Here is a 72,089-nt window from a genome sequence, read left to right on the forward strand (position 1 = left end):
TCTTTAGGGGACTGCCTATCTTTGATTGGGTCTGCTCATCTCACTAGATCCAGCAGAGTGGTTATCCTCCGGGTTCTTTCTGTGAAGCAATGTCAACTGATGGGACCCAGAAGATGTGCCTTCTCTTTCATTGCTTCTGCCCTCTGGAATAGCATTTGCCCCAAAATTTGGATAGCCCCAATTTTGTTAGCCTTTAGGAAGGCTTAACAATCTGGCTCTTCTCCCAGACAGTGGGGCCAGGATGTCAGGTCTGCCCAACCTGTGTGGTTTGAGTGAGAAATTTTGTTTTTAATGAGCTATGGTGCATTGCAGATTGCCTATTGTTTTGATGGTTTTGTAGTTTTTTGTAGTTTTTAATATTTGTTGTTGGGTTTTCTATGTTGGTTTTTAATGTATTGTTAACCACCCAGAATTATGAGAATGAGATGGGTGGCCGTATAAATAAATTATATAATAACAATACTATACAATCAATTATAAAATCACAATACCTAATACAGAGTCTGTAGACTCAAAGGCCCATAATGTATAATAATATCAACATCTATGCATTAATAAATAGGTTAAAAAAAAGAATGTTGAAGGCTTCACAGGGGTCCAAGAAAAATAAGAATTTTTAATGCTTATTTAAACTTTCCAGGATCTGACTCCAAGTGTAATTTGGGAATTCAGAGGACCAGAGCCAAGTCAGAAAAGTCTCTCAATCACAATGCGGCCCTTCTTATATGTGGGCAAACCAGTTGACCCTGGCCTGATAGTTGGATCAAATGTACAGGCTCATGAGCCACCACTGGGTCTTTCAAATAGTTGGGTGTGCCCATATGCAGGGCACAGTGTGTCAACACCATCAAGTTACACTGGTGTTTTTCATGAATGCTAGGTAGGAGCAAAATAAGGAAGGCCCAGAACAGGATAAACAGCAGCATTCTGGCCCCACATGAGAGGGCAGAGTGACATCTCAGGTAACCTGTCTACTGGCTGCTACAATAATCTAAGTGCAACCCAACCAGGTGTGAAATAATTGCTTAGCTGTTTTAAAAATAGTGAACCAATGGATCCTAGTAACCTTCATTCAATGAAAATTACAGTTTTTGTTTTTAAGGAAGGGCTTTTAAAGCAGGCTTGTGTAGATCTGGATTCCTGGGTTCCTCATGATCAGGGAGATCTAAGGCAGAAACAGAAAGGGAAGGGAGAAGAGATCTGAGATGAAATGCATGGAAAGGCGTTAAGGTTTAGGGCATTTTTAAAAGAACTAACTTGAACTACTTCTTGTGGGGAATTTGTGTGTTTCATATTGTGCTACTGTAGTGTAACAGGCACATACTAGAGTAGCTACTATAAAACGATTTGCTTGTAAAGCCCTCAGACCAGCCCTTCCCCTGCCCAATCTTTCAGGCAAAGAGAGGTGATTCTTTGCAAGAAACCTCTGGACTTTTCAGCAATCAGTAGGAGAGGTCGCAGGAGAGGTGGCACGAGCAAACTCCTCTGAGTCCCTGGAGCGTGTGCTGCCCACTTTTATAGACTGTTATTAGTTACAGAGACGGTGCGGAGGGATTTGAATCAGGTTGTGGGAGCTCTGTGGAGCTCCACACGTGATCCTGGGATAGTGGTGCCTCAGCAGATACCATCAGAGGGAAATGGTTCAAGCATATCTTAAGTGATGCCATTCCCAAGAAGCTCTGAGCACTGCAGCTGCTATTTCTTGTACTGTAGGCCAGGGTTTCTCAACCTCGGCGGCTTTCAGATGGGTGGACTTCAACTCCCAGAATTCCCCAGCCAGCAAGGCTGGCTGGGGAATTCTGGGAGTTCAAGTCCATCCATCTGAAACTCGCCGAGGTTGAGAAACACTGCTGTAGGTACTCATACTGCCAGATCTAGCAAATCTGGGCTGCAAAAATATCAAAGTCCACAAGCAGGCAGCAAAAAGAAACAGGACACTCTAACCCTGGGCTGCCCCCAAACACTTGTTTGGATGCTTACAGCCCAGGACTGGTAGCCTTAAAAAATCAGTAAAAAACTTTTAAAAATCTGATACATCCCCTTTACACCACTCTGATTTAGAGTAAAAAAAGAGACTGTCCTAAAAAAGTGAACTTCTGGTTGAAAGCAATAGCTGCTAGTTCAGTTTCCCAGTTTGGAATCATATTAGAGCTACTAGACATGGGCTACAGAGGTTCCTGTATCTCTATTTCTAATTCTGATATAGAGTTAGAGTTTAAGGGAAATGGAATCATTTTTAAACACGTGTATTTCTGTGACCCTCTGAGTCACTTGCCCAGGAATATCCAGATTTACTTCAAAGAGATTTGGATGGAATTTTTTTTCACTTTAGATAATCCTAAATCTGCCTGATTAAGCTCAGGATAAGGAGTTCAGATTTAATACATACCTTATCAGCTACTGGCTCACTAGCTGTTGGTGCTGGGAGGGGTTAGTGCCTGAACTTATATTGAATCCTATCCAGTAACAAAAGACTTTCAATTTAGAATCCTTTTAGTTACCTCAAGATTTATTCTTCCTTTAAACTTATTTTACTTTGGGCGTCTTGAATCTTAAAGAAAATGAAGCTGAGCTTTTGTGAGTTGATGGCTGAAAAATGGCATTATGTTTTTTTCAGCCATAAAAAAAAACGATGGTGGAAAATTAAAAGTTTGAAGAATATTTAGGAAAAAGTAAAAATGCCTTGCCTGGCATAGCACCCTTCCCGGTCCAGGGGTGGGTAGGGATGATGGGATTAGTAGCCCAGAATATGGAGAGGGCATTGGATAGGAAAAGCTAATGCTCATGTTCCTCACGGGCAGAAGACCAAAAGTTATTGTCACACTTAATATTTAAATAATATTTCATTTCTACAGCACATATTGAATGCCAAAAACACAAATGTATCTTCAGTTTAAAAGTGAGCTTGGCCAATTTCTAGAATGCCTGAACAGGACAGTTACTAAACAAATACTAGGCAGAATTAGCAATGCATAAAATAATGTGCAAAGATTACAACATGTGTAAATCTCTTCCTAATGTTGGCATTGTGACTCCAATCCTATGCATATTTATTCAGAAGTCAAACACACCAAGTTCAGTGGGGCTTATTCCTAATTTTCCATAGGATTACCTCTAAAGCTTCTCATTGATGTAGTGTAAAGACAGTAACTGCTGAGTGTATTTCTACTTCTATCACACCAGAGGGAGTGTTGGCAAAGCAATGTTGAAAAGTAACAGCCACTATATGCAATGAGGTCTATGGAAGTTAAACTAAATGCTATCAAAGACCTTTCATCGCCTGTACTTAAGCGTGGCATACACATGCCTTGGCAACATCCTTCTTTCTGCTATAACTTCACAACATTACCTTCCTCTCACCTCCAGCCTATTATTGACACAGGCTTAAGTCATCCTTGGCTGTGCTGGTGTTGAAGCTGAATTTTCCCCTTTATTCTAAAACTGCCCAAGGCAACTTCAAAATGCCCAGAATTTGCTAGGTTTGGTCATCTTGAAGGGAAGTCAGGCAACCACACTTATTCAAAACGAGGGCAGTAGGGGCAGGAGAGGGACCAGCAGTGGACACAGCAAATTCCATACTGGTATAGTTTTCTTCCATCTCAAGAATGCCTGGTTAGCACTTCAAACTCAGGAGTAGGAAAAGGCCCTAAAGAGGTATGCTGATATATCTGGGGGCAACTGTTTTTTTTTTTTTTTCCTTTGCAATTTGGTGAATGAGTGACCAAGCCATTGAGATCAATATGTGCCAACTGGACAGCTTTTCCTAAGTAGCTTTGTTCTTTGGGCTTTTCTCTAGGTCTCCTACGAAATCTAATCAGTTCACTGCTTTTTCTGCTGCTAGGATCTCGGCTTAGTGCTGAGAGATTTTGTACAAAATTGCTGAGTAATCTGTGAATTAAACCCCACTGGCACAAACATTAATATTTTACTTCTGTATATATCTTCTGTAAGTAAGTAGGACTCTTGTACAAAGACCTATAACTTTAGAAATGGAATGCTTCATTGGGCTGTAAGCTTTAAGTCCATTTATAAGTCTTTTTGGAACTGGGCAGCAGCAGCAGCAATAGCAATAAAACAAAAAGTCAGACAATGCAGCTTCATTTGTGTGCTCTGCTAAAGGACTGAACGTGCTTCAACAGTTTTTTTAAAAAAGGCTGAAATCAGTGTATACTTAGGCTGCCCATGGTTGAAATCCAATTCAAATGTTTTTTCAAGTAAGCTGACCTTTGTAGTTTATTTCTAAAAAAATACATGATATGGCTTGGTTGTACATTTATTTAATATGTAGAATTGTTTCTTCAATCAGTACCCAGGAACTTTAAGAGCTAAATTAAAAAATATTAAAGATAGGACGCAATTGGTTTTGTCTTCTTCAGCTTGGAGCTCCCCATATATATTTGAAAACAATTCCTGTCCAATATAACCATTGGCAATTATAGTCAATATATCTAAAGAACTTCAGAACAGAAAAAAAGCTCCATTAAGGAATAGCAGAAAGAAAAAAAGTAAGAAAAGGAAAAAAAGAAGATATTTAGAGCTAGAGGTTTCAGTGACCTATGATTCATAAAACAAACTGGTGCTATTTATGAATTCTAGAATTGGCATCATTTGTATCTTTTCTTATACGTGTCATGTAATTCATCCTTCCTTTGCTGAATTATGTATGATGAACAGGTTTGGGTTTGGGTTTTTATATCATTACAGAAACCACTAAGTTATTTTGCAATAATAAACAGAGCAGATATTTTTCAACAGAATTTTGACTCAGAGAAGTTTTGAGTTCACCGGAGGGCTTACACATCAATGGTGATGTCACTGACTTTCTCATTTCCTTATAGAGATCATGCATGAATCTCAGGGTCAAATGTGATAGGATATTAATTCAGCCTTCCCCATACAGATATACTGAAATTCAACTTGTATGATGTTCACATAAATGCATAGAAATGGAACGTAGGTACATTTGCTAGAAATATAGAAGCTGAAAACCAACACATCTGGAAGCCAGAGAAGGGAGGGTTGCATTAACTTCAGGGCTGCACAGCAAATGAGCTAGAATTCCTCAGCACCATGACAGTGGGGACAGGGAGGGAAAAAATAATTTGTTCTCTTTCTACTGCAATTCTGATAAACTTTTTTTCCAAAGTTGCAGTTTACATTTCAAGGTAAGCCTCTGCGGGTGTCAACTGGAGGTTTCCATGAAATGTAAACAGCAGCATCAGAGAATCAACAGAATGGGAGAGTTAAAGAAGGTGCCAGTGTCCTTTTTCAGGTCATAGATAGGCAAATTTGGGAATACTTTTTTTTAAGAAAAAAAGCAAAATAAATAAATAAATACAGTAAATAAAATTTAGAAAACAATTAAAAGGACCAAAATCACATGAGAGCTTATGTGACAATACAGATTGGAAGACTGGAATATGTTGTGAGATTTCTGCCATTTTAATTTTTTTAAAGGGGTTACAGATGCCATAGCATAAGCCCTGAATTTCACTTAATTCTCTTCACTCCGCTACACCCTTGAGGCAGTTCAGGTTCCTTTTACTTTCCACTGACATAACAAAGAATGTGTCTGTTAATAGCACTACACCATATTTGTCTCAAATACAAGGTGAGCATCCTTGCATCAGAAGCAGGAATCCTCTCTGCTTGAGATGCTAAACTGTGTTGGAGAAAAAGTCAAGCCCAGCTGGGAGAGACAGATGAAGATGCAAGGAAAGAGGCAAGTTTTCCTAATCCAGTTGGCATCTGACGAATGTTAGTTCCTAGCTTTCTAGCTTGGCAGCTGTTGTGGCTGTTGTAGCAGGCCCAGTACAGTTGTGGCGGCAAAGATCCTTCCTTTCTTCATGCATCACAGACACTACCAGAATAGCAAGTCAGGAGATGACCAGGTAAATGCACAGGTGGGAGAATAAGGCTATAAAATATATAGCTAAGATGCACAACTGGAAGCTCCCAAAGACCTTCGATGCAGATGCTTGAGCACCTTCCAGACTGCCAGCGAATTATATATTTATAATGTGATGGAAGGGGGGAAATGTCAGACATGAAGCATTATTATAGTAACTGTAAGTAATCAATCTGTTATTTTCTAAATCTAATACTGTACCTGATCGAGGAGTTTGTCTCAGTGCTCTCAGGCCATTTCCCCACTAAGAATTTAAAGTATCTTCGTAGGATCACCCACTATAACCACATAGCAATATAACCCTGTTCCTATTCCTGTTACACTGGCACAAGGATGGTTGGGTGACTCTAGAAGATGCTGGGGCTAGTGGGATGGCACTTCAGTGCAGTGACATATGTGGGCACTTGTATGGCCAGTTACATGTGAATTTCACTTTTTTCCTTCATGGAAATTCTTGACTGGAGCAGTGAAAAAAAAATAATTGAGTTCCCTTCTCTCTACTTTCTCCTACCTGCTGAGAAAGGACTTGATATTTTCTCAAGTTTCAAATTGCTACCACCAGGTTGTGCTACAACCACAGTGAGAGCTCTGGCTTTTTCCTTCCATGGTCATATGCCTAGTGCAGACAGTTTCTAATGATATTTTCTCCACATACACCAGCAATCTTGCCCCCCCCCCCCGCCAAACAAACCTTCCTCATTTTCCTCCAGTACTAGTTTTCTTGGCTGAAGTTGGGACTTGTGAAAGTTATTTATTTTCACCATTAAAATAAAAACTAAATAACAATTTGGCAAAGAGAGAGAGGGAGAGAGAGAGAGAGAATGAAACTATTTTCCCCAGGAGTGACAAATTGCTCATGGCTTTGCAAAGCCAAAGGTGGCCTTGGAGAACCTGATAAGTGAAAAAAAGGGACGGTGGTGATGGTCATATTTGGCCTAAAATATATTAGAATAAGAGTTTTATTTGTGTCCACAAAGTAGAATAAGAGATTTATTTGTGTCTTTCTCAGAATAAAACTGTCCTTTGGGTCATTTATGTCTTTTCTGATGCCAAAAGTGAAGGAGGAGGGCTCAGTAGAGTAACTGATTTCTTTCCCCCTTATACAACTGTAAAATCAGAAAAAGAAACCTAAAGGAGGCCCATCAGCATTCAGTCAGTGTGGTCTAGTTGTTAAGATGCTAGATCTGGGCTGGGACACCCAAGTTCAAGTCTGCATTTGACCCCAGAGCGAGTTTGGGCTAGCCTCTCTCAATCAACCCAACCTATCTCAGAGGGCTGTTGTTATGGGGATAAAATTAGGGGAGAACAGCATTCATGCCATTTTGAGTTCTCATAAAAAAAGAGGGATCTAAATGTAATCAACTTCCAGTCCTCTTCCTTCTCCACTACAGTATTTGTTTTCCTGCAGCAAGTATCATTAATGGGGAAAAGAGTGTGTGACGCTAGCTGTGCGAGGATAAAGCCAACACAGTTTGAAAGGAATACACGGAGATCCCTATTATCTTAATTTGCTGCCCATTTGTTCTCCAGAGGAAGGGAAAGAGAGCGACACCCACAGAGAGAAAATACACCCTGGTCTTATTCTCATTATTATAAACCTATGAAAGTGCTGGGGGCAGATTTTTAATTCAGAGGTACTGAGGAAGGGAGGAGTGAAGAGAGGGAGGAGGCGGAGGAGGGACTACGAACCCTGAAAAAGCTGCGAGTGCCGTAGCTTAGAGAAAGAGAGCGCGCGCTACGCGGAGCAGGCTGCACTTCTCCTACTCTGCCTGACGTTCAGGGGAGAGAGAGCGAGCGAGGGAGCGAGACAGGAGACATTCATTGACATAAAAGTGAAGGCGCTCTCTCGGGCGAGATCGGGCAGGGAAACGAGGTCTAGAGTTCTTCCTTCTCTCCCTTCCGACTTCCTTACGCGTCAGGATCTGCGATTCATTCTTCTGCTCGCCCATTATTTATTCCCCTTCCCCTGATCTACTGAGAAATTTCTCCGCTAAAGAACTTGGATTTTCCCCTCTTTGGTGGGGGGGCGGGGAAAGGGAAGGATTTCCCCCCGTTTTTAAAGCCAAGAAGAAGGGGCCCGAATCGAACCGGGCTGAATGAAGAGTTCTTCCTAAAGCTGCTGTTAACAAACCAAACCATCCAACTTCAGCTGGAAGACAGCGGGTCATAGCAGCTCTAAGATCCGAGACCTTGGAAAGGAAAAAAAATGCACTGAAAGTTTTGGCAAACTTTTCTTCTTCGTCTCGGTTTTTGTTTGTTTTTTGTTTTTTTCGGTGCTTGTGTGGTGGTGAGCGAGCGCGCTCGCGTGTGGTGCCTTGCCACAGAGGGCTGGAGTGTGCGTGGAGAGGGGAGGAAAATCTGTTACAATTCGCTGTGCTGCTGGAATTGTTCTGGAGAAGCGCCGAATAGGAACCGAACTGAGCCGAGGACCTCGAGCGCGCGGCAAACAGAGGGGAAACTGCGTCTCTGGGTCTTGGAAGCCGAGCTTATGGACGGGTGAAACCAGAGTCTGAATTCTTCCCCCTCCCCCTTCAACCCCTCAGCTTGATCAGAGCGGCCGCCGAGGAAAGAAGAGGGCTAGAGAACCCGACCGAGCCAATCCACCCTCGCTCCTGGAATCATGAACTTTCTGCTCACTTGGATCCATTGGGGGTTGGCGGCGCTGCTTTATTTCCACAACGCCAAGGTAAAGGGGGTGGGCGGGCGGATCCGGGGCGGCGGGGAAGCCTTCCTCCTCCTCCTCCTCCCCCCCCCCCCGCATGGCCTGTTCGCCGCATGTTACGCTGAACGTGCGTGACGGGCGCGAGGTGATAGCTGGGTCCAAAGGGAGCCCACACGCGTCGGGAGGAGATCCAGAGGCGCCCGACCATCGTCCGGGGTGCCCGCGCGTAGCTGCGTGTATTTGGTTGACCTTGTGAGGGCACGCGGCTACCTCTGCTCGGCGTCCTTCGGGACCGCCGACAAAAGGCTGGCCACCGGGCCCTTTGCGCCGAAGGCGAGCAAGCAAAGCCTGCGTTATGGCGTTTAAGCTGACTGCACCGCCCGCGTGGGGCCTGCGCGTGCGATCGCAGAGCTGGAAAAAGAGGGAAGTAGACCAGAAGCTGTCGCCCACCCCCGACAGGTCTGGTTTCCTTCTTGCACGTTGCCTAGACTGTTCCGACTAGGTTTCCTTCCCCCTCTGTCTGGGGAGCTTAGTAGTTGGAAACCTGGTTTTTGAAGGACGCCCTACGGAAGAGGCACGTCTCTGCATCGTCATCGGTCAGAGCATGTAGGCAGCGCGCTGGCTGACTTCTTGCATCAGCAGCGCACACGCTGCTCTCTCCCTCCCCCTGCTCCTCCTGACATTGCAAAAGCGGTGTTTTTGGCCTGTTTGCTTTAGTTAGGCAGGTTTACTGACCGGAGTTCAAAATTCCTGGCTTGCAAAAGCAAACAGAGATCAAAGACCGCAGAATGAATTCTGTGGCTCTTCCAGATTGATTTTCAGACAGGACGACCCTGCTGAGTTTCCATAAATAAGAGTTTCTTCTGTAAACTGTTTCCTGCTCCTAAACTTCCCTCATCTTTATTAGTTTCCTTATTATGAAAGTATAGGCCATTACCCGCAGACCCCACTAGCAGGAGCTTTTGACTTGCTCCTTAAAGGAATTAAATAAGCTGGATGGTTGTTTGCTTGGGTTTAGCTGCTAGGTAGATTATACACTTCACAAAAGAGAGGGGAAGCAGGTTAATTTTCCATGGTTGTTTCCCTTGGGGAACTTAGGGGAGAGAAGTGCAGCTTTAGAACACCCCCCACTTCAAATGCAGGCACGGGTGTCTGCCAGCTTTTCAGAAATCTTGGACCAAAAGTCTTCTCATCTCCAGCCAGTAAGTCACCTGGTGGCATCAGGCTAAACAAGACTGCAGAAGAGAAATAGTTGTCGCCTTTTCTTCAGCCATAAATGTAAGATAACATACAAGAGCCATTCCAGATGAGTCTGGCCAGATGTCACAAGCTTTCTAAGCTAATTTGTTCAAGTCCTGTTTTGGTGTGAGTGACAGCAGCATGTTCATCTATGCAGGATAGGAGGTGTTCTTTGGGGAAAACTTGGAAATAGGCTAATCTGAGATGGCTCTGCTTGCTTTTAAAAGTCATCCTCAGGTTATACAGTTTTACCAAACTTACCCAGCCTGGTTTTATAGATTCTGTCATCCTAAACAATCTGGCCAGTGATAGGAGATTTAATCTAGTGTGTCTGGATGCCACTAGACTGAGAAATCTGGTTTATGCATGAAGTACTGCAGGACAAATAAAAATAGAGTACAAGAAAAGAACAGAGAGGGAGAGTAGATGGAATAATCAGAAATGTAGATTACTTCTTTTCCCAAATAAATAGAGAGATGATGCTCAACTCTTAGGATCCTACAGTCACTTAGGTAAATTGCTAGGTGCCGTAGTCTTAAATACTATCTAGCCAAAGCAGGCTAGATGAAGTGTGAATCTGTGGGGAGCAGGAAACAAATACATTCACATCACACCTTTTGACCCCAATGGTTTTGAATAAACATGCTTATCCCATACCGGATACATGGAGGGAAAAACTGTTGGTGAGAAGAGAATTAAATTATTCTGTGCAGTATGGCACTTTAAGGGAATGTGGAGGAGAAGTGCCATCTTTTGCTGAAGGTGAGATAGCATTAATAATATAAGTTATTAGGGACTGCTAATCCATATTAATATATCATTCAGCCTTGATTTGTTGAATAAGCCATAGTTAACTTGGTTTATATGTTATGAAAAGTTTTAAATCAGGGTTGACACATCATAATGGCTGGATTCCCAAAGCAACCAGTCGAAGCCAAACAAACCACCTCACGGCGTAATGTAAATTGTGAACCCACAACTCAGGTGAAGGAAATGCAGGCACTGGTTTCCTCTTACAGTTCATCTGCTGGCTATAATAATAGTGCAGTGCCCCCCAGTGATTAATCACTTTTGAAAGTGTTACTCTTGGAGTGAAGCATGTGTTTATGGTGAGAAGACCCATGGGTGAAAAGACCATTGACTGAAGATCCAAGACAAAATCTACCTGCCTTTAATTTTGCTACCTTGGCAATATATAGTTCCCTTTCAGTATTACCTGATGTAATCGATGTGATGTTAGTTTGTTGCAGTGAGCAGGTCCTAGGGCTCCCTCCCAAGATATCTTTCTGGTAGGATCAAGCAAAGATCAAACAGTCAGGGTGGGAACAAGAGCGTGTGACCAGACTGCTAATGATCTCACAGCCATCAGCCTTTTGCTCAGGCCACACTGGGGCTACTTACTGCTTACCACTCAGCTTCTTCTTCTGAGGGAACACAGTGGATCACCTTCCTCCTTTTAACTTTGCAACTGAAGGTAGAAAACACTCCCAAAATAATTTTTCCCAGTGCAAAGTAGGTGTTGCAAACCTCTTCAGTATATCCTAGTTGTTTTCTGAACTTGTTCCCTCTGTTCGGTAGCATTTTCTTTCTCCTTTGAGTGCACAGCAGGGAAAAACTGCAGCATTTAAGTAGAAAACATTAAAGGAGACTTTTTTCCCCCTCACACCTAAAATGGCATGGGTTTTTACCTCTAGTCCCAGGGGCCCTCCCAAAGTGGCTGGATTGTTTTCTCCAGTCCAAAACAGTTACAAAGCTCTTTTAATGAGGCTGCTGAGATTAGGGGGAGGGGGAGGAGAAAGCTAGAGAAAGAGTCGTTTTGATGTGAAGGAATAGGAAGTGTGTGTGTAGAAGCAATTTATTAAGTTAACCTTTTCCTTACTTCATATTGGGATGAGTAGAATGTAAGAACAGAGTTGCCTGCCCCCTGCCAACCTACTGTTGCTCAGGTCTTAAAGGAAATATTTCTTCTACTGTCTATGTTGCTGAAAAAGCTAACATGAGACAATTAGGTGTCTTAATGGGGAAACAATGAGTAAATCCCCAGGCCAGGAAAAGAGATGAGTAGAACCAGTGTGACCTTCAAAAGGGCACTTGTCCCTTGGGGGAAAAAGTTTGTTTTGTCCTTTCTTTGATGGGAAAAGGGGGAACATTTAAATCCTCCATTTAAGTACTGATGCTTTGGTTAAGGGAGCCTGTTAGCATTGGCCAGAGAAAATGTAATTCATCAGCACAGGAACAGAGAAGAACCTTCGGATTTCTCAAATGGATTCAAGGTGACTCTGCTGTATAAATAGCTCCTAGATTCAAAGGCAAATGGCATGAGCAACGGCGTGAATAGATTGTACATGATGGCTAATGGGGTTCTTTTTTGTTGTGTGATTGGTGGACATGTGGCTTCCAGTTTCTGCTAATCAGGAGATAGCAGTCTAGCCTTGATACGTACTTTGAAAGAGAAAGGAAGGGGGCGGGGGGGGGGAATGGACACAGACCGCAGCAAATCCCTGTTTGCTGTCTGGAATCCCTTCTAGTGATTTTTCAGGTCCCCTTCCTAAATGATGTTTTCCCCCTTGCATTGAGAGACAGAGAAAGAGAAAGCTGTTTTGGAGGAGAAGAAGCAAGAAGTACCTCAGGGGCAACTTTAGATCAGAAGTAAGGAACAGTTTGTAACTGATGCTGCAGGACCCAAGCAGGGCTTTGAAGAATTAAAGAAAGCCAGAGGTTGCTCCTTCCCAGGGTCCTGACTGAGTTATGGCTGGGCTGTGTGCTTGGTTGCTCAGTCAGGGCAGTTGCGGGCAGCGTGCTTGCCACAGTCCCATCCTGCCGATGGAGGAATCCCAGGACAGCCTGCCACAGCCTGCTGGCTCATAAAGACTACGTGCTCTACGCGATGCTAGTGAAGTGGGCGGACACCTGCTTGACAGGGAGCTGTGGCAACTTGCCACCTCACTAGAGAGCTGCCTGTCTGAGTCGTCTTCAGACACAACGGAGGCTGTTCTCAGAACTGATTATGGCAGCTTGCTAGCCCATGAAGGCCTTGGTGGTTTCAGAGGTCAGGTGTAGCCTCGACCTTCCCCACCTTGTTTGTGGTGTTGCTTTGACCTTCACCCGGAGAAAGAAAATCTGTCCTTAGCTTTAAAAAGGAACATCGTTGCTTGTGTGCAGCCAGACTCCCTTCTCTGCAGGTCCAGATGATTCTGTCCGTTGGGCCATCCCATAGATCCGTCTTCCCCAACTCCTGGAGTTCCTAGTCAGTGGCTGTGTGGGCTGGGAGTTCTTGGAAGTGTAGTTCCAAGTCAGGTGGGGGTACCAGTTAAGGAGGGACTTAGGTACACAGTCAAACAATTAGACATGCAACATTGCATTCTTAGCCTGTATTACCTTTTGCTAACAGCCTGGTGAACCAGCTGGACTGCTCTTGAAATCCACTGGCTGATTCTGACCCCATAATTTACAAATCAGATCCTAACAGGATGGCCTGATGCTTCTTCCTCTCTGCTGAAACTGGGGTAATGACCTTGGCTGAGTAGCTCAGAGATCTGAAACTAATTGACATTCAAATTCCTTGTCATGTCATTTTTAGAAGGTCACCAATGTTGTTTTCTCTTTTGCCAGCCACCTCAGGTTTGTACTGTAGATTCTAATCTTAATAATAATAAATGCCTTAAAGCAGATCATTTCTATTTCTGCTGCCTAGAAAAACGAGAGTGCTGTCCGAGAAAACATCCCTAGTTCCCCTTTTTGTCCCACATACAGAAAGCAAACTTATAGCTAAACTGATTCTTACTGAGTTGAGATCTTGCTTTCTCACATTTGTACCCCATGATCTTCCTAGTCTACAGCATGATAATAGCTTAAATCTACTTTTCTTACATACTGTAGGAAATGTCATCACTTGGGTTTTGCTTCACTGTGGAAATCTGAATTTCCCCAATGCTTCAGTATATTTCTTAGTTGCCTTTTAGGATTGAGGTCTTTCTACAGTATCTTCTACTATAAAACAGCTCCATTAGTGGTGAATCGTGAAAGCAACTTAAATGTGAAGTAAGCCAGCTAAAATACAGTTTCAAAAGTCAGAGTTTATTAAACCTTTTAGGTAAAAGCCAGAGACAAGTAAGCCAGAGTTTGCCAGCTTGGCACCTTATGGGGGTATTGAATCAAAGTGGAGATGGTGGTATGGTATACAGCACTTTTGAAAGCAGAAGGACATGGAATCCGGCTATATACAGTATCTCTTGGAGGAAGGCATTCTATAGAGCAGTGTTTCTCAACCTTGGCAACTTTAAGATGTGTTGCTGGCTGGGGAATTCTGGGAGTTGAAGTCTACACATCTTAAATTTGCCATGGTTGAGAAATACTGCTTGTAGAGGCATTCTGTAGACCACCACTGAAACAGATGCAAAAAGTGCCCGTTAAGTTCTATATTTTGGCTCTTTTCCAAATGTTTCTGTTCCCAGTTCAGGTGCATTCTCTTTCTGGATTTTCTGAAGAGAAATGGGTGTTGGAACATAATTGGCACATGCCATTTTTGTTCTGCTTTTGTAGTCTGCAAAGTACATCAGATTCTGGCTTTTATTACTCAAACCTGCAAAGTGACTAAGATCCCAAAAGCACTGCAGGGCTTGTAGGGTGAGGGCACTGGGTTTGTGTTCTGATTAGTTTTATGTTGGTTTTGCAGGTATTGCAGGCTGCTCCTGCCCAGGCGGATGGAGACAGGCAACAAGGTGAAGGTAAGTGTGCTCTCGCGCTTGCGCTCTCTCTCTCTCTCTCTCTCTCAATGAGAGTATTATGGGGGTCCCTTCCAGGAGGTGAACATGTTGATGGCTGGAGGAGGAGGAGGAGGAGGAGGAGGAGGAGGAGGAGGAGGAGATGAACTGACATGGGAATCCATTAGCTGAACTGCCAGGGGAGGGAATCCTCATTTAACTTTTGGAAAATGAACATATGTGAGGGAGTGGGATGAAGGTGGTATAGGACTGTAATTCCATGGACAGAAACAGTGGAAGTTAGTTCACTAACTAGAGGTGCTCCAAGGATTTCCACCACAAATACATTGAAAACATTTAAATGAAGACAGTGGGGGATTCTCGGTTGCCAGGTTTAACATCTTGGGTTTCAATCCCAGGATTTTTTTTATTAAGCAGCTGCAGTTATGCACAACAGTATTTTGCTTTAAAGGAGAAATGAGATAACACCATGTTTTTATTAAACTTCAAAGAACAGCCTTATCAACCCAGATGTATTAGACTACAGCTGCAGATCACACAGGCTGTGAATGACAGGAGTTATAATTCAACATATATGGAGATTATCCAGTTGAAGAAGGTTGTCAGGGAGAATATATGAATATATTGGACTGGAATGTTGGTATTCTAATCTTTTTTACCTTAAATTAAAATCAGACTTCTCAGCAACTCTAGGAATAATTGTTGGAGGAATTTACCATGATTTTCAAAGTGAAGTCACTAATTTCCTGGTTCCCGCTCATCTTTTTGCTGGCAGACCTTTGACCCATGTTGTTTTGCTCAGACACAAAATAAAGTTATCGAACTATCAGTGCTTCAGTTTGCAAGGATCATGGCATTGACCAACTGAAAAGAAGAGATAAGTTCCCTGAAATGGTTATGAGAAGGTTGTTCCATCTTTTTAAAGGCTACAGCACTTCATACCTATCTGGGAATACACCCTGCTGAATGTAGTGGTGATTCCTTCTGCATAAATGTGCACAGCATTTGCTGTTGGAGTGTTCAGAAGAAATGCCTGCACCTTAATGGAGGCTAGAAGCATTTTATCAAACAGGTCTTTATAACTAACTGTACTTGCTGTATTGTTGGACATTTTACTTGATATAGCAAAAATGGAATGGAATAGAAATTCCATTGCGCTTCTAAAAATTTAGCCGAGCCATCGCTAGCCTGCTTCCGAGGCTGAGTCTGTGGAAATGTTTGCCTGCGCTGGACGGGGATTATGGAATCTGCAGTCCGGAAGCTATCAGGTTGAAGTAGGTTGTTACAGAACATCCTGTTGTATCTGGAGCCAGGATATTGTGATTCCCCTTATTTTGGCAGTGGTGGGTCTAAATGCATTTGTCTGCTGATTTGGCCTTCAGCCAAATGCTTATTTGAATTTGGGTACTGCAAGGGATTTCTCATAAAGAAATTCCTCGACAGAAGGATACCGTATGATAATATTCAGTATCCCTCAACTCTTATACAGTACTTTGCAGAATATGTAACGGGAAGGGAGGAAAGTACAGTATGAGAGATATAGAAATCAGGCATACTACAGGAAAGAAATTGAGAGGGATTTAGGGAATAGTGGCAGAGTTTTTAAACCACTGACAGGAGGATAGCACTGCTGTTTCACAGTGCAGGACACATGGGTTTAAACGTGGCATTAATCCTCACAGTCCTTGAGGCTTTAGGCAGTAGATGGTCACCTGAATCAGAGATTTCTAGCAAATTACTTGCTTCCCACAGTGTGAAATTCTGCTGTTGCAGAATCTCCCATTCAGGGAGTGGCACTTGCTGCTGTTCTTAGAGTTAGACAGCAGGGGGCAGCCTTTCCTCTTGCCACAGCTAGTTTCAATTGCAACCAAGTTTTTGGCCTGCTGAACTGGCAGAGTGTTGTCAGAGTCTTAGGGGAGAACGACTTTGTAAGAGCACACCCATATTATTGCATTCTGATTGCTGTTCCGGTTTAACATTTCTTGCTCTGAAAATGAATAATGATTGTTGGGTTAGAGTTTTCCTTTTTCTATGTATGTGAGCAAACCACTGCGTGGCAAGTTGATCTTTAAACTGCGTGGCCCTTCATCTTTGAGCTGCAAATGCTTGAGTGACATTCAAGCCCTGGCTTGTATTTTGTGCTGCTCTATCACAAAGGAGTTGTTTGGATTTTTTTCTGCTCAGCGACTGATATGAACTCTGTGGAATGCTGTATTTCAGAAAAGGCCAGCAAGGGTTTTGCAGGTTATCATAATTACATTTTTCCTCCTGCTTAAAGGTTACGTATTATGTCACATAGTCAACTAGTAGCCAGATAAAACCAGGCTTTATTACTAAGCCCTGATCTGATTGACATAATTGAATATCAAGAGATGTGATTAGCAGGCAACTGCAAAACAATTGCTGAAGTAGCTTTGCACAACTAGGTATAAAGACCTACTCATCTGCTAAGGTTTCTGCAGGACCACAGAGGTATCTTATTTGCTAGACTAGTCGTGAAGCTTTAAAGATGCAAATGATCAAGTTGCACTGTTTAGGACTCCACGCTATTGTATGTTAAACTGCAAATGAGAAGGCCTGCCTGCAAGTGATTGCCCCTTTTTGTTGTGCATCAGTGACTAGTCTCTCATAAATAGGGATTGACAAATTTCTCTTAATTTCCCTTGCTCTCACACTGGTATCTTAGAGTACTCAAATCTCACTTTTTTAAAATCTTTGCACCATTTTTCTTGTTGTTTGAATATCATTCATCTGAAAGGATGGAAAGTGACAAAGCAATTTCTTACTTTTTTCCCCGCTGTTGTTATTGATGTGGCTGCCTTGAAACTGCTTTTGTAGCGTTCTTTTGCTGACCCATTAGTAAGGTAATCTAGGAACGTTACTTTCAGATGAGATAGAAGAATAATGCTTTTTACTGGAAGTATTATTTTAATGGGAATGTGCCGGCAATGGTGTTTACCAGAGATGTGCATTCTGGGTTTGATATCACTGAGACACGAACCTAAATTTCAAGTAATTCATAGTTACATAAGAAATAGGCAGAACTGACTTACCGTACATAATTCTGAGGAACTTTCATAGGGAACCCATAAGTTCTTGAAAGAATTCAGAAATAAGGTGCCTTTATTCACTTTTCATATCATTATCTGTGATAATTACTGTGCTCATCTATCACAATTTTTGGAAGCTGATAATTCTCCCACTGTCCTTCACCCTTTCCTGATATTTATACATTTGAAAGTGATGAAGTCAGAATAAAAATTCTGTAGAAGGTGCTAAATGTCTGCCAGCTGTATGTGGACATTTGATGCGTCCCTTTGAATGATCCACAGATTATATGTTAATTTGCATTTTCTTAATCCTAAATCACTAAGAACGGCCATTTAGTTTGTGATGAAATTCAAGGGTGAATTAGTTGCTCAGGCAAGGACATTAGGCACCCCATGACTTTCATACTGAGTACCATTTGGGATATTCTAGCAATCCCCTGCAGTGTATGTGGGGCCTAAGATTTCATTACAGGGAAAAACTTGTTGGATTTGTTTCGCCGCATGAGAGGCAAATGTCTCGAGATGCTCAGTCTTTGTCTCTGATTGTTGGCCACTAGCTTTTTTCTGAATGCAGATGCATGTGGAGGTAGATAATAATGTTTTGAAGTAAACGTTATTTTTATCATGACAAAGTTTCTTGCACTTTAATGCTCAGAAAGGAATGAATAATCAGCAAGATGGTTACGTGTCTGGCTGCGTGCCAGCAAGTTTCCCAGACACTAAATTGTTTAATTCTCCAGTTTATAGATAGCTGTATTTTAAGGTTAAGGTCACCCTGAAGGGGAACAAGGAGGAGTTGGCCCATACTAAACCAAGAAGGCCGCGACCGGCTGATATTAGAGTGTGGGCTGGGCAGAGGATTGCTGTGGGGGGATGCGCTCCTTTTGAGCTGGAGACTGCCCGTCAGTACACATTTTCTCTCTCTGAGCAACTGTCTCTTTAAATAGGCCCTCAGGCTGGGCAGCCGTTAGAAATCCCAGGCAGGCTTCTCCTCAGATGGTGGCAGTCTCAGCTCCGCATGACCAAGAATTAACTTTCAGCAATTAACAAGAGCCCTGAGCTCAAAACGGCAGCAGTTGCGTCTCTTCCCTCTCCCCCACCCCCAGCACGTGCCTGCGCTTCAGTGGAGCAACCTTTATGCTGGTTTGTCACAGGTTCAGGACTGTTCAGAAACGCTTACTGGTTTCTGTTTTTTCCATGATGCAAGCAATTTGTGCTTGTTATCACACTGGGTTAGCGACGCAGCCACTGCAGGCCTCGGAAGGCAAAAACGCTGAGGTCAAACAGTATCTCCTGCCTTTGTAAGCAGGGCTCCATTAGTGGCTTCTAATGTGACTGTTGGGGGATAGGCAGAACCCCGCGTTTTGTTGGCAGTTCATTTAAAAGTTCTCATACTCTGTTTGGAAGACAGACTTTGTGCCCTTGCATTGAGCTGTGTGTGTCTCTATCCCCTGCCTCAGTCTTGCAACAAATTCTTAGCTTTAGCCTGGGGATGGTAGGATTGTGTGTGTGTGTGTGTGTAAATTAGTTGAAGCTGGGGACCTTGCGTTATTTTTTTTCCTATGTTGCATGAAAAAACTGGAGTGGAATGAATTCCAGTTCCTTGCACCTTTCCCAACCCCAGCTGTTTGCTGTCCTGATGTTTGGACATGACAGCTAGAATTTCCAGCCATTGGCCATGCTGGCTGGTAACTGATGAAGGCTGAGCTAGGTGTTTATGGTCATGCTGGAATAAAATAATCATTTCCTAGATAGACAGCCCCCCCCCCCGACTTTATTGAATAATGTAATCTAAAAGCCTTTCAAGCATTAAAACTTAATAATAAATATTATCATAATGAGGTAGATTCAGAGTAAATGAGTGGCATTAAAGTTCTGTTGAACTTTAATTTCAGTCAGATTGTAGCCTCAATCCAGTCCACAATTACTGTATATCAAATTCTACAGTAATTGAAGCAAATTATGAGGACCTTTGTGTAAATATGAAATTATGAAAATATATTTGCCAGCAGCAGCCTGCCAGATGGAATGCACAGCACAGGATGGTGGCGACACTGTTAGAGGGGGTGAGGTGGTTGCTCCTTGTAGTTTAGAAACATAAGTGACAGGTACTTCTGTGCTGGAGTAAAAGAGAAGAACATGCTTAGCTTTGGAAAAAGGAGGAACTAAAACATTTTGGAGAGGGTCAGGAAATGGTGCGGAGTGTCTTTACGGAAGGGAGGGGAACGTTCCTTCCCATTAAGTTCCTTGATTTTTGTGTTGAGAATTACATGAGTGATGTACAAGCATCTAGAATGTGTTTGTATTGCTTGTCCAGCTACTTTCTGTATAGCCTTGGCAATAGCAGTAGGACCAGAAGTTAAATGAAGAAGCACATTTTCCAGCTACAAAGCATTGTGTGACGAGTCCTGGAAAATGTGATATTCCCACTGCAGAAGAGTTTCTGGAGGAAATGGTATCTGGTTCTCCCTGACAGCTGTGCCTTTGAGAGAATCTATGAGGCTAACAACAAACAGGAACTGTGGTATTTTACATGTGAGGGGACACTGTGTTGGGAGTCTCTAGGTTTCTGAAATGGATCTGGTTCTGTTTCCATTAGCTTCAAGGAAAAACTTCTCTAACAAGCTGCCACAATGCCATGAGATTTGTGGCCTTGTGAATCACTTGGATTTTCATCTTGCAAATGCATTCAGTATCTGCTGGTTAAAATTCAGGCAAGATAGATGCTAAACTTGCCAGTGATTCATCATATCTTGCTCATCCACGATCCCTGTAGTCTGCCTTCTTAGGCTTTAAGTGCACTTTAAATGCACTTAAATGCATTTACCGACAGCCTGTATTTTGGTGAGCCTGTTAGATAAGAATCCAGTAGAAAGGGCAGAGTCAGTGGTCCATGTGTCTTAAGTCTATGTCTATACTACATCATAAGGCTAATGTTAGACTTCACAGAATAAGTGTAATTAATCCCCCCTTTTCCTTTCTCCCTCCCCTTCGTTTTCTAGTTATCTCATTTATGAAGGTCTTTGAGCGCAGTGCCTGCAGGTCAATTGAGACCATGGTGGATATTTTCCAGGAGTACCCTGATGAGGTGGAATACATCTTCAAACCATCCTGTGTGCCCCTGATGAGATGTGCAGGATGCTGTAATGATGAAGCGCTAGAATGTGTGCCCACAGAGGTGTACAATGTCACCATGGAGGTGAGACAATGGTTTAACAGTCAAGGGGACTTAGCAATGAGGGAGAGCCTCTTGATTTGCAGTTCTGTCTTGTTTCCTTTAATAAAAACCACTATGGGTGGTTTCTGTAATTTGGGAAGGATCAACTGGTTGTCTTAGGCCACATCCAGCTCCTACCTGTTGGCTGTGGAAAGAATGGAGAAGGATGTTCTTACCTATTTTTAATGTGACCAATGTTACTCCCTGGGCAAAATGACTAGGTCAGCAGTGCTTCTGAAATTGCAAAAAGTGCAGCCAAAAAATAGAAACAAAAACAAAAACACCCCTTCCCAACAAAACAGAAAAGAAATTGCCCTAGTGGCCTTTGTCATTTCAAGGACTACACATTTGGCCTTAGCTACTGTGATGCTCTCCTGTTCTCCAAAGGGAAGGGCAGTAAAATGAGGAGATGTGCTTTGTCCACAGTCATTCAAACCTGAGTATAATTTTCCCTGGAAATTCAGACACCACTTTTTGCCTGTATTATTAGATACATATGCACAGTTGGAGAGAGAGAAATCACACACCCATTTAGTAACAACCTACATTTCTGGTTGCACTGTATGGTACACTTCACGGATACCTTAAAAGACTTTGGTACTTAGCCTGATAAACTAAGTAAAGGGATCTGTGACTTGCCCCAAGTCTGTTATTCTATATATGCCTTGTTTAATTCTCTTCAAATGGCATCCAGGTTTTAGAATGTAGCTATCAAAGGATCTTTGTGAAATAGGCAAGGCCACATTTGTAGTATATAAGGGCTTGGTAAGGCAATCTATTTTGGAATGCAGGGCAAGAAATTTTTTAATTTTTAAACTTGTGGACTAACATGAGGCCCATTTAGCAAGTCCAGGTAGTCCTCTTTTGGTGGCTGCCTTGTTTAGTGACCCTTTGCAATTACTGCAGTGATGAAAAAGTAACTTTACGACCAATCCTCGCATATATGACCTTCACAGGTCTGTAAAGTAAAGGAAAACTGAAGTAAGATTGTAAGCACAGTCATGGTTTCACTTAGCAACCGCTTTATTTAACAGTTGACTTGCTGGTCCCAATTGTGGTCGCTAAATGAGAACTACCTGTACTTTTTTGTTATGGCCATTCGTATCAGGAATTTGGCATTTCTTGCTGCTTTTGAGCATTTTCCTATACATACCTTACTCAGAAGTAAGTCCCATGAGTTTAGAGCAGTGTTTCTCGAACTTGACAACTTTAAGATTTGTGGATTTCAACTCCCAGCATGGCTGGCTGGGGAATTCTGGGAGTTGAAGTCCTCACATCTTAAAGTTGCCAAGTTTGAGAAACACTGGTTTAGAGGGTAAAGTGGGGATAGGATGCCAGCTAAAGGGTCCTATCCCTTGTATTCCTTAATTTTGCCCCTCTGTTTTAGCATCATCTTGCTTATTTGTTTTGAGAGGTGGCCCTTCATGAACGTGACTCACTGTTCCTCTCTTTTCTTTCTCCCTCCTGCTCCATTCTTTCCTTCTAGATCATGAGACTCAAACCCTTTCAGAGCCAGCACATAAATGCGATGAGCTTCCAGCAGCACAGTAAATGTGAATGCAGGTGAGGACTGAGCTTTTGGGGTTGAATTAGGAGTAGGATGTGCCACTCTGCAATTGTACCAATAGGGGTGATGAATTAAAACACCCACTACCCACCCAAAATCTTGTGGTCTAGGTGTGTGTTTTGGTAACTTAATTTATATTGATTGAATGATTATATACGTTTACTGACCAGTAACAAGGAGGGCTTTAACCTTTCCTCCTTAGATATCTCAATTGCATCAACACTGCTTCATAAGGAGAGGCATTCCTTATGTGCCTGCATGTGTATCCATGAAATGAATTTGTGTGTGTGTGTCTGTGTGCTTGCATGCTCTCAGCCTCTGTCATGGAAATTTCACTGACTGACTGGTACATTCTTTTGGTAAGTGCAGATTGAGAACCAGTAGCTAGTTGAGAAACATTGTACTGGTGTTCTGCTCTAAGTAAGTACACAGATGGTTGGGGTTATGCCTACGTACCCATATGCTCTGATCCCTTAATCCCCAACCTTTGTATTATGAGATCCTGATTATGATCAAGAGAGCTAGTTTGGTGTAGTGGTTAAAGTGCTGGACTAGAATCCCAGAGACTGCAAATTCTAGTCCTCCTGTAGGCATGAAAGCCAGTTGGATGACTTTGGGCCAGTCTCTCTCAGCCCAACTCATCTCACAGGATTGTTGTGGGGAAAATAGAAGGCAGGGACATTATGTATACTACCTTGAGTTGTACAAAATAACAGTGGGATATAAATCTAATAATAGATCTCTATAAAGCAGAGTTCTATGACAAAGCGGGTTATATTCATCTTCAAGCGGATATGTATAAAATCTCCCTTCATATCCTGCTACTTAGTCAATGTTGGGCATAGGGAAATGGAGCTGGGAATATTGGGGGCAAGGCCAAAGAGTACGACTCTGTGACTTTTATGCATATATTTAGGCATAACATCTGAACAGTGTTTTAATCTGGTCAGAAAGAAATGTGCTTCTCCTGATACTCTGCCCTTGGCTGTCATAATTAAGGCCAAACTTCACCAACCTGATGGCCCCTTGGTGTTTTAAGCTTCTACTGCGATCATTCCCAGATAGCATTGTCAGTTGACAAGGATAATGGAATTGATAGTTTGGACCATTTGGAAGGCTGAGATAGGCAGTGCTGGAAGAGAGAAAGAGCTTCCTTTATTACGTTTTCTGTTGAGAGTGGGGTAGTAAAAGCATGGATGTGATGTTCGTACCTATTGCTAGTTCTCTCCTAATCCTGCCATTCTTTTCTTCCATTATAGACAAAAGAAAGAAGTCAGAATTAGACAAGAAAAGTAAGTGACCTGGATTATATCCCTTCCCCCAAGTTGGTGTTGGTGATCTCCCTCCTTTCTTTCCCAGATCACTACAAATAAGAACTGATGGTTGTTGGGTTTTTTTTTTTTAAGAAATCAAGTGTTCATTTTAAGGACTATATCTTGAATCCATTCCTCTTAGCTACAGTCACACATGTAGCTTTGACAGCTGTGGTTCCCTTTTGCCTTGAGGCCATTTTGAAACTGTTTACTTATAAAAATATGTAGGACAGCATGGAATTAACAGAAAGCTTTTATCCCTTTTCAAATGGATTCTGGGTGAAACTTTCCTTCCACATGCATTTTACACCATTGCTCTCCCCTCTCTTCGCTGCTTTGATGAAAGCTTGCTGATGTTCACAGCAACTTTCATAGATACCTAACATTAAGGCTATGCACGGGAGCTCTGCTATCTCACTTAGAGCAAGGGAGTTTGCCCTGTCATGAACCAAAGGACACGTACGCCCAATCAAAGTGTGGGCAGGGTCCTGATTTGAATTAACTTTGCGTATTAATCATGAAAGGAAGAATAAAGAGAGTTATATTCACTTTGTCTCCAGCACTCCCTAGCATGGTGCCTTCTATAGAGCTTTTGGAAAACCTGTCCCAGATTATTGGTATCGCTGGCTGGGGCCAATGAGATAGTTGTTCAAAGCATTCGGTAGCATTGCATTGTGGTGACTGTAGATGAGTTGCGTATGGGAATGGAAGTAGTTGATCTTGTAATGTAAAATTAACATCTACTTTGAGCTTTGTGTAGTATTATTGAATGATAAAATAGAATTCTTCTCTACATATTGGCTAGACTAACCAAATGTGGATTTTTTTTTTCATTTCCAACTTAAAAATAAATGCAAACATGCACTGTGAGGATATATTAAGATGGTTCATGGTCTGTGATTTGGCATGGAAGCTGGGGGAGAACGAGAAAGAGAGAGTGGGGGATGGGGAAGATCTTTTTAGTTAGTTGTGCTGTTCTCATGTCCCAGTTTGAATTGAATTCTCATGAATTCACATTGTGGAGCCATCAGGGGATGGCCCAAGGGAAATACTCCTCGCTTGGCTTATGCTCTTCTGGTGTATATGTTATTTGGCTGAATGGCAGAGTGACTCAGAGATGTGAGAGTGTTGTGACTGAGTGAGCATTGGTGCAGATAGAATATGGCCACAGCTTCCTCTCTGGGACTATAGCTTTCCATTCCTTTAGATGGCTTACTTTGCTTTGCAAATCTCCATATCAGGATGGGGTTCCCTCTGGTTTGGGTTAAACTGAAATTTCTCTTATGCTTGATGCCTTCTTCATAGTGTGCCTCTGGATGAATGTGGCATTAATGAATGTAAAACTTTGTGAAAGTTTCCTGAGGTAAACATGCTTTCTCTGCCCTGCTAGTAGTTCTAACTGTGTTCTTATGCTGCTTACTTTGCTTGTGGTTAGGAGAGAAAAACTGATGCCAACCAAGAGGCTTGAACAAGATCCAGAGCACATCCTGTCCATTAACCTCAGGGACTGCCTCCTTTATTACAGCATTTCCTTCTCCCAAACAGTTTTAAATAAACTGTTTCTAGGAAGAAAGGAGTGCTTTTCTCATTAGGTTTTAGCCCAGCAGTATTGCGTTTTTCCATGTGCATTTCTCCCAGAGTCTGCTGCTAGAGCAGTAGGCACTAGGTTTCACCTGATTTTCTCCTTGGCTGGGATTGCTGCTATAGATCTGTACACATTATCAAAAGTCCATGGGAAGACCTTAACATGCATGGGTAAGGATTTGCTTTGTAGAAGGTCCCAGGGATTTCCAGGCAGAGCTGAGAAAATCACTTGCCTGAAAACCTACCAGAGGCTCTGCTACATAGTGTAGAGATTATTAAATTAGATGGACTGGTAGACTGCTCATAGAGTTGGTTTCTAAAGGTCATAGTTTTTAATTAAAGGATGGAAAACCAAACGTATACATTCACTTTCTCTGGCATTTGCAGTAGGGAAAGTGGCTCAAATTCTCTGGCAAAAAAAGACATTGTGTCATCTTCCAAAGAATGATAATTAGGTTAGCCTTCTTGCCATACCTGAGTAAGTGTGGAAATTGGCTCTATTTTAAACCTCTAGTACCAGCAAGGGCTTCAGAAGCAGGAAGGATCAGGGTTCATCTGCCTATATATAACAGCTCATAGAGCTCTTGGTTATTTGTGATAAGACCCATAATAATGGATTCAGACCGGCCATAATTATCTTGGGTTCCAAGTAAGACCAGAGCAGTTGAGGCTGAACTGCAGGTTAACAGTTTGCCTCCTTTTTCATAGAATGCAGAACTACCTCCTCACCTTTCACTGTTACCTGCCTCCAGGTGAACAGCCCAGAGATGCTTTCTGGTTGCTCCAGTGAGAATTCCCAGATGTGATTTGCTGAGGGTAGAGCTTGCGTATGTCAAAACAAAAACAAACAACTAGGTGCACACTGAGCCAGCATCAGCAGTTTATTACCAAGAGTGATAGTGCTGCCTACGGTCTTTCTTCTCTACTGAGGATGGAGGCCCCATTCTATCTGGGGACCAGCAAGGTGACTTCTAGGGCCCATAATGACAAGTGGAGCCAAGAGAAGGCATTTCAGTTTCTTGGGGAAGGAGCAGGATTGTAGGCTGGGGGATATTTGAAGTGAGATGTCTCTGTAACTGGAGGGGGAGTTGAGAGCTTGTCTGGTTTCAACTTGTGATAGGGTTGTGTGAAGAGTAGAAACAACTTTATTTATTTATTTAAAAGATTTGTATGGTCACTCATCTTAAAACACAACTCTGGGTGGCTCACAACCACAAAGAAGCCTCAACTCCAAGGGCTTCCACTGTTTAGATGCTTCCCCTTTAGCTAAATGCATATGGTAGCTTCTCTCTCTCTTCCTCCTTTTTCCTCCCCCCTGTGCACTTTCTCTCTCTCTCTCTCTTGCTTGTTTTGTTTTTCTTCCAGAAAATCAAAGCGAGGAAAGGGGAAGGGTCAAAAAAGAAAGCGCAAGAGAGGCCGGTATAAACCACAGAATTTGTACGTTTTGCATCATGTGCTTTTAGACTCTGCCCTTTACCCATTTCCTCCTATCACCCTTCAAATCAAAACTCCTGCTTGCATTACATCTAATTAAACAATCAAAGGAGCAAACAATTTTCACTCACATCTCCAAATTACTTGTTCTTGTGGTGGCAGTATAGTTTGGGGACATTGGGAGCAGAAGCATATAGAAGCTGTGATTCTTTTTTTTTTTTAATTTTTCCCCCTTGCTTGGGAAGACACAGTGACCTGAAGGGACAGGCAGATTTCTCTTGTTTCACTCCTGCTTTCCCCCTGGAATACCCCTACATGATTCCCCCATCCTGTTTCCCTTAATTTCCTCTTGGCTGTCACCTTTAAACCTGTTGGTCTGGCAGCAAGAGCTTGATGCTTGTCTTTCATGCATGTTTGCCTGTGTGTGCGTGTATGGAGACTGATGGCAACTACTAACCATTACCAGAGGGGAGCTAGAGGGTTCTGGGAAAATTTGGGGAATGCTCTCTCTTTCTCTCTCTGCTGGAGTTGGGTGCCCTTTTTCTTTCTCTGCCTCTCGTATCTCAATTCACCAAATCCTGCATTGCCAGTAATTCTCAGGTGGGAGATCTGATGCGGGTGGGGGATTTTAAGAGATGCTGTTTTGATTCAATCCATATGGAAAACCACACAACTTGAATAGGGGCAGCTGGATTCTGAAGTCTGCTTTTTCTCCTTTTTTAAGCCAGGGTTTTCTCTGTAGGAAGAGTTGCCCTTGAGTATTTTCTTTCTTTTTTTTGCTATTGGCTCAGAGACCTCGGTTTACAATAATGAGGCTCTCATTTCTGCTGCAAATTGGACTAATGCAGGATTTGTTGATTGTGCAGTTGCAGAGACCCCATTTCTGCCTTTTAAAAAGCTATTGCAAGTAAGTGTCGGAATGCCTTCGGGAGTGTCCGCCACCCAGCAATGCTCTAGATGTGCAGTGTTGGGGGTGGGGGCAAGGGGTGGGGGCAAGGGTTGCTTCAATGTTTAGGGTGTTGCATGTGTACATTTCTTCCCGCTAAAGCGCTGTAGCTTAGACCTCTTTCCTTTTGCCTTTTTGCAGTCACTGTGAACCTTGCTCAGAAAGGAGAAAGCACTTGTACAAACAAGATCCCCTGACCTGTAAATGTTCCTGCAAATTCACAGACTCACGTTGCAAGTCGAAGCAGCTTGAGTTAAACGAGCGCACTTGCAGGTTTGTGTCCTGAAGAATGAAAAACAGAAAATAAACCCCACATACTAGTCTCTCAGACACATTCATTCAACACACATTGAGAGAGAAAGGGAGAATTAGCTTTTGCTGGCTTCTGGTGCCGGCATTCTAGTATCCCCTTTTTCTTCTGCTTGGCCAGGTAGGTCAAGAGAGAAAGGGATGGTGTAATCCACCTAAAGTTTAAAGCTTCCTTTGTTCTGGCAGAGTTGAGGTGAAATGTCTGCCAGTAGAGTGATGATTGATAGTCTAGAATACATTCCTTGGAGAACAAGGTGGCTCCTTCCACATTGCTAGAACCCAGGAGAAGTCCTCAGAAATCTTGATGCAAGTCCTGGTATAACACAACTGGCTGTTTAATGAGATCGCCAGTCTTTTTTGCCTCATTAGCAAAGATCTTGCCCTATACTTGATGCTTGCAGGATGGAAACAAAACCCCAATCCATCTTTTTAAGCTCTATATAAGACCTGCAGTGGATTAAATCTACCTGGGACTGAATCATAAATCCAGATATGCATTCTTTCCTGCACCTTTCTTTTACCCTAGAACGTGTGTTTTCTAAGAAGAATGTGTGATCAGCCCTTTCCTTCTCTATATTATTTCTGTGTATTCAGAAGAGTGAAGTGCCTGGAAAAATGTCTTGGCTAGAGCTCAGGTGGTCCAAGTAGACAGAAACCGGTGTTAAGAACCAGGGTATCTATCCCAGATGGATACCCTGCCTGGTATCATGCATATGGCATACTGTCATCTGAGTTACCTGCCTTGTGGCTGCAAATGCCAGCCTACCATTCATAAGTTTGCTTCTGAAAAGCATACTTCTGAATGTGCCGTGACTAGGATAGCAGAAGTCTGTTCAAATCTCTGAGTATAGCACATGAGGTTCTACCATTTCTAGGATATCAGAAAGTGCTCACCTAGACTCAGGCTGATGGTGTTGGACTTTATATATATAATGAAGCTCAGTTGTCTGGGCAAGGACCTGGGACATGGCTGCATGTGTAGAGGAAGCTTGTGAGGGTCTGTAATCTGAGTGTGGATGCCTAGTACCGCAGCAAGAAGAGAGCCAGCTCTTCTTGAGTTACAGTTCACCGTGCAGAAGTTAGCCCCTGGAGAGAAACCAAACAGCTCTATGACCTTGACCTTTATAGTTTCCCCTCAAATTAACCCATGAGTAGGTTGAAATAATCCTTGAAGAAAGTGTCAGGCTATTCCCAAAGGAAGAAGGGGAAAAATGGCTAATTGAGAAATTGCCCCAGTGCAGGACCAAGGCTAGTCTTCAGGTTGCCCTTGAGTAGTGTCTTGGGCCAGAGGAGAGGTTGGATTGTTTGGGGTTTGGCAGCTGTTCGGCTGCTTCAAATGAACTCTTCACTGCAGGGAGGAAATCGGGACTGTCAAAGGGCACAGCTGATTCTCCGTTTCCTGGCTTCTACCACAGCTGCTATGGTGGTTGCTGTGTTTAGGCATTAATCTCTGCCTCTGCAAGCAGTGGAATTAAGCACTTCGTTTTCTTCCCCCTTTTGCTGGCACAGGCGCCCCTGGCTTGGTTTGGCTGCACCTCTTTAAAAACACAGCAAAACAGCCTAGCGTGGAGAATGGGGTAGACCGTTCCCATCCATGGGTGAGTGAGAGGTGGCCAGGATGTAAAAATCAACTTTGGAGGTGAAGTAGTTCTGAATAGGTATTGTTCTCATATGCAGGAAAAAACTGGAGGAAATGCCGTGGCTTTTGTTTTTTCTTTAAGAGCAAGTCCTATGGGTGCCTGTATGCCATTCTGATGTATTCTGGGGTGAAACATTTTGGCTAATCTTTTAACTCTAGAGGTTCCTGCTCACCTGCTAATGCCTTATCTACTCTGAGAATCCCACACTTAGTGACCTAACCTCTCCTCCCTTCTCTTCTCTCCTTCACAGATGTGAAAAACCGAGACGGTGAGCAGCAGAGAAGAAAGAGAGTGCGGGAGCAGCCTTGGTTCTGGAGCCTGACATCTCGCCTGGTCAGAAACAGAAAACAAACACTAATCCAAATGAACACTAAAATGAAGGATCAGCAGCGCACAGCACTTTTGAGTACGGACGATGGACTCTGGAAGGAACATTCCTTGAGGACCCGCGCAGGATTCACCTTTTGGTTTCGAACTGGTTTTACAGAAGAACTTTCCTTCTCATGCTGCTAAGATATAGAGCCAGGGAGAGTGGAGTGGTATATGTTTTGGGACTCCCATTTCACATGAAGTATATGTATATGTATATGAATATGTATGTGTATATGTATATATACTGAATTTTTAAAACATTGCTAACATTATTGGTGTCTTCACTGGATATACTCAACTGCTGTGGACACAAGTGGGCTATTTGGGACGTAAGAAAGAAACTACGACTGGACTCCAGTCAAAACTGCTCAGTATAATCTTCAAACTCTTCCTGACCCTCTAAAGCCTGCTGGTCCATCGATCTCGCTTCCTCTCCCCACTCTCCTTCCCCAGTCCCGTGTGGCGAAACATTTGTCCGAGAGAAGAGATAGCAGGGGATTCCCAAAATGGCACCTTGGAATACTGTGGGTCAAAAGGTCAAGGAAATAACTCTTAAATGCTGGAACTGGTGATTCAATCAACTTCCCTTCCCCTTCCTCCTCGAAAATCTGTTCCCGAATCTGGCTCACAATCTGCCGGCTTCACTGGGTCATTGGTGTATGTTTTTGTATTGACTTGCTGCAGGAACGTTTTGCCGCAGATAACGTGTTCTGGCCTTAATGATGGGAAATGGCTGATGTTTGGACTTGTCAGCTCAAGGAGGTGTCCCTGGAATCCTGCCATCCCTGTTGGCTACTTAAATAATGGATGTCATATTGGCAGATGGAGACGGAGGAAAGAAGGAGGACTAACAGAGAGCCGGGCAGTTGAACAGCGCTGTCTACCATCATTATGCAGAGAGCTGCCACTGAAGATACTTCTGGAACATCTCTGGAAAGGGATATTAATCTAAAGTATATATGCACAATAGGCAGTATGTGTGAGTGTGTGTGAGTGAGGGGGTATATACATACAACTGTACAGGTCTTTTTGTTTTTTTCTTTTTTGTGCCTAATAAGTTCAAAATTGGCTTGTAACATTTTGGGCCCTCTAGGGAAAAGCTGGTGAGAGCTTACTTTTTAGCATTGTAAATTTGTTGTTATTCTCAGTCTTGTTCCATGAATATGTTAAGACATGGTGTTCTTTGCTGGAATTGTGATGTAGGACTTATTACAACAACAAAAACTAGCATAGATTCTCCCCATTATCAATAATAGTTGAATAACTTGGCCCATCCATCCAGATATGACTCGCTCCAGAGTTACTCTGCTCCCACTGTTGGCAGAGGAACTTCTGAATTAAGGAGGGACTTTGTGTAGGATTCAAAAGAGACCTTCATAACTTAAGAAGATTTTCCAGTTAAGTTACAGAGAACACGGGATGGAAGGAGCAACATAATTTTGGGGCAGTTCTAAATGTGTTATCCAGTTATTCACTGCATGAGCCAAAATAGTATTAAATAATGCTGCTGTGAAGCAGATTTAAGAGGGAAGACAGAATTAAACCACCATGCTTCCCTCTGTCCTTAAAGCCATACCCATTTCCCAAATTAGGCAATTCACCTTTACTTTGACCTTTACTTTTGGAGTGTCCACTGTAGACATTACAAAGTATGGTTGTTTCTTCCCTTTTCCCCAATGACCTATGCAGACTAGAAATCTAGGCTTTAGGTTAGACTCCCCCAATCCAAGGTCTTCCATAGCAGTTAGCCCATAGAGCCAATATTCCCAGTCTGCAAGGCAAATCAGCCTGAGGAAAGTGGGAGTTGCAGTTGAATAGTTCTGGAAGGTAGCAGATTGGGGAAGGCCACCTCGGGCTTTTTCTGTTAATTTCTCAAATGTTGATTACTGTGTTGTTCTGGTGACGGTTTTGAAACCTAGCTGAATTAAGTGCTTCTAGGCAAAAGGTTTAAGTTCAGGTACACACTGAGTCTGTTCTAAGCCCCAGAGTTATTAGCATTTTAGCACGCTTCAGATTTTGGTTCATCACCAAAATCCAAGTCAGGGTAAAACTGATGGGGTAGAGATGATTGTTTTTCTTTTTTGCATATAGGTCCAAAAACATGGGTTTTTCATAACTGCTCTTAACCAAGCCAATATATACGTAACCCTCAGGACAGTAGACAAAGCTCTGACACCAGACAATTGGCAAGATTCCATTTAACTCTGGTTTGAAGATGTCATTAGAACAGTGTTTCTCAACTTGGCAACTTTAAGATATGTGGACTTCAACTCCCAGAATTCCCCAGGCATGCTGGCTGGGGGATTCTGGAAGTTGAAGTCTACACTTCTTAAAGTTGTCAAGGTTGAGAAACACTGCCTTAGGATATGGGACTTGGACCAGCCAATCTGATTTGTTGAGATTTGGTTTAAGTAATCAATAATTGTTTTTGGGGAATCAGGCTATAATTCTCAGTGCCTTGCATATAAACGCTTGAATCACCAAAGCATCTCCCAAGTCGCCAGGCATTTAATAAACATTTGGACAGGAGGTGATAGGACAGACTTTTAAAGGCAGCAGTATACTCTATAAATGTCTGAAGCAGTTTGTCCAAAGATTACATGGCCTCATCTTGCTACACTGGAAAATGCAAAATGTTACTGGTAGTAATCACTTGACAACCTCTGGGTACAGTTCTCTGTTAAACTTTCTGCAGTTCCAGATCAAATACATTAGAAGAATTGAGGCTGCTGGACACGACTGAATTTGCAAGGACAGGATTCCCATTTTTCTTACTGCATGCAGCTTTGTTAGGCTATAACCAGATAGCATGCCATCCAGCCATTTTAAGTCCAAATCAGCATTGTTGCCATGGGAGGGCTATTCCTGTGTGGTGTATACGTGATACTTCTGTGGGTATCTGGTTGCTCTGCAGTTAGTGAATCAGCTTTGAAAAGGATGGCTGTCTGTATATGTTTGGGGGGTGGGGGGTGGGGCGGAATCAAAGCATCTCCTCTCCCTTTCCCTTCCATGAAGTAGTGGGAGATCCTTGAGCCTGTCCCTGTCTTTCCCTAAGACATGTAATGTTGTTTGGAGCTGGCCATCTGTTTGGCATTGTCAGCACATTTATCAATCCATTGTTGGAAACTGACTGCATAGCTGGGTCTGCAGAGCACAGAAATGTAGAGCACTGTTCTGTGTACCTGGAAAGTTGCGTCTCATTGCCTTCATTGGACTGGAGTGTGCGCCTGCTTCTTGGTCATATTTTTTTTTTCTTTTGTACTATACTTGGTCCACATCAGAATCCTGCCAAATGCTTGTCTGTTTACAGAAAAGCAAGAAAAACTGGCCTTAAATCAACTTTTGACGAGTGTTGATTAACCACTATAAATTCCCCCTCTAGCTGATAGAAATATGATGTGCATTCAGTATGTGTGTGTGTGTGTCTGTGTGTGCGTGTGCATGCGTGTGCACACACGCATAACTGAAATGTATATATTCATGCTGTGTGAGGTGACGTTCTATATACTTGTTTAATATCCCTTTAAAATTAGAAATTAAAAAGTAATAATAATTTAAACTAGGTATTTTTCAGTATTCTTTGTTTAATATTTAATTATACTATTTATAAGCCTTACCTCTTTTTTTTGTACTGTTATGTATAAATTTTTAACTCTTCTGTTTCAACCAATCTTCCCCAATTGTTGATAAAGTGAATAGCATGATCAGTTATTTAATTAATATCTAACACTCATCCCTACACATTCCTTTTAAGCAAAGATTATACATATATATATATATATATATATATATATATATATATATTTGGCTATACATGTGTATGTGTGTACATATATATATATATACATATATTTATGTATATGCGTGATTAAATAGACACTACAATTTTTTATATATGTAAACTTTTCTTCTGCCCCAGATTATAGAAAATTTTACTATCATTTTATTTATTGGTGCTACTGTTTTTCTGTACTGTGGCTAGAAAAAAAAATTCGCTAGCCACACTGGCTAATCTCAAGATTCCATAAGAAATATTTATTTTTAGACAAAAATATCTTTAAAAAACGCCATCTATGGTTTTTTTTTGTTTTTTGTTTTTGTTTTTGGTTTTTTTTTGTAATAAAGAATTTAATTCACACTTGTTTTCTTTTTTCTCCTCCCCTCTCCCCTTTGCATGTTATTTTTCTGTTTGACGTTTTGGTTTTGCTAATTGGCTGTAAGGGTGGAAAAACCCACACATATTACAGGACCCATCAGAATATATTGCCAGAAAGAAGGACATTCTTAATGCAAGCTGAGACAGGTCATGCTCTGCAGCCCTTTTCAAGAAAAAGCCAACTTCTGTACCATATCATAGAGAATGCACTGTATAGGTGTAACTTGCTATGATGCCCTGCCTTCTGTGCATAGTGTACATACTTCCTTTTGAGTGAGCACTACTGACTTCAACAAGGCTTCTCATTGGGGATTCAAGAGAGCCCTGCAACTAAATTAACTGATGACTTTGATAAAACACTGTCCTTGGTTTAACTGTTTGGAATCCAATTGGGGTGGGGGTGGGGAAGTGCACCTCCCTGTATCTATACCTCTGTGTGTGCTCATAATCTGCAATTTAGGAATGAGGTGCCTGTAGGAGAGTTGGGTGGAGGGTGCAGAAATGCAGAGGAAACCAAAAGTCCCCTTGCAGGAATAGATTCATTGGTACAGTATTGGACCTTCCACAAGAGACACACACAAGCTGCAGATGGCAAGTGTATTTTCACAAGAGGAATAGAATTCTTTCTAGGTGAGAATGGTTTTTCTAAGCTGAGTCCTAGAGGAAAAGAGGCATCAGTTTAAAATGAAAGTGCACGTCCTTTCACAAAACAATTGCCTTATGTCATAGACAAAACTTCTGCTAGATAGATTTCTTTAGCTGGGTGATGGCTGGGAACCTTTTTCGACGGTTTTGCAAGGGGAGAAGGGGCTGAAAACGTGCCCCCCACCTCCCTGTCTGAACTGACTATAGCCAAGGATTGTATATTGGGGCCTTATAGGAAGTGATGCACATGTTTAGTTATATATGTTTAGAATCTGATCCCAGATGTACAAAGCTTCTTGATCATGTGGGGGCAAATACATGTTTCCTGTTTTTCCTGGAGAAGCTTGTGAAGGCACAGGTTGCGCTTCCCATTCAGCTGTTTTGCCTCAACGAATTAAAGATTAGAGATGAACCCAGTGGAGGGATTTAAGCATACAGGGGCTGTATTCACTGAGTATGAAAAAAGCAGCTTCTAACGGAAGCTCTGAACCTACACTATGTCCAGTAAGAAATTGATAGGTCATGGGTGGAATGTGGCCATCCAGGTATTACTGAATTATGGTTCTCAGCATCCCTCACTATTGGTCAGGCTGGCTAAGGCTGTTGGAAATATCAGTCCTGCAACATCTAGAGTGTAGACTGACACAAATCAAGTAACTTCTGTGCATGTTGAACTGTCATGTTATTCTGAAACTAAGTTTTCCTGACCAGAATTTGAAATAGCTTTTTCCAACAGAAAGTAGAAGTGATAAGAACTGCTAGGGTTTTCTCTGTGACACTCTATGGAAGTGAAAGTTGGACTTTGAAGAAGCAGGATAGAAAGATTATTGATGCTTTTGAACTTGATATTGGAGAAGACTGCTGAGAATACCATAGATAGTCAAGAAAATGAATAAATGAATCATCAAACACATCAACTCAGAGTTCTTATTTGAGGCACAAATGACAAGGCTCAAATTATCATACTTTAGACATTATTTGGAGAATAATGCTGGGAAAGGTGGCAGGAAGGAGAGGAAGAGGACAACCAACAGCAAGATGGATGGACTCAATTACAGGGGCAATGGGTGCACCATTGGAAGATTTGAAGGATCAGGTTGGGGACAGAAAATCCTGGAGAAATCCTTGGAGAAAATCTATGTGGCTGCTAAGAGTGAACATCAACTTAATGACAATCAATCAATCAATCAATCAATCAATCAATCAATCAATCAAAGCTTTCTTGTGATACAAGTGTTTGATGAAAGTGAGCACTACAGTTGCAATCGGACTTCCAGTAATGTTGATGGAGGAAGAGCAACTTTACAAGCTCTAGGAGGTGGCAGATGAAAAGGCACCTGCATCACACTGTTGGCTTATGTTCAGTATGATCTACTAAAACACCTAGGTCTTTTTCATATATACTACTGCCAAGCCAGGACTTCCCCATTCTGTAAGTGTGCCTTTCATTTTTTCTCCTCTGTTGCAGGATTTTACATTTTCTGTTAAATTTCATACAGTTTGTTTCAGGCCAGTATTCAAGCCTGTCTGGATGTTCTTGATTCTTCTCTTTCTCTTCTACTATGTTAGTCCCTCCTCCTAGTTTTGTGTTATCTGATAATCTGATAATCATCCCTTCAACTCCCTCATCCAGGTCTATCTAAGTGCTCGCAACATGCTGTTAATAATCTGGGTGAAGACCTTGACTAGTATAAACATCAAGTTGATGTGTCTGTAATTTCTGGCTCCTCCTTCTTCTTTCCCTTTTTTGAAGATAAGGATAGTATTTTCTGTTCATCAGTCTTCTCAGACTTTTCCAGTTCTCCAAGAGCATCTCTTTTCTGGTGACTGCTTCATATCCCTCTTTAGTTATTTGCTTCTCCCTTCATTTTCTCTATATGTTCCTTTTTCTTTTCAAATTCTAGAAAGTGTGTTTGTTTGTTTATAAGATTTGCATGCTGCCTCTCTTAAGAACACACCTCTGGCCGGTTCGTAACAACAGTTCTATGTATATTATTCAATTCTTTTTAGATCTCTCTCATTTTTCCTTCTAGTAGGAATTATTTGAGTTTGTGCCTTCAGTATCTCACTTTGCAGGATTTCCCATCCTTCCCAGATCCTTTTCTCCTTCAGGATTTCAAGCCATTGGATCTGGTGACCTCCCATCTAAGCTCATCCAAACCCACTCTTCCAAAATCCAATATACAGGACTGACTCTTCTTTATTCCTCCTCTTCTTGATATTGTAAACTCAAGTATAACATGGTAACTTTTTCCCAAGCTTCACTTCTTCAACACATTCCTCCCTATTGGTAAGAATTAAGTACAGGATAGCAGACCCCATTGTTATTTCTTCTACCTTTTGACAAATGAAGTTGTCACAAACTTAGGACAGGAATGTGTTAGAGTTTTGACTTTTGGCAGAGTTAGATTTCCAGGTGGTGTCAGAGTAGTTAAAATCTCCCATCATCATTATTTGCATATATCTTTAAAAGCTTGGTGATCTGATGTAGATGTAGTAGTTCTGTCTATACTTTCAGCCTGTCCAGATAGCCTACTATAACCTTTCCAATGATATCACTTTTATTTGTTTCTTTTGTACTTACCTAAACATTTTCAAGAGGACTTCCATGTTCAATTCATGAATTTCTGTGCAAACTTCCCTTACGTTGAAGCTATTCCTTTTAAATAAATTGTAGACCAGGGCTATGTTCTAATCATATATAACATCCCCCAAGTTTCATTTATGCCTGTGACATTATATTTGTCCTCCACTGTTGAGATTTCATGTTCTTCCTGTTTGTTTCTGGTACTCTGCGTTGGTGGAGAAACATCTGAGTTTGTGAATGGTACCCACTACTAGCTTTGCTATTGTACTTTCTTGCAAATCTCTAAGCTGCCTTCCACTTTCACACTTTTCTCTTTGTCTCCTGCATTGCCAACCTCAGTCCTTGATGGTATGTTTGATTCTGGACTTTTGCCACCCTCCCTTTTTTGCTCAAGTTTAACAAAGGTCCTGATATGATTGGGTAAGTTCCTGCCAAACATGTCCTTCCCAGTCTTCATGGGAGGTAGCCTATCTTTTGCCAGGAGTCCTTTATGCAGTCCATGGTAGAGGAACCCAAAACTTTCTTTGTGGTACCATATAAATAGTCAGTTCTTCATTTCCAGTTCTTCCATTCTCTCTTCTTACACTATCACTCTCAATTGATTAAATTAAAACGATTGATTAAAACAACTCACACTCCAAGTTTCTTTATTTTCCCACCCAGGGCCTCATAATCAAACAATCTCTTCTAGCAGTGTCATTCATTTCCATGTGAATCAATAGGAAGGGATAGTAACTGGTGAGTCTGAAGAGATAGCCTGTTCATCACATCTTGTATATGGGCACCTGGAAGAAAACACATCTTCCACACTATATATCAGGCCTGCAAACTGTGGCTTCAGTTCCTCTCCTTAGGGAAAGTCCCCTGCCACCACAACATGCCTTTTCCTTCTCAGAATGGCTCTTGGGTTTTGTTGACCCAAGAGGATCTGAGTATCTTCTCTCTTATTCTATGAAGCTAGGATGAGAGCCTGATACCAGTTGCTGGGCTCCACTGGCACTGAGTACCTCCTGATCCTTTTGTTTCTCTGGGAGGCTTCCTCCCACTTGTGTTCTTTCTATTTGTCTTTGTATTCTCTGGCATTCACTTCCTTTCTCTGCCCCTCCTGAGGAGCTTCACCAGTCCTATTCAGGAATTTCTCACATTCCTTTGTGTGTTGGCATGTAAAAACTCTTTCTTTGACCCATTTTACTTTTTTCTCCAGTAAGGATACAAGCCTGCAATTCTAAGAGGTATGCTTTGGGTTGTCTTCAGGAAAAACTTTCTTCACTGTCTGTGTTGCTTGGAGTTGGAGTCTCTCCTGAACAGTAGGCCAAAGTCCTCTCTTTGGTCACACTCACCACAAATTCCCAGAAGCTACAACTTTGGAATAGTTCTAGTCTGGACTAAGCCCCCTTGCCCAGCTCAGGCAACTGTTACTGCCACTGCCTTGTATCTTCTTTTCTGTTTCCTGTACATGTACTATTTTCTTCCCAACATTATTGTCCAGCTTGGGTGACAATGAAGTTGGAACTTCTCCAACTTGGTCTAGCAGATGATGTGTACAAACGCCCAATATACATGTGGTAGACATCAGTCACTAAGCATTTTGAGAATGAAAGAATTCATATTCGTTGTAGTGAGTGCTTCAATATGTGGACATACCTACGCATAAATAACTCGAACAAACGTAGCCTACAAAACACAGGATAGGCAAGGATGGAATAACTGGGTTCAGAAGATGTTAAATAGCCTCTCTACAAGAAATAAGGGAGAGGGGGTGTGTTCCCAGACATCTTGAAGGGCATGGTTGTAAGACTGCTCCTGCAAAATTCCTTCCTGGGCTCAAAAAATTGCAACAACTATGGCTGGTTGCTAATGTTAGTTTCTTGGGCAAAGGGCTTGAGTGGGTGATTGTTGTGTAAAACCAGTATTTCTTGGATGAGATTGATTTCAACTGCATTTTGTTTAGTCTTTCATACCTCAAGTACCTTGGTCATCCTGATAGATGACTTACACTGGAAGTGAGAAATCCCCCTTAACTGCTCTTGTTGTCTTTCTCTGTTTTGCATTGGTTTAATTCATTCTTGGAATTAGTCTAGACCAGTGTTTTTCAAACTTGGCAACTTTAAGATGTGTGGACTTCAACTCCCAGAATGATGGCTGAGGAATTCTGGAAGTTGAAGTCCACACATCCTAAAGTTGCCAAGTTTGAAAAACACTGGTCTAGAAGGTAGTGCAGGAAGGGAAACAATCTTTGGGTCCCTGGTTTTTATGCAACATTAAACCCTTTTTGTTGCCTTTTTTTCACCAGACGGACATTATGAGTGAAAGAAGAGTGTGGAAGCTTTCAGGTTACATAGTCCTTTGGCCATAGTGGCTCAAGCCACTGTTGCAGCATTCCAATAATTATTTGCTAGTGCAATTTGACTGAGACACCTCTGCCCATCCTATAGCTACTGTAAGTAAACTAACTCTCACACATACTGTACATGCCTATAAGTGGGATTAAAATGGGAGTGGGGAAGGGGATACTGCATATAATGACAACACACAGGACAAAAGGATAGAGGGAAGGAAAAAAGTAAGCACAAGGACACGATTTTAATTTTCTTCTGTATTTAGAGTTGGGGAGGCTAATTTTTTTTTTTTTTGCAGTTGCCTGTGAACCAGAATTAGAAGATGTATAGCTCAGGATTTAGCACTTTAGCAAACTGCATTATGAGAATAAGAGGGACGCAAGACGTTTCAAAGCCAAAAAACAGATTGCAGAGGAAGATATACACCTGGCACTGTGGAGCAAGCAGGACTTCCTCTGAAGCAAGAGAAGAAAACTTGTGATGAAAGGCTATCATTTCCAGAAAGGGAAATTTATGTACTGATTGTGGTGTAACTGAAATGAGCTCCCCACCCTCTTGGCAAATGTGGTTCCAGAAAATATGACTAAGAGATGCACTCACAATTCCATGCAGCTCTGACCACAGTCAGCCCCAAAGAAAATATCGCTGGATGCGTAAAGCAGTTCCTCCATCTTACTGTACATTCTTGTCCCTATAAGAAGTATAGTTTTGAATGCCAGTAGAGCAAGGAGGTAAACGGGACTCCTTTGAATTGTGTTTGGATACAGGGCTACACATTTAGGGTAGAAGCTAATCTCAGGATCCTTCTCATCACTCTCAGCTTTTATCTTTTAAAAATAAAAATATGAATATTTGCCTGTTTCAGTTTTGGAGATAAGAGAACAATGTATAAGCAGCATTCTAGTCAATTGTTCAGCAAGAAGTAAATATGCTCCAGGTTGCCAGTATTTTTAGTGAATACAGATACAGTATACTGTAATCATTGACTGACTCTTGGCCATTTGGTTAAATTTTAATAATGTGTACAAAGAAATTAATACTAACATACTTCTGATACTTAGATTTTTACTGCTTTGGGTGGATTCACAGTTACTCTTGTATATTCTCCCTAGCTTCCATGAAAGTGAGATTTCTGGGTAAAGTTAGCTGCCAAGACAGAAAGGTTATGAAATTGCCTTTTAGAGATATCCTAATTCCCATTATTGGCGGAGAGGAACACTGCCAGTCTATGTGAGACACTCTCTCTCTCTCTCTCTGTATGTACATGATAGATACGTGCTTCAGTAAGATAACAGAGATCTCCTGCTAATAGTACTTGGCTGGTAGCAGCTGCTATGAGGCCCAAAACATGACATTCCAAAAGGCAAGGCAAGTTAGAGCCTACAAAATCCTGTAGGCCCACTGTAGAACACACCTAGGAGCAATGCCTCACTTAGGAGCAATGGCATCTTGAATGGGATGTATAAATTGAGGAAACCTGTTCAATGAACACTAGCATACTTATTGAAGAAACCACAATTCCAGGTCTGCTGAACTTCTGACAAAGGATTTGGGGTGGTGGGCCCTAGTCACTCAGTGGAGACTTATTAAAAACTTAAATTTAGAGCCTGGAGAAACAGTGGGTTAAATAGAGGAGGCATAAAGAAAGCAAAGGTAAGGAGGGAGAGAGAAATGGAGAAATGAGAGAATGGATGGATTGGGTTTGATAAGAATATAGGAGAAACTGTATAAGGTGACTCTGGCCAACCCACTTTTAATATTAACTCCATTCAATTTTGCTTCCTGTTTCCTGCCCACTGCATGAGATAATGCGGTTCACAGTCCATATCCTTTATGGACTTGCAACTATTGGCACTTGTTGTACCCCTAAGGAGCCAGGCCAAATACCCCCCATTTCTGATCCTTCACTATACTGCAAATTATGTATCATGATTTATTCAATTAACCTAATTTTGAGTTTACATCAAACACTAAGCTATAAACTAACTAGGTACCATGGCTGAGTTTGCACAACCCATTTAAAATATGGACAGCTAATTTGTAGTTCAATGTGTTATACAATGTAGCCCATATGAAGTCAGTTGCAACCCAAATAAAATCTTTGTTATGTTTTTTTTTTTAAAAATAAAGCGTTCCAAAATTTAACATGGAGAGAGTCACCTTGTTTATGAACCTCACGTGGAGATCTTTCTTACCTAGGTTTGAAATAGTGACTGGTACCTATCTTCACTCTGTACTCCAAGGGAAAGAAAGGATCTGACTTCTCTTCCCAAATGAACAAGGTAATAAAATGAGTGAGCTGACTCCATAACAACAAAGTCTTCAGACCTTGGCATGTAATATCAATAACCTCTGAGCTACTAACTGTTGCTGAGCAATAAACACCTCTCACACTATTAATAAAGCCCTGTCAGCCTTGGTATTTATAATATTAGGACACAGCGCTCTAGTGCGCAGAACGAAGGCTAAATTCAGAGGCAAGTTTTGCAGCTGGTTTGATACACACCTTGCTTTGTTGTTTTTTCTGTGAATATGCAATCATATTTTTCTCACTCAACTAGGTGGACTGAGAGATAGAGAGTTGTATACATTGGATATTATGCATCTAATTCATCTCCTCACTGCACTTGTCTCTTTGTAACATATAAAGTTAGTCTTATAGCAAAGTTACATGACTAATACACTCTTTCAAGTATCCTTTATCTTGAAGGAACTGGGACATTTAAGTCCTATCACACTGATTTTGATCACTCCCATGGAAAACATCTTTACATATCTGAGGTATTTTCTACTTCCTCTTGCAAAGGTGTCATAGCTCCTTCAAGTAAGTCTCACATCAGTACTCATCAAAGGAAGAAGATGGGCCTGAGGAATACCTCAACCCCAAGAGCTTGGCTTCTGAATGGGTTTCAGTCCACTCCCACAGCCATGGAACCTCAGATCTAGACTATGATTTTAAAACAACTGAATAGCTTCCAAGCCCAGAGAAGCACTATTGCTGCTAGATTGAAAATGAAAGAGCCCAGAGATATAGAAATGCCAGGCTTCAGGAAAGGGCACCTTCGTATACTCTCCTCAGTTTACTCAGGAGTAAATGATTGCTGTGGATTAGATTTTTGCCTTAATTAGTGTTGTCCACTTTCAGGTGAATGCTTGGAACTTCCTGTATAGAAGCTTCAGCCTGAGGACAGTAATGGTGGTTATTGATCTTTGTTATCAGATCTACTGCTGACTCCCTGGATAGCCAGACCTTGTTGCTTCTCTTAATCATGTCTTACCAATATGGGTGTTGACATCATCATGCAAATGCTGCAATTACATACTGTACATGCAAATACAAAGTAGCGGTATTTGTGTGATGATGATCAATGCATAGGTGTTGTCATTTTGGCTACTCTGCTGCTCCCTTGGATTCTGAATGCAACTTACTGTTTTCTTGGCTTGATGCTGTACTACCTCTTGACTACTTTGTATGTCTACCCCCTGTAAGTGAAATCCTGCAATGAGAACATGATTAATCTTTGACTTCATGGTGCCTGAGAAATTCCTGTTAGCAAACTTGACAAAGGGCAAATGAGGATTAGCTGAAAGTTGTATGTGATCATAACTGGCTGGGAATCATAGGAGTTGTGCAAATCATCTGGAAGTCTCCAGATTGGTGAAATACCTCTTTGGTTGATAGTGATGGTAATAAATAGGTTCACCCAATCCACTAGACTACAATATGGTTGGCTCATTTGTGATCCAGCATGTCATGTGAACCCAGCACACATTGCTTTACCATGTTGTTTGAACCATGTTATTTTATTAGGCCATAATATGGTTTATTCAAGCACAGCATGTTCTATAACCATAGGAATTGTCCTTTACTAATCTGAGTTCAGTGTGTTGTATGAAACCAGGCAAAATGGTTATCTGAACTACACTAACTATAATCAAAGACTCCAAAATACTGTGAAGGCCATCCAAGGTGGCTAACATTCATTATCAACATACAAGTAAAACAAAATTATAATCAAAATATTATACATTAAAAATGTATCTCTAGAAAGAAATGAACAGCATCAAATCAGACTGAATTGACTTCAACAAATCAGCTTAAGTGCTTGCCGGAATAAAAATATCTGTCTATTCATGGAAGAACAACAGAGATGGAGTCAGGTCCTTTTGCAGGACCCTGTCCTTGGGCAGCAAAGATTTGATGTAGGATGTGGTTATAATCTGCACACATAGCACAGGAAAAGGCATATAACTACACACGTAGTAGATACAGTCTTAAGAATGTACTGGGTGTTGTGGAGGGTGGGGGAGGCAACATCACCTTCTTCATGAATTGGACAACTTCACATAATTTGTTAAGAAGCATGTTCCATCTTTCAGAGTAGGAAGATAGAAATCTGCTTTATACTGAACCAGGCCATTAGCCCTTCTATTCTCATTGGCAACAGCTCTTCAGCTTTTTCAAACTTGAGTCTTTCCCAGTGTTCTGGGGTTTCTGGAAAATGTCTTTTGCAGTGGGGATATGGAGAGATAGATAGTTTTGGTCTGGCCTGGAGCTCATTTTACTTTTACACTGTTAATCAGCTACTTTTTTCATCAGCTGACAGAGGAGTTCTCAAACTATGGGGTTGTAAGCCTCCAGGGGGTCATGACTAACTCAAGGAGAAAGTGTCAATTAAAAAAAAAAAGTGATTGAAGTCATACGGGCAAAGCAAAAGAATTGATGAAACTCACTTCTGCTTAACCTGGGCAAGCCTACACAGTAGTGTCCATAGGAGGATTGGTGGTGGTGAAAAAAGGCAAAATGGCCATCACAGGAGTGTGACTGAAATGACTGAAACTCTGCAGCTTTGCATGTATGTCAATACTGCCACAGCAGATTTCTGAGAACAAAGTAGAGATCAAAGTTCAGACCAAGCTGAGAGATAACTAAACTTGTGGGTCAAGCCATTTGTCAAAACCAGCCTCCAGTTCTAGCAGTGCTATATCTGTAGATATGTACATGTTAGTGAAGTTCAGTACTTTTAGTCATTATTTTAAATTTATAGACTTTCAAAATAGAAAAGGCTTTGCTGGATGGTCAGAGAATAGCTAAAGACAACTAATTTACTGGTAGCGTTAAAGTAAGTTTAAGTCAAGAAGAACACTATGAAAGTTATGCATTTTTTAGGAAGTGGTATATGTATTTCTTACCCAACCCTAACTTTGATGAAATCATTTGTTTTATTTGTGGGAAGGGATATAAATGTATTTATCAGGTAGAGGGTTATGATACTATAAAGTTTGAGAACCTTAGAGATAATATAATATAATGTACATTATTTGCATTTTATAAAGTACAAGTGCTCTTGGAATTGTATACTTCTTCCTGGAATGGCAGATTTTCTTTCTCTGGTTGCACATTTAACAATAAAAACCTTGATAGCATCAGAGAACAGACCCATCATTTCCAGTATAGGTGACTGATCACCAGTATGGCAGAGATCTACCATTACAGACAGGATGGCCTTGAAAAGTCAGTATACTAAGTTAACTCCTTCTTCAGAGACTAAATCTGGGATCAGTACAGCATATTTTCACCTGTGACTAAAATTCTCAAGGATGCATGAATCGTATAAATGAAAACAAATGGATTCTTAATCCAGAGAAGAAGGAAATAGTCCTGATGAGTCCACAGTCAGATGAAATAATGCTAGTCTGCAGATCCCCAAATCTTTCCTTAAACAAATTCTATGCGATTTCTGTATTTTTGCATGAGATATTGTGGAATTTGGGGAGAGAACACCAAAATTAGGTGATATTGCAAAAGTTAAATTGTTGAATCTTTACCTTTTCAGCTAGTTTTACAATTTTGTTTTAAAATTTGCACGTGCTTGAAAACTTTACTGTTCTGGGTTTTACTCCTGTCCATTTTCAACTGTGGGAATTGTACTGTATCTAATTAAGATCAGTAGGAATGAAAAATGACCTGTATTGGGAATTGTACTGTTGTTAGAGAGAAGCTGATGTGACTTCACACAAATCAAATAGAAACAGAATAGACAGAACATGGGTATGACCTACTGAGCTGATCTTGTGATAAAAAATAGTGGAATGTGCTTTAAAAAAAGGAGAGGTGTGAGAATAGAACACAGTCTCTTTAAGGTATATGCTGTGTTAATGAGAATTAGTTGAGACTCATTGCCAACTCTAGAGACAGAGTGCAAGCACTATGTAATGTACCTTTGCCATTTTAATAAATGGGATTGTTACTTTTAAGAACGAAGAGGTATTGTTGCTTCTTGGAGAACACAACCCCTTTCTTAACGCTTTTGTAACATTCAAGCACATCAACAAGGCTGCCTGTATATGACTTTCCTATGCCTTTTCCCCAGTTCTGCTTATCAAGTAAAAATCAGCCATTTAAAAGAGCTTTTGCCTAGTGAGCCTCTGTTCTGCTTTCCCTTTGGACTCATCCTCATGGCTCTCTTAACTGTGACATAAAGATGCCCCATTGTCCATTTTTCAATTTTATGACATTGCCTTTGTCTATTGCCAGCCACAGCTGAGGCAGCTTAAACTCATCTGTAGTTGTTCCAGTTTTAAAGTACAGTTTCCTTCTTTGCGAAGGGCAAGATCTAGAACCCTTGGTGGAGGATTGAGTTGAAGATGCAGGTAGAGGCTGGGCTCAATCAGTTCCCATTGGCCACTTCAGGCTGCCATCAGCAGGTTCTTTCTCCTTCAACATCTGGCCATCTTTTTGGCAATGGGAGAGTTCAGTCCTTTCAAACTGGACTTTCCCTTCCATCACCTACCAGCTATTATTTGGGCTGAGAGGCATTGGTAGGTCAGCACCCTGCTTCTCTTTCTCTCCAGCCCAGGATGTGGGGCAAGCTCTTTTCCTGTGAAGTCTCTGATTGCAGGAGAAGCAGAGAGAGAAGGGAATCAACTCTACCTATTGGGTTTCTGACCCTACAGAACTGTCAAAAAAAGCCTCTCCTGTTTTACTAGACATCTCTCCCAGCTGCAGAGCAGCCACAGTTTGAAGGCCTGGCAGGTAGGTTGGGGTGTTTCCCTTCCACACATCCTCTGGTCTGGAACCAGGGCAGGATTAGTGGGGAGCCAACCCAGCATTTTATATCAGCCCACCTGACAACAGTGAATTTACAACATGGCCACCCCTAGCACCCTTCAGTTGCTCCTTGAGCTACTTTAAACATAGGTTTAGCACTTTTTCAGAAGAGTGCCAAACCCATGTTTCAAAATAGCTTGAAAACAGCTCACACGAGCAGATATGAGGTGAAGTGGGAATAAGTTGCTCACGGTATGTGGCGATTGTACTCCCCCACACTTCTCAGCTGTTTGCCAAAGTATTATAGCTGTTTCTAAAGGTATTTGTGAGAGTTAGTTCTTGCAGTCAGTAAAAAAACAAGATAAGAGCAAATCTGACCTTTGCAAAAACAAAGGATACGTGGAAACAGGCCAGAGGGGGCCCCATAGCCTGTTATATAGGGTAGGAAGGAAAAAGGCGCAAGAGGGTTTGAACATTGTTTCTACTGTATATATAAGGCTCATTCTTGAATCACAGCAACTGCTGGAAGTCTTTGGGTCATGGCTTCCTAAATGACTTCTCCTAAGTTCTTGGATTTCTTCTAAGCTTGTCTAAGTGGTTTCAGTCTAGCTTTATTGAGGAGGCTGTTTTTCAAAGTAGCTTGAAAAACAGCTGAGAGTCACAGTGGGAGAGAGAGACCCTTCTCTCTTCACCTCACAAGTGCCCCTGACACCTGTCAGCTACTGAAATGAGAAGGAGCCTTCCCAATATATGGAGCAACTGCCCCTTGGATCTCTCACCTGTTTATTTTTTTGGAAAATAAATTTTAGATAGCCTGAAGAGCAGCTATCAATCACTGGGAGGGGCAGATGGTGAAATGGGATCTCCCCCACTGCCCTGTGCAACCTCCCCACCAGCACCAATCAGCTGTTTTATGGACTGGGTGACAGGCACTAATAGGTCAATTTTTGCTTCTCCCCAGACCTGGAATAGCCTCCATTACCCTGTGGATCATGAGGGCTGCCCTGTTCAGGGCGGCAAATTTTATATTGGCATACTTTTCTCACAGCTCAGGGATGGGTAGATTGCACTTTTACACGACCATGTGGAAAAACTGTTTGTCTCCTCCTTCACAACATTGAAGGTTGTCAGAGACTGGGCTGAGGTATGGCGGCTTTTATCTGTTGGGATATTTGGTGCTCTTCAGGAATCAGCAACGTCTCCTTTACTCATATGTCCCATGCTCTAACCGGTGGGAGGGGCACCTCCAGTTGACAACACCTTGAGATGTTCAAGGTTCTATCTTACCTTGAATGACCACATGGGAAATATCAAGGTTAGAAAAACCAGTTGTGGCTTATTGGGTATGCAATCTCTTATAAGACGGTAGTAAAATATTATGGTGACTCAGAACCATGGTCTGTGATCCTGTTGTGCAGGCAAGGTCAAACCATTGTTAAGTGTTTGTCAAACTAGCCAGTTATGCTTTGCTGCTAATTTTGGGCAAAAGCTTAAGAATAAAGGCACATGAAGAGAACCACGAAGTTACAAATTATGGAATATGAGGGGATTGAGAGGATAATAGCATAAATGAATTGGCCTTACTTATATTGCCTGCAGTTATTGGAACCCAGTTGCCTGCATAGTTTCAAATGTTGCAATCTACTTGATTCAAAAATGGAAATGTGTATATTAAAGGAAGTTGGGTACTAAATATGCATACAGTATAATTGGGGAAGCTCAGTATGACCTTAGGTAAATTTTGATGCAAAAATTAATGTTTACATTTTGACCATTGCAAAATTTCAAATTAGATGAAATAGATCTATAGCTGAATGTATGTGTATAAACAGATCTGTTTGATCCTAGAATGCTCAGATCTTTGGGGAACCTTTTATTCGTAAGGCTTCTACATGAGTTTTAATGTACTTGTGCTTAACATGCTTTTATTTATGCGAATAAAAATTCATGCTGCATTTTCTGTCAATATTCTTTAATCATAATCATTCCCAAGGGGGACATTTTTGGCAGACTGAAATCTTCTCAGTGATGCATAACCTTCATTTATAATAACTATATCAATGTCACTGGCAAATTACTTGTTCTGGCATTACCTGAGTGATAGGCTTGGTTTCAGAAGCTTTCCTTATTTCCTGAATGAATTTCCAAGGCCTACATGTCTATTAAAAGTCCCAAGATTTCAGGAAAGAATTTAATTTAGAAGTTTGTGCTTCAGATGAGACCATAGGGTTCTGAAGAATTGACTTATTCCATTTAGCTCCAAGATACCATTTGCTGTGTTTATATAATTGTAAGTCAAAAAGGTATTTCAATTTTAGGGGAAAAAAGATGACTTGTTGGAAATGGGGAAGGGAGGGAAAAATGTCCAGAGAGAATAAATGAGGTAATGATTATGCATTTTTCTTTCAATCTCCACAACCTGACTCATTCAAGAAAATGGGTAAAAGGCAGGCTTAAGAGAAAGAGGGAACCATTACACAATGTATAATTATAGTCTGCATTAAGTGTTGTGAAATAGCCAATCCTTTCAAATAATTAATTCCTGGGTGAGACCCAAAGGACCTCTGCTGTGATTTCCCTCACAGCTGTTCTTGTGAGAGGCCTGTGGCCCATCAACCGCCTTCCACTGTCATTCATTCTGTTGGGTTCCGGCAATGGCTATTTACATGTCGAGAAGTAGTGAAAGTAAAAGCCATTAAAGACTGGAATCTGGATTTTATGTGGAAGAAATCAGTGTGTCAACATGATGAGATTATTTTTCCTAACAGCTTCAATATTTTTTTCATTTATCTGGTTAGATTTCAAGGATGAATCATCCCTATGCTAAAGGATATACCCAGTTTTTTTGCTCTGATTCCAAATAGTTTCTCAGAAATGTGTAGCAAAGACAACAGGGGATTTTTGAGAAGGGATGTTCCAAACAGGATGGGCAGGAAGAATTCCAGCTTAAAAGTCCCCTTCATGTGCTATTCATATGAAGGGGTATCCTAACGGAAGCAGTGCATGACTTGCCCCGTCCATGGATATTCATGTAAGCAACTGTTTAGATGTAGGCTTCTCACCTACAAATGAATCATATTAACAAGTAGGTAAGTGAGATGCTAATGAGCTCATAAAGACATGCATGATGCCTCCCTCTGATGTAATTATCTAAAGAGAAAGGTCAATGTAACTTGATTACACTGGGAACAGGACACTTAAATACTGTGTGTGTGTGGTAGGACAAGAAGAGATGAGGTCAAGAATTAATGGGTACTGAAGGAGTGTGGATTGAATACAATAGTGAGTGACCAGTATGAAAGAAATACATTGAGGTGGCTTGGTCATATAGAGAGTTGGTTCTGGAAGGTTCACAGAAAATCAGCTATGTCTGAATAGTACCTTTTTAAGATTATTTTATTAAGTCACTTAATCTGAGGTTAGATAGCCAGTTCAGTGTAGTGGTTAAGGCACTAGGCTAGAAACCAGGAATCCTTGAGTTCTAGTCCCACCTTAGGTATGAAGCTAAGTGACCTTGGGCCAGTCACTTATTCTCAGCCCAAGGAAGCATGAAATAGCAAAATTTTTCCGAAAGACCTTGCAGGAAAACTGCAGGGACTAGTTCAGGCAGTTGCCAGGAGCCAACACTGACTGGAAAGCACACACACAAAACAATCCAATGTTAAAGTGGAGTCTTTCATCTTCTTTCAATCCTAGCTTGGCTATTCACTTGATTTCTTGCCCTTCAGCAACAACCACAGTGATGGCCTAGTCAGGGTTGGGATCTGCCAGCTGTTATTAGCTCTTTGGGATGTAGAGTATCTGTCCCATCCCCTCAGATTGCTGGGCACTGCCCTCTATGGCCATTTTGCTTGGCCAGTGCTGCTGGACTGACATGGCAACTGAATCCATAGGGAGCCATTCGCAAAATCCCTGGCTGACAATTTTGAAAGCGCATCAGGTTTTATGCAGGCTGTTTATAAACATGTGTTCGTTGTTCTTGTGAAACAGCACTAGATTTCTTTTAAAACATGTGTTCAGCACACTCCTGTAAGAAAGTACTAGATCTCTGTTTAATAACAGCTAAATGGTTGGTCTCTGATTCTCAGATCCTGCTACCCCATTTCACCCCACCACAAGATTAAGGAAAGCAAATGCTGGGGCTTGTTTGTTTTCCCACCATGGTGAAATAGGAAAGCTGTTGGGAGGGGAAACCCAGCCACCAATTGCTTCCCTTAACTTGTCCCCCATTGCAGTTTTAAAGGACACTACTAGCCAGCTTAATCCCTGAAGCAGAGTACAGGATGGCAGAGCAAAGAATGTTGGTATGCTTCTGTGCCACACACAGATGGAGGAAAGCATGTTAAATGCCTGTCCGGCTGAACCTAAAAGTCACAATCTACTTTGAAGTGAAGCACTTTTAACTTACTCCCACTAAATGAGTTTATGCTGGCCACATATTAGAAATTCACAAATAAGTAAGGCCTGAGAACATAGCTGAGCGAGGTGGACACTACTCCAAATAGAACTTTGCTATTATTTCAATCCTCTCCTTTGCCCCAGTATTTAGCTATATGAAGTGCCCTCAACTCTCTCACACATGAACAAAACAATGTAGATGTTGTTGAGATTTCACGTTCCTTAAACAAGGAGCCAAGGTCTTGTAAGATGGGGGTGGGGTGGAGAGAGAGAGGGAGGCAGTAAATGAAGTTGACCTTTGAGATAGAAGGAAGAAATGAATTATTCTAGAATTAAAGTTTTTCCCACTTTAAGCAAATTATATCTTTATTTCTCCTAAAGAATGGAATTAGAAAAATAGGATTTGTGTCATTCCCTACAGAGTTATGAAAAAAAAAATGAATAGAAAAACATGGTCTGTAAAAGCCACATTTCTTTAAAAAAAGAGTGTGCTATTGCTACAAAACTGCTAAAATAGTTTTAAATGTTTAACACACCCTTTCCTAACCTAGATTCCCTTCAGATGTATAGATCTTAACTCCCTACATTTTCAGGTATGCTCATGCCCTGGCTAGGAATTATGGGAGTTGAAGGCCACAGAACCAGAAGATGCCGTGATTGGGGAAGGTGGTTACTTTGTGTATCCGGTTTTAAAAAGGCTTGTGTTTACACAGTGCATGCGTAGCACATGTGATCTGGAAAAAAAAACCAACTTCATGCAAGATAGATATGTTAATAGCTATTATCTGTGACATGGAACTGGAATGTTCACTGGCTGAACACCACAGTCAGTGGAGGACTATGGCTCTCACATCATACCTGTGATTTTCCTAGAAGCCCCTGACTATCTATTTAAGAGAAATAGGATTTTGGATGCTGTGATTTCATCCTACAAGTCTCTTCATCTATTCTTATGTCAGGCAAACAGAGGGATATGAGAGTTGCTGGAGTGCACTGGGAAAGCTAACCAATATCCAGAACGTCTCGTGGGAGCTTCACTGTCCATAAGAAAGGGTCTGAGCTATTGAATATTACTGATTTGTTTTGAGAGCATTGCTCTCCCTGCTGGAATGGAGAAGGAACTGCTGGGGAAAATGCAGATCAGCGCTTTAAAAATGTTGAAGCGGGAACGAGGCTAGAATGTCAGGAGCATAAGAAATTTGGCTGTAGGCCATAGGCAGCCTACTGGATGCTAGCAGCATGTCTGAATTAGGAACATCAACCCAGAGAATGAGAGATTGGACAAAACTCTATTTTCCTCTGTTTTCCTTTTCAAATGAAATCCTCCAAGCAGATTAGGACAGACTTGAGAGCAATAAATACACAATTACAGTGGTACCTCAGTTCACGAACGCTTCTGTTCACGAACAATTCGGTTCACGAACAGCTCCGTTTGCAAAATTTTGCCTCCGTTAGTGAACACCGGATCGGGTTACGAACAGAATCCGCGGCCATTTTCCCTCCTGTGACAAGTGGTTGCGGCTTCCTGTAGGGAGGGGGACTCTCCCTCCAAGCAATATCCACCTCCCCACCCGCCTTCCTGTCCTCCACGCCAGAAGTCGCGTCGAGCAAGGTTAGCTTTCTCTCTCTTCGTGCTGTACTTTGTGTCATATTTTTGCGGTTTAAAAAAACAACAACATATGGTTCAGAACGGATTAACCGTAATTACATTGAACCTTATTGGGAAATTTGATTCAGGACGCGATCAAAAATTGGTTGGGGACCAAATTCGTAGGGGTCAGAATGGATTAACCGTATCTACATTGAACCTTATGGGAAAATTTGATTCGGTTCACGACCAATTCGGTTCGCGACCAGAGTCACGGAGCGAATTAAGTTCGTGAACCGAGGTACCACTGTATATGAAACACATTTTACACAATAGGGGGAAAAAAGGAAAAACTAAACTTTATTGGTTCTGTCAAAGCATGTGGTAACATGTATCAGAACAGGTAATTAGGTCTGTACCCTGGGTAACTCTGCTACTATACATTTAAAGGCTAAGAGGAGAAACTTATCCTTAGTTCACATTTTCTTAGTGTGATTGTGATCCCCTGTGATCACTAGTCCAAGACCATCAGTTCATTTCTCTGACTTAGGTTGTGGTGGAAGCATCAATTTTATGAAAAAATGGAGAACCCTAGCATCTCCAGCTTTAAGGGTCTCAGATAGCAGAGTTGGAAAACTCTCTGCTTGAAACCCTAAAAAGGGCAATACAGGTTCAAATAATGCAATCACTTAATTCAAAATGTGTGATCTGATACTGCATTATCTACAGACCTCCTAAATTTGCTGATGTAACCTAAGGTAGCAAACCTCTTTCTGACAATTTCTTGCACATTATCCTGTCCCATTTACAGGATACTGTTCCCTCATGGTTATGAGCACCCACTGTGTACATCATTTATATAATAATATCATATAGGGACATAATTAGTCTGTCATGCACGCTTTCTCAACATACTGTTTTAAATAACTGATACCACAGCTCTTACATTTAGTAAATACAAATGTAAAACTGTAGCCCATGTTTATTTTATCCTATTGCCTTATAACGGAGGGAAGGGGCAAATTGGTCTGTAATGCAGAAATAGTTCATTCGACTCTTTAATAGCAAGTGCCATAAAAGAATATTTAAAACTAGTTTTGACTTTCCAAATAAATCTATCTTTCTTTTCTCTCTCTCATTTTGGAGATGTCATAGCCTTCTATAAATGGCGATGTGTGCTTGAAATAGATCGTGCTCATTGCTTTCCCTATCTTGGCCCTTTCCTCGGAATTGGCACTGAGGTGTCTAAGACCTGCAGGTCAGGCAGAGGAAAAAACTATACAAGCTTTATTTGGAGATGCTACATGTGGGTTCCTTGGGTGTCCAGAGCAATGTTCCTCCACTGCTGCTTAAGCTATAAGCAGCAGTATTTTCCCCCTGTCCATCAATGGCATGCTAAGTCTCCTTTTGGCATTGAGCAATTCTACATGAGAAAAGCTACCACTGATGGCACATGACATACTAGGGGCTGAAGTGGAAAAAGCTTCCCCTTCCCACTTTCCCTGCAATGCAGAAGAATGGGAGGGACATTTCTCTCTTTTTAATATACTGTATGATGCTGGCTCTTCCATTTAATTATCTTGAAACTCAGTGGGTGGAGTTCAAACCAATGGTATTCCTAAGTGCAGGAGAGAGGGTGAGAAGAAGATTGGTTAGCTTCCTCTCAAAACCAAATTGCGTGTTACTTTGAAGATACAGATCACTGGCTGGGGATTATGGGTGTTGAAATCCATCACTTTTGGAGGATACCAAGAAATAGAAAGCATATGCAGCCATATGTATTAGAGCCCTCTTTCCTCCATGGTAGAGTAAACACAGATCACTTCTGGCCAGGGCACCTTTCAAACAACTTTCCTACAATATGACAAGACAAATTATTGTCCCCTTCCAAAATAGAAACATTCAGCAAAGAAATCTAAAACTGGCTGAAGAGATATGAGCCTGAGGTTGTGGAAGATGGTCAGAAAATGGTAGAGACTGATGCCTAAGAGGATGGTAAAAAAATCAGGAGTCTGGTAGCACCTTTTCTGACTAAAAAATTTATTAAAAAGCGTAAGCTTTTGTGAATTACGTCTCACTTCATCAGATGCACAGAGTGGCTAGACTGATGTAGGATTTAATCTAGGATGAGGTGGGGGAGGAGAAAGGGAGAAGAAAACAGGTTACATGTGAGACAGATTACAAGTACTTTGTCAATTAACAATTGTAAGAGGATAGTCAAGAACAAAAAGTCAATAAGCCAGGTACATGCTTTAGGCCACTGCCACATCTCAAGAGTAAAAGTATCAGATCACTTGTCTGCATTGGAAAAGTGTATAGCAGTGATGCAGAAAAGATTAAAAAAAAAAAAAAAATTCAAGTTACCTCAGAACAATAATGGGATAAACAGCTTGAAACAGCTTGAAACAGAAAGCTTGAGAAGGGAATGGGTTTGTTTGTTTGTTTGTTTGTTTGTTTATTTATTTATTTATTTAGAAGATTTGTATGGCCGCCCATCTTAAAACAACTCTGGGCAGTTCACAACAACAGTAAAGCTACAAAAACCATAAAAACCATGTGACAAAAAGCAAAAATCAAGGGCTGGTGGAGTCAGAGCGAATGGGACATTATAGAAATAAAAAAAAAAAAGAAAAACAACCAAGCAGGTCTCCTGTTGATTCAGCCAGTGGCTTGGAAGTAAATGCCCTGAAAGAGCATATCTGATCTCTGAAAAATGGCCTGTGCACTACTCCTGAAGATAAATTGTGGCTGCTGATAAGTTACTGGAATAATAATAAAAAAAGGATTTACCGCCTTTTTCCTGCATGCCCGGGATCCTTCTGTTGAGGAAATAGCATAAGATTGAAGTGTCTTTATCAGACAATTCTCAAATGAGATTAAATGCAGGCAAATGTTCCAGCACTGTGAGAAAGTCTGTTGCCTGAACTTAGATAACCAACTCTAAGCCCTGTCTATCTACACTGTATCCTCAAGACCACACTGGGCCTCATTTTCTCACTTTAGACATAAACTATTCTCTTTCCCTGGTACTCCCATCAACACTGGCACACGGAGTAAAGTGATTCCATAATATTTTTTATGCCTCTTGTTCTTGTGTGTGCTTTCTAAAGATAGGTCTAAAAGTCAGAAAGTACCATGAGAATTATGGGTTACTATACTCTATTGTACTTTATAATAATTATAATTATTGTAAATACTGACCCAGACACTGTAATTTTCGGCTCTCCATTGGGTCTTTCTTTGCATTTTCTTCTTTTTTATGACTGTTTTCTAAGAAAGTTTCTACATGTCACCTTATGCATGTTTAAAATAAGAGCTGAATTCAAAAGAAAGGGGTGGATGGAGGGTTACTGGAGGTAAAACCCAACAAGATCAAGGGAAGTAACCAGCTTATTCTGAGAACATGAAGCATGCCCTAGTCTCAATTTAGAACGGGCCTTTTCAGTGGTGGCGCCTTCATTCTGGCATGACTTTAGACTGATTCATGAGCCGTCTCCAATATTTTTGTTTAGGTACCAAGCTAAAACCCTTTTGGCTGATGAAAGTTTCATTGTTTTTTGTTTCTGCAGCTTGATTGGATTTATCAGTTTTATGCCTGATTAATAAAATACCTTTTATTTATGTTGCTTGATTTAAATGTGTATCATTTATTTTTTAAAAAATCTAGAACTGACATTTTTACTGTTTGGGAGTCACTGCTGAAGCTTTTCAAAGCAAAAGCACAGCATACAATGATTGGAATAAATACATAATATCTGTGAGTGATTTCAACCAAATAGGTGAGAAACGATTGAAAAGACTTTCTCAGCCTTTAAGTAAAGAGCTTCGCTTTGCTTAGAAATAAAGCCGTTGGGAGATTATCCAGCTTATTTGGGGGGGGGGGGGAAACTTGGTAAAACTTGGTTAAATTTAAAGTTTCTCCATGTATTTTCCTCCTCATATGAAGCTTCTTGAAAGAAGTCCAACATTATTTTCCCTTTCAATAGCCTCCCCCAAAGAAATTTGGGAACAATAGTTTTTATAGTATTAGTACGGTTATGCCTCCTACAGCTACTATCATGACTATGACTTTGGAGAAACCTGATTTTCATAACAATATAAGATTTATCTTGGGTGTGGAACTGTGAGAATTAAACTGTGTTGAAACTAGTCTATAATTGCAATGTAGGCATTCCTAGGCTAAGAACTCCAAATATTACTGAAAGATAGTTGAACAGGGATAATATGAAGGAAATATGAAGGAAATGGGCATTGTAGAAGAAAGGGAAACTGCCAACTTAGTCAATCATTTTGTCTCTAATACACTTAGATATAAGTTTACTAGAACAACAGTTACAAGGGAAAGGCTAAATTGTAAGGCGTCAGGTTTGAAATTAATATCCATTATGCAATGTTCTATCTATGATTAATATGTTTTGAATTAAGAGGGTATGGTCCACTAAAAAAAAGGAAAGAAAAGAAAAAGAGAGCCAATTAAAATGAGGGTCATCCAACTGCAATAGTTAAGTAGCAAGAAATCCAGATGGCCCAGCAGGTCAGAAGAGTTCAAAGAACTGCTAGAGTATTTGGAAATCACTAGAAATCCTCACTTATCTTCATTTATTGCAAATGCCATAGATTCTTTAGGATTATAGCTCTATCATTAAGACTTGTGGGAGTTAATGAAATTGGCCATGTTTCTTTCCCTCCTCTCTCTCTTAAATGTGATTCCTTGGCTGAAAAGTTAAGTGAGAGAGATCTGAGGAAACTGAGCAAGACATCTTGGGAAAACCAACTGAACCATGAGATAGTCTTCTGTGACTACACCAAGGACAGTAGGGTGGACCTAATCCAGGGAACAGTTAATTTTTTAAACATTTTGTGTCAGTTTCCTGTTAAACCACTTATCAGAAGTCTCCTGTTATGGTATATAACATCATCTGCAAATAATTGTTCAATGTTCTGAAGCTGTACTATCATATTGTTTTCCATTTTTTATACCGGAGCTCTAGTTAGCACCTTGTTGTTCCCTTTTTGGATTTGTTTTTTAAAGTTTTTCACAGATTCTTGTGGTCTCCAGCTAATTTTTTGTAGAGACTCCCAGATTGAACTTCCAAATTTTAGCACAAATATTTAGTGACACAATTTGGGTGCATTTTTTAAAAACATCCCCCAAAGTAGAAAATAGATGTATTAATTCTCCATAGCATCCAATTCACATTTCTCTTCAAAACCTCCTAAAATAAATTTTAAAAATGGGCCAAAAAGAGTTTTGTGCTCTCCAGTGGTACTACTAGATTGATACCACACTCTTTGCAGATGTAGGAGGCTGAAGAAAATTAAAAGCTGAAGCATGGACTGATTCCCTGACTAAAAAAAATACCTATGCCCTCTTGCAAGAAAACCAGGGTAATGTTAAAACGTCAAATCCGGATCAAGGGCATCTTTAGTTCAAATCCCTGAGCAGCCATGAATTCCAATGTGTTTGATTTCAATGGATCAAGTCATTCTTTCTAGCCCAACTAACCTTTCAGGTCATGGTGAAGATAAAAGAAGAGGGGGGCCTACATATTTCTTTATGATAATTCTGAAGGAAAGATGGGGTTTAAAATACATTCAATAAATATTTGGCTCTAGCATACTCATACAAAAGTGTAATGCCCACATGCTTTTACTCATACAGCAAGTTCCTGAAGCTGAGAAACTGATATTACAGTTCAAAGATTTGAAAAGGGAGATGTTAATGAAACTGAACTCTGTTGGCAAACTGGGAAAATGAATTGTATGAATGCCCATATATTGTTATATAAAATATGTTAGAGTCAGCTAGATTGAAGTGGAGATAGATAGATATATAGATGGATGGATGGATGGTAGGTAGGTAGGTAGGTAGGTAGACAGCCAGCATGGGGAATTCTGGGAGTTGAAGTTCACACATCTTCAACTTGCCAAGTTTGAGAAACACTGCTTTAGATAAACTTGGATTTCTTGGTGGAAATGAAGGATCAACTTTGCAATTACACAGGATTTCAAAACATATATAATAAGACTGTGAACCTGGGGTTCATTCATTGGCTTTATTTGCATTTAGCCTCATTTGTATTGTTCAGAATTGAGCACTATCTGAATTAGCCTCTGCAAGCTTGAGCAAAATAGCAAAAAACTACACTCAGGTGTTCACTCTTCCCTCTCTGTCCCATGAGGCTAGGAGAGCACTCTTGCAAAATTTAATTTCACTTGCTCTGATTCCTGGTTTGCTATTATATTAAAGTAGAAAATATTGCTTAAAACTGGAGTTTGTTAAGCAAGACACCTAAACATTCCAGGGTAAGTAACTGCCTTTTCTAGCACAGAACAGAAGAGATTAAAGTATGACTTCTACTTTGCATATAGTAGCAAACCAGGAATCCTGGAAAGTGAAATGAAAGATAAGCAGAGTTCTTTTCCTGGCTGTACAGGAGGAAGAGAGGTGCACAGGAAGCATGCCAAATATTCTGATAGAGCAGCAGGATAGTCTGAAATCACTTATATCTTTAAATCTTGTAAAACTTCTGGCCATAATGTAACTTATTTCATAGAGAAAAGAATGGTGGACTTAACCTATCTGAAGGGCTAGACTGCCTTTTCTATTTTCTTAACAGACCACATAATGTAAAGGGAGTTAAGCTTTGGAGATGAAGCCTCTACCTAAAGTACCATTCCTGCTTTCAGACTCCACCAGTCCCACCTCTATGCAGATGTAGGTGAGCTAATGTTTGGGGCTACTGGGGGATGAAGAGGAAGTGGCTTAAATATCTGCTGCTGCTTCCTCACCTCAACCTCTTCCTCCATTCATCTAGTCTTAGTCAACAACAGAAGGGATGAAACTATTCCTGCTGCTTTACCGATTATGCTTGAAAAAATGTTAAACTGAGCCCATTACAACTTATAAGCCAGTCACAGGACTTGAGATTCTCAGAACTCTCTACACTGTCACTGGAAATAGTCGTGTTTTGTCCTGAGCTCAGAAAATCAGAATATGCAAATATTGTTTTGAACTTGAAACACTTGGAATATTTTGCACACTCCTACACAACAGATTCCATGGTTTTGCTTTCATGGTTAAAGGTATGATGTCTTGGTTACAAGTAGTCCTCAGGTTAAGACTGCCCACTTTAAATACACAATGGTTTGAGTTAATTACACAATACTACTTATACAGTATTATGCAATAATACTGCTCCAGCTTACATACAAATTCAACCTAAGACAGATCTTGGGAATGGAACTTTTCCTTAAACTGGGGACTACCTGTATTTTGGAGACCAGTCAGGATTCTTGACTTTCAAATGGGTAACAGTAGCAAAATTATACAATTTGAGTTATAGAGCAGTTTGACTCATTAAGACCACATATGATGATGTGTGGCTGAGAAATTTTGAAGAGTCTTCCAATATTGCTGCTCCAGTTCCACTAGAACTTTCAATCATAGTCTCTCTGCAGCTGTATGTGCCAGTCTTTGCAGTTCTTTATTTTTCTTCTGGTAACTAAGAAATTATTCCACCGTTGAATCGATTCTACTACTGCAAATACACCAAAAAGAGAAAGAGAATGAAAAAGCAAGAGACTACTCTGATACTTTTTCCACAGATCATCTGCCCTCCCCAACATCTTAGGTAGGACAGTCCTCAGGGAAATATTTTCTGAGTTCTCAAGGGCCTCTTCATTCTCTGCCCACATTCACGTTCACCTAACCATAGACATGGAGGCATTCCCTTGCAGTTAGCCAACCTACATCAGCTGCTCTCTGGGCAGAGCAAAGTCACCTTGTTTTTTTCTGCAGGGTGAAATGACTGAGATTCCCTCTGCAGTGCAAACAGGAGGGAATTTTGAGTTTTAAAGGGGAGTAGCTTTTTTGAACATAGAAAGCAGGAGACAACTTCCAGGCTTGGTCCCACAAAGCCACTGGAGCAAAAGCCCCTATCTGGCAAGAAATTTCACTTTGGGTTTGACCTGGCCAGTTCTTAGGCACCATCCTTGGAAGGAACAGCACAGAAGCCTCCCACCAAAATATTACATTCTCTTCTACATGGCTCTGATCTCTCAGCAGGAGTTTACCTTTACCCTCTCAGCAAATCCTTACAAGCTATATATATGCACAGCTCTTGCCTGAACAGATGAAGAGTAAACAGAGGCTGTGATCAAAGGTGAGACAAACAGGAGGTCATGAAAATCAAGCAGCATAACCAAGAATCTCTCAGATGAACTATGAATGGGAGATAAAGCTGAAGTCCAAGAAGCAGCCTGAATGCCTGTGTTTGTTTGCTCCAGGAACATCAGGCTCTGTTTGTTTTCTAGATTCTGTCAGAAATTTTGGGCAGTCAGGAGAGGGGAGGAGGAAGGCACTTGTTACTAATCATTGTAAATTTTAGTAACATAAAATATTATAACCATCTGCCACATCATGATAAATATTACAAAAAATATTACATTTTATTTATTTCATATAAATAAACATTTTATTAGTTTTATTTCACAGTAAATTAATATATTTATTTAAATATTATAAATTATAAACAGCCTTTCAGGACCAAAGCTACCCGAAGCGAAACAAGTCAGCACACAATAAACCAAGCAATATAATTTGTAGTTTCTGCTTTATTACTAAGTTAAAATTAGTTCAAAATGGTGGCCTACATGCCAATGGTGTAGGAAACTCTGCACTGCAGAGCAGCCCTAGAGTTTATCATAATCTTCAGATATCTCTGCCCAAATCTAACCTCTTCTTGCTTTCTGTAAGAACATTAAAAAAATGGCAATTTGCTTTATGGAAGCTTATAGCAACTAAGTTGCAGGTAACAGCCTGTCTTTCCATCTTGAAGAAAGGAGGGGAACAACCTACTGCTTAAAATCATATTTCAAATTCTTTTGGGAAGCCATGATGCTACAGAATATTTTCCAAGAAAATACTGAACATGAGCTCATCTACTAGCTCAGAAGGCTATACAATATGAACTTCAGAAACTGAAAAGCCTTTACATCAGGGATGTGTGGCCAATTTGTTAACAAGTTGGCTTGAATTGAGGGGCAGGGGGAAGTTCTTTCATATAGTACCTGGATCTCCACTTCCTCCAGGGTCTTCAGCTTTCCCAGCTGAGGCTTCACTCATGCCACTGGTGCCCTTTTCATACTACTTGAAGGCCTCATGGTGTTTTAGGTTGGGAAAGTCCTCTTTTCTTTGCAGACTTCACTTATGATACTTAGTGCTGATCCAAGCATGAGTAGCAATGTCTCCTGTATCATCACCACCTCCTCCCCTTTATCCTTCTCTAAGAGAAGGCAGAACTAAAGGTGAAGGAGGGGTTGCTCCATGGAACAAGAAGAAAACTTAAGCCCTCCCTTCTCATTGGAAGAGGTGGAATGAACCCTTTCCTATTGATTCCATCATTGATGACTGGGAAGAAGTCACTATCACAATATTTATCTATTTTCTTTTCAACAATGGACACAGGCAATTCAACATTTAACAAGCGTCTTATGAATGTCCCCAAACCCTTTTCAGCACACTTCTACTTTAAAGTACAAGTAGGGGATTATATCATTAATCCTGGAAATTAGCAGAAAGTTCACTACGCTAGACTCATTCTTTCAACATGCTAATGCTGAATAGTAAAAGGCAGTTTTGGAAATAAATGAACCATGAAGCACTCTTGAGTGCTTCTGAAGATACAGGCAGAATTCACACTTTATACAAAACCATTATATATTTAACAGTGGTTTATTAAATAAACCATAATGGCTGGATTCACTCAACATGAAAATCCAAAATCAATCAAGCATCATTATGATTTAGCCTACTGTTTGAACTCAATCATGCTGCGTATGTATTCTGTTCAGCTTGAGTATACACACACACACACACACACACACAGTGCATTTGGAAAGTATTCAGATCCCCTTCACTTTTTTCAATTTTGTTATGTTGCAGCCTGATACTACAATCGTTCAAATTCATTTTTTCCCTCGTTAATCTACACTCAGTACCCCATAATGACAAAGTGAAAACAGAATTTTAGAAATGTCTGTAAATTTATGAAAAAGGAAAAACTGAAACATCACATTGCCATAAGTATTCAGACCTGTTACTCAGTACTTTGTTGAAGCACCTTTGGCAGCAATTACAGTCTCGAGTCTTTTTCAGTACGATGCGACAAGCTTTGCACACCTGGATTGGGGGATCTTCTGCCGTTTTTCTTTGCAAATCCCCTCAAGCTCAATCAGGTTGGATGGGGACCGTTGGTGGACAGCCATTTTCAGGTCTCTCCAGAGATGTTCAATAGGGTTCAAGTCAGGGCTCTGGCTGGGCCATTCTACGACATTCACAGAGTTGCCCCTAAGCTATTGCTGTGTTGTCTTGGCTGTGTGCTTAGGATCATTGTCATGTTGGAAGGTGAACCTTCAGCCCAGGCTGAGGTCCTGAGCACTGTGGAACAGGTTTTCATTGAGGATATCGCTGTCCTTTGCTCCATTCAGCTTTCTCTCAGTCCTGACCAGTCTCCCAGTCCCTGCTGCTGAAAAACACCCCCACAGCATGATGCTGCCACCACCATGCTTCACTGTTGGGATGGTATTGGGCAGGTGATGAGTGGTGCCTGGTTTCCTCCAGACATAACATTTAGAACTGAGGCCAAACAGTTCAATCTTGGTTTCATCAGACTAGAGAATCCTGTTCCTCACAGTCTGAGAATCCTTCAGGTGCTTTTTTTGCAAACTCCAAGCAGGCTTTCATGTGTTTTGCACTGAGGAGAGGCTTCCGTCTAGCCACTCTGCCATAAAGCCCAGATCGGTGGAGGGCTGCAGTGATGGTTGTCCTTCTGGAACTTTGTCCCATCTCCACACAGGATCTCTGGAGCTCAGTCAGAGTGACCATCGGGTTCTTGGTCACCTCTCTTACTGAGGCTCTTCTCCCCTGATTGCTCAGTTTGGCCAGGCAACCAGCTCTTGGAAGAGTCCTGGTTGTGCCAAATGTCTTCCATTTGAGAATTATGGAGGCCACTGTGCTCTTGGGAACCTTCAGTGCAGCAGAAATTTTTTTGTAGCCTTCCCCAGATCTGTGCCTTGCAATAATCCTGTCTCTGAGCTCTGCAGGCAGTTCCTTTGACCTCATGGCTTTTGCTCTGATACAGTATGCATTGTCAGCGGTGAGGCCTTCTATAGAGAGGTGTGAGCCTTTCCAAATCATGCCCAATCAATTTAATTTACCACAGGTGGACTCCAATCAAGGTGTAGAAACAGCTCAGCAACGATCAAGAGGCACCTGAGCTAAATTTCAAGTGTTGTTGCAAAGGGTCTGAATACTTATGCCAATGTGATATTTCAGTATATCCTCCGTGTGTGTGTATATCTGTGTGTGTATGTGTATGTGTATATATATATATATCCCTGCACCTTAATCATCCCCCTGGGATGCCCCACAGCAAGCTCAGTTGCCCTCCTTCCATACTATCTACCTATACAATCCTATCCTAGCACCTCAGTAAAAAGCCAGGTCTTAATGGCCTTCCGAAAGGCTAGATGGGTGGGGGCCGGTCAAATTGTTGGTGGGAGGGTGTTCCACAAGGTAGGGGCAGCCATGGAAAAGGGATGCTTCTGAGGTCCTACTAGATGTCAAGATTTCAGGGAGGGGACCCCGTCTATCTGACCTAGTGGGACAGGCAGATATTCTTAGGGAGAGGCAGTCCTGCAGATAACCAGGTCCTGTGCCATGTAGGGTTTAAAGTTATAACCAGCACCTTGAATTGCACCTGGAAGAAAAGTGGGAGCCAATGCAGCTTACACAATAAAGGTATAACTTGGGCGAACCTATGGGCACTCAATATTGTGTGTGCCACTGCATTCTGAACCAGTTGTAACTTCCAAGTGGTCTTCAAGGGCAGCCCCATGTAAAGCACATTGCAGTAATCCAACTGGGAGGTGACTAAGGCATGAGTGACCATGAGCAAGGCCTCCCGGTCCAGGAAAGGGCTCAATCAGAACTAAGACAGTTCTGTGTAAAGGCCCCCCTAGCCACAGCTGCCACCTGCTCATCAAGCAGGAGCCATGAGTCCAGGAGGACTCCCAAATTGTGCACCAGCTCGGTCTGGGGGAGCGCAACCCCGTCCAGAGTCAAAGAGGACAAAGCACCAGACCTGGGAGGCCAGAAGCCCAGAGCCATTCTGTTTTGCCAGGGTTGAGCCAAAGTCAGTTCATCTCTACACTCAGACACCACACAACAGCATCACCTGCCTAGCCAGAGGTAGAGATTTATAGCTGGGTGCTGTCAGATGACCTCACCCAGCAGTTTCATGTAGATGTTAAAGAGGAGAGGGAAGAGACTCAGGCCTCAGGCTCCCCACACTGCAGGGCTCGACCTCTCCTTGCTCACCAACACCGACTGGAACCAGCCACAGAGAAAGGAGAACCACCGCAAAACGGTGCCTCCCACTCCCAACCCCCAGAGTCAGTCCAAAAGGATATCCTGGTTGATGGTATCGAAAGCTGCTGAGAGATCCAGGACAGCCAGGACAATTGCACCACCACCGTCCCAGGACCTCCAAAGGTGATCAGCAAGGACAACCAAAGCCATCTCAGTACAATACCCCGGCCTGAACCCAGACTGAAAAGGGTCCAGATAGGTTATTGAACCTATCTAAGCAGTCTCCTTATTGTCTTCTCTCGTTGACATAAATAAAAGGAAACATCTCAGTCACCTGAAAGAATGGTTCTAAAACAGCGTTTCTCAAACTTGGCAACTTTAAGATGTGTGGACTTCAGCTCCCAGAATTCCCCAGCCAGCATGCTGGGGAATTCTGGGAGCTGAAGTCCACACATCTTAAAGTTGCCAAGTTTGAGAAACGCTGTTCTAAAAGTTCTGATTTTGTTCCATCATATTTTGGTTCTCTATATACTTGTCTCCTAAGTCAGTAACCTGTTTTATAGGAAGTTGAAGGAAGTTGATGAAATTGATCTTAATTAATTATGTAACCTCTAGAATAACATATCCAGTGCTGGTAAATTAATAGAGAGTCACTTTAAACAATGTGAAATCAGTTTCCTATTGTCTTTAAATGAGGCTATTACCAAAAAAAAAAAAAAAAAAGCCTCAGAAAAGGTTTAATAAATTAGTAGGTTACAATTCTCTTGCTGTTGGAGATTCATCTCTGGAGGGGGAAGCTTAACTTACAGTGTTTGTTTGTTTTCCTGTTATTGCCACATTTTTGGCTGACAGTAATTGGATTATTACTATGATTTGGGATCAATCACTGTGTCTTAAAGATGCAAAAGTTCTTCTCGGCTTATTTCCAATATTTGGAATCTATCAGGATATCAAGAACTGTAGTTTTTTTAGGCCTGGGGATTAGTTAAACACATTACCGTGCAATATTAGAAGGACAAATCTACACTTGATTTGCAGCAATGGATTATTGATATGTGCTGTTAGTGAACATTTGAATTAAGTTTGCCCCACAAAGTAGCAATGATGAACACTTTAGAGAAATATGGTTTTTGATTTCGTTCTGTTTGTAACATCATTTTCCTGTCCCTTTGCTTCATTTCTTCCTCTTTATTATTGTTACTGTTACTGTTAATTTTGAAGTTCCATCATGTGTTTAGTACTGTTGTATGTATTTCTATTCCTTTGTGTTAATTAGTTTAGCATAACAGAGTTATTTAAACATTTTTCAAAGGTACTTGGCTCTGAGATATTTTCTGCCTCATGAACCTGTGGAACAAGTCAAACATTTCCTTATATATTATTCTTTTCCTCCTAAAGGAACAGGGCACCGCATTGTACGATAATGTTGCTTGTCAGGATCTTACACGTAATGCAATGAGAGATATGCCTAGCTGACCTTAAAGTTTATGGCTTCACATTCACTCATGGGTAGAGTTAGATGAACAACCATATTTTAGCCTGTCCGTTTTAAAACAGTTCACATTTTTCAATCTGCTAAGAATCTTATTTAATTATTTTGAACTACATCAGAGTAGGTTTTCTATTAGAATTTTATTTACTATTTATCATTTAGATTACTATTTGAGAAGAATATAGATTAGGGTTTCTTCTCAAATACCTGTAACCCGAAGGTGGCCAGGACTGAGGGCCCAGCTCAATGGTGATTCTACTATCAGTTGTCTGACAGTTATTTTGAAGCAATCCTTTAGGGCTCTGTTATGCTCAATGATTTATATAAAAAACTCTGTCCTTCCCTTCTGAGTAATGCTATAGTATTACTCAAGGTGGCTTACAATTTAAAATCACAACACAGTAGCACACATACAAACATGTGGAGGCAGACAAGACCACCATCGGTGTTTAAAAGTGTCATCCTTTTAGCAAGGCAAAGTTCTGCTGGAACAAAAACAGTTTCACAATATGTTTGAACAAAGCCAAGGCCTCATGGGGCAAGGTGTTCCCCACACAGACACCCACACAGACTTCACAACCACATGCAATGATAAACAGTTCAGACAGAGATGACTGCCAATTCTACATTTTTTAAAATTTGAATCAGGAACAACAGCTGTTTCCTTGGGTCAGTATTTGACTCCTGTTGGGGTAGCAGGAGGAAAAACAGACTCAGGTATAACATGAGCAACACGAAATATTGATGGCTGAAGAATTATGATGTCCTGAAGTCATGAATGTGTTTGTACTGAATGGGGTCACACTGCCCCTATCAGATCACCACGTTAATAATCTGGGTGAGTTCCTGCACTCTGCTAGCTACTTGATGTTCTGAAGGGGTCACAGCTAGAAATACTTCTAAACTGCAGGGCTTTTAGCGCCACCAGATATTAGCTGCATATGAAATTGCAACTGATTTCCCACGCTTTGGCGGGTAGATGCTCTTTAGGTACAGCCCACACTTCATCCACAGTAAAGGCCAAGGGAATAACAGCATGCCTAAGCATGCCACTGTAGCACCATCTTTATTTCTGTTCATCAAATGTACCTGTTGCTTGACAGTGTTTTTTCATTTAAATGTGAGTTTACATTTTACTGATCGGTAATGTGCCTGCTCTTTCAGAGGATTTCTACATCTGTCCCAGGCTGAGATGCAGAGTCCTTGCAGCCAGCCAGCCTTGGCATCTTTCAGCACTTATGAATCCAGGTTGCATACCCAGGATTGATCAGGGCTATTCTGACCATTTTTGTTTCTCTGAGATTTGTAAACATTCAGTGGGGCTTGGAGATACGAGCCTCCCTCACTCTGTTGTAATTTCTATGTTTACATCAGCTTCTATCAGCAGCAAGAAGGGTTAAAAACAATAAACATCATAGTATAGTGACAACATCCACTATCAGTGCCACCCAATGGGGGTACATTAATCCACATTGGCCTCCAACACTTTCCTGAAAAGCCACGTTGAACCCCTCTTTGGAAGCTCAACAGGAAGGGGGCAAAGAGGTATCTGGGGGCAAAATGCTCCACAGACAGAGGGCATCACTGAGAAGGCTTGACTATTGATAGAGGACCCTTAACAAGCTTCCTTGCCCAGCTCTTACTGAAGAGGCATAATCAACCTAGAAAAGTCAGCAGGACCTAAGCAATGAAGGGCTTTAAGGGTGACAACCAACATCTAGAACTGCACCTGGAAGATAACTGGCAACGGTGCAGCTTCTACAGTAGTGGTGTTATATGGGCAAATTTAGGAATGCCTATAGCAGTGTTGTCCAAACTTGGCCACTTTAAGATGAGTGGACTTCAACTCCCAGAACTCCCCAGCCAGCCATGGAGTTGAAGTCCACTTATCTTAAAGTGGCCAAGTTTGGACAACACTGGCCTATAGGAATCCATTTTCATGTGCTGGAAGGCAAGTAGAAACTAATCATGCTGGTTGAATTGCTGTCTCTGAGACTGCTGGGATCGGGGAGAGCTCGCTGGGAGAGAAATGAATAGAGGTGCTCATGGGCATGGAGATATTCGCTGCTTTGAATAGATATTTTTTTTCAGTAGAACCCGTGCTTGGCAAAGGGGTATTAAGGCAGCTTTGCAGTATAAGCAGCAGCTGGCCACAGTATCATCTGATCAGCAGAGGACTCACCTTGCTTCACCAGGAGAACTGTATTTATGTCTGCAGTACCTCTGAGAGGAAAGTTTCATGTTAATGTTTACCTGAGATTTTTACTGCTATCCTTTTAAATAATTTTACCAATCTTTTTTCTAATTTGCTTTGTGGGGCAGGTTTATAGAATGTTTTCCATATTATTCTGTGTTTTAGGAAATAATATTAAAATAATACTACTGTCAGTTATTATTAGTACTGCTATGTAATGTTAACATACCCACTAATTGATTTTCTTGAAGGTTAAGATTTGTGTGTATCATCACATCCTCATCACATCCTCAATGCCATGGACCAGAAAACTCCCCCACATCTCCAATTTTCCTTCACCTTGCCTTCCTTTGACAGAGGACATCACTGATAATATCAGAGGAAATTAAAATGCATTGAGGTCTATGGCCTTCCCCTATTTAGCATGGATTCCTTGAAAATACACCCTTGGTTATGCAAGCAATATTGGAGACATCAAGAGGAGGCCGATGGAAATGAATAAGTAGTAGTGACGTTCCTACAGATTCAAAAGTCTAAGAAGTCTATAACAATTTTGTTAATGCTGTAAATTTACCTTGTGAGCATGCCACTTTTCCTACTTAAAATTAGTCATACTGCCGTATTGAAGAAGAATAAATCTCTAATATTTGGGTATACTCCTTTGCATAAAAGGTCTTTCTCCAGACTGTGACCTGAGTCTCATATGGAGAAGGAATCAAGGCAATTAATGTGGTTGCTCATGGCAGGTGAGCTACTGGAACAATTTGGCTTTCCCCAAATCTAATTGAAAATCCTCTGCTGGCTCGCACATGGAATTCCCATGATCCTCTACTGGTATTGGTTGGGAGAACTTTCCCTTTGAGCATTTGACATTCCACAGCTACGCCATAAATGCATGTTCTTTCTAATCTCTCAGTGAATGTATAGTAATTATAAAACCACACAAATTAATGCCTAACTGTTCTGACAAACTGCCAGCACACAAAAATGTGCAGGAAACTCCCTCAGTCAGAAATGGAAAGCTAAGCTATTCAAGAATCTATTAATTTAAAAAAATGATCTTGCATCATAATTTGTGAAGCTGATTGGTTCTTAGTGAGGAAATACTCATAGTTCAAGTCTATGGCTTCTTTCACCAGCCAGAATTGCGAACCGTATGATACAATTGTCAGATTAAGATTATACATTTGCAAATTGGACTTCAATGAAATATTGGAAAAATATCAGGACTTGAGGCCCTCCAGATATTGCTGAACAACATCTCCCACCAGTCCTCCACTCTCCTCAGCCACAGTTTTCATAAAATCCTTGAGCTGGAAGGGACCATAGAGGCTTCTAGTCCAACCCTCTACTCAGTGTATAATCCATGACAGCATCTGATAGACGGCCATCCAGCCTCTGTTTGAAGACCTCTAGTGAAAGAGAGAAAACCAGTCTGGTCTAGTGGTGAAGGCACCTACCTAGAAACCGGGAGACTGTGTGTTCTAGTCCCGCCTTAGGCAAGAAGCCAGCTGGGTGAGCTTGGGCCAGCCACTATTTGTCAACCGTGGGAAGGAGGCAATGGCAAACCACTTTCGCAAACATTGCCGAGAAAACTGCAGGGACTGATCCAGGCAGTTGCCAGGAGTCAAGATGACTGACTTGAAGGCACCAAAAACAAAACAAAACAAAAAACGAAAACGAAAATATACTCAGAAGCTGCTTTAAGACTCTAAATGACAGAGTGTATATTTTCTAATTTAAATTTGTCCGAATATTTCCATTCTTTAGTATATTTCTTTTCCTTACAGAATCTAGTGATGTACTTGCCATTTCCCCCCCATGCAGCTATATTTACATATAACAGACAATGAAAGTCTGTCAGAAGTACCATATATCATTCCACAATAAACTGCCAGCATAACAAATTCAGCCAAGAACTAGAAATGTTTTCTGTCAGTTGCATAATAACAGAGACTGGCTAGTAGCTATTATTGGTTACTACCTTTCTATTTGAGAATCTATATACTAACTGTGTCAGTACTATTAGTTCAAACACAAGCAAAATGGGGATGTTTGTCCCAAAATACTGGCAAAGAGCCTTCTTGCTACTAAAAGAGGCTGTCCAGGAAAGATGTTCGTCTTGGCCCAGCCGCGGACTGCAAGGCACTCTTGCCTTAACCAATGGAGCTGTTACTGCTGCCTCCAGTTAATAGTATAAATTGGGGTTGAATATTCCTTTTCAAGGAAATTCAAATCATCCAACAATCAGTTTGCTAGGTATGGTATAACAGTGACAGAGTTCAACTAGGACCACAGAAACCTAACTTCAAATCCAGCTTCATTCATGAAAACTCTTGAGTTCTTGGGCTGGTGTTGCTGAGAGGGAAAAACTGGGAAGGCACACCTTCCTGAAAGGTGGGATAAAATCCAACAAACAAATAGAATCACATTTTCCTTTTTTCTTCTTCAAGGAAGGAAGGAAGGAAGGAAGGAAGGAAGGAAGGAAGGAAGGAAGGAAGGAAGGAAGGAAGGAAGGAAGGAAGGAAGGAAGGAAGGAAGGAAGGAAGGAAGGAAGTTTGATGTAGTGGTTAAGGCATCCGGCTAGAAACCAGGACACCGTGAGTTCTAGTCCTGCCTTAGGCATAAAGCCAGCTGGGTGACCTTGGGTCAGTACTTCTCTCTCAGCCCTAGGAAGGAGGGCCCTCGGCATGGGCAAACCACTTCTGAAAAACCTTGCCAAGAAAACTGCAGGGACTTGTCCAGGCTGTTGCCAGGATTCAACACTGATGGAAAGGAAAGGAAAGGAAAGGAAAGGAAAGGAAAGGAAAGGAAAGGAAAGGAAAGGAAAGGAAAGGAAAGGAAAGGAAAGGAAAGGAAAGGAAAGGAAAGGAAAAAACTCAGCCTGTTCTATTCAGTTGCAGCTCATATAGTCAGGAGACTCCTCCTGATGTCTAGCCTGAACTTCCTTCCTTGTAGTTTTATCTTACTGTCCCTCTTCTGTGTCACAATCCTTCAGATATCTGAAAACTGCTATCACATCCACTTTATTGGCCTTTTCTATACATTAATGTAACTACTTGCTCCAATTTATCATTGCCCTTTTTGAATTGTGGTCCCTAGAACTGAATACACCACACTGAAGTCTAATAGGTGCTCCATAGCTATTTTTACTTCTTCTTTTTTTTTTATTCCTGCAAATGTTCAGGAAACATGTTAAGATTTTCTCTCAACATTTAAATGCCTACCTTCTCTATCTCAATGGCTTCAGCTCCAACTGAAGAGTTCCATCTGATGGGACTCAGGAAACTAGTCTTTTCTG

General features: G+C 41.3%; 1 protein-coding gene across 4 annotated transcripts; it reads left to right on the forward strand.

Annotated features, from left to right (window-relative positions):
- Positions 1 to 7,622: 7,622 nt before the first annotated feature.
- VEGFA (vascular endothelial growth factor A) lies at positions 7,623 to 33,566 on the forward strand. 4 transcript variants are annotated; one of them, XM_007428037.4, is made up of 8 exons: positions 7,624 to 8,594; positions 14,485 to 14,536; positions 20,586 to 20,782; positions 22,287 to 22,363; positions 23,627 to 23,659; positions 26,630 to 26,701; positions 27,786 to 27,917; positions 29,844 to 33,566. In XM_007428037.4, exons 1-8 carry the CDS (start codon positions 8,529 to 8,531, stop codon positions 29,863 to 29,865), a joined length of 651 nt encoding a protein of 216 aa, XP_007428099.1. In that variant the 5' UTR covers positions 7,624 to 8,528; the 3' UTR covers positions 29,866 to 33,566. The 4 variants fall into 4 exon arrangements, with proteins under 4 accessions (XP_007428102.1, XP_007428099.1, XP_025022314.1 ...); XM_025166546.2 differs by having other exon boundaries at positions 26,630 to 26,683; XM_007428038.4 differs by lacking the exon at positions 26,630 to 26,701 and having other exon boundaries at positions 7,625 to 8,594.
- The last annotated feature ends 38,523 nt before the right edge of the window (positions 33,567 to 72,089 follow it).

Source organism: Python bivittatus, unplaced genomic scaffold, assembly GCF_059951505.1.
Source record: "Python bivittatus isolate LINGU-HERP-01145 unplaced genomic scaffold, Pbiv_v1 ctg000020_np1212, whole genome shotgun sequence".
In the NCBI taxonomy this organism is placed as follows: domain Eukaryota; kingdom Metazoa; phylum Chordata; class Lepidosauria; order Squamata; family Pythonidae; genus Python; species Python bivittatus.

Coding starts and splice junctions, on each gene's coding strand:
- VEGFA (XM_007428037.4), top strand. CDS start 8,529: ATGAACTTTCTGCTCACTTGGATCCATTGGGGGTTGGCGGCGCTGCTT. Junction 8,595..14,484: donor TTTATTTCCACAACGCCAAG/GTAAAGGGGGTG, acceptor TTGGTTTTGCAG/GTATTGCAGGCTGCTCCTGC. Junction 20,783..22,286: donor TGTACAATGTCACCATGGAG/GTGAGACAATGG, acceptor CTTTCCTTCTAG/ATCATGAGACTCAAACCCTT.